Here is a 72,089-nt window from a genome sequence, read left to right as displayed (position 1 = left end):
ACTTTCTCTCTCATCTCTCTCCCATCTCTATCTCTCTTTCTTTCTCTCTCTCTCATCTCTATCTCTGTCTTTCTCTCTCATCTCTATATCTTTCTGTCTCTCTCATCTCTATCTCTTTCTCTCTCATCTCTCTCCCATCTCTATCTCTCTTTCTTTCTCTCTCATCTCTATCTCTGTCTTTCTCTCTCATCTCTATCTCTTTCTCTCTCATCTCTCTCCCATCTCTATCTCTGTCTCTCTCTCTTTCTCTCTCATCTCTATCTCTTTCTGTCTCTCTCATCTCTATCTCTTTCTCATCTCTCTCCCATCTCTATCTCTGTCTCTGTCTCTTTCTCTCTCTCTCTCATCTCTGTCTCTTGCTTTCTTTCTCTCTCTTATCTCTGTCTCTTTCTCTCACACTCACCCCACTTTGTCCTGATCTGTTTTTCTTTTTTGGAATATCATTATGAATTTATGGGTTTTTACACATCCCATGTGTTGTAGTCATTATTTTTTATGCTTAAATTGTCCCGTTTGAATAATGGGTGTCTTGTCACATCAGTTCCTGGGCTCTTTTGATAAAATCCCAATGGCCTTTGGTAGGTTCCTAGCTTTGGGGGAACAAGATGTTTTAGGCAAGCACACCTTGTGTATTTCCTACTCAGGCCTGGAATCAGACTTGTTTTATCCCCAGAGTCTCCTGGTTCCTTTTCATGATGAATGAAATTTGGAGACACCAATCTGGGTGCTAGGAACACTTTTTGCTTCTGGGCATTTTTAGTGGGCACCACCAGCACGTGCATTTATTCAAAACACAAAGATATCATGAGATCATACTGATATTCCCAGTTCAAACTTGCCTTTATATGGATTTTGTTTTATTTATTTGGTTTTATAATGGTATCTCTCTTTTTACACGAAAAATCTGACACCTTAGCGATATACACATAATTAATGAACTTGCTTAATCTTTTATATAATACTTTTAAATGTAATAAGGCTTTCAAACAAAATTTAAGATGGCTTTGCAGCACTACTTGTGCTTTGAATGTGTTGATGAAGGATATATAGTCAATGAAATAATTCTATTCACTATGTAATAACCTCACTTTGTTTTCAATTATCATTTATCTTGGGATTTTTAAATTTTACTTTTTTATTTCTAAACTTAACTTTATAATTTATGTGATGCCAAAGTAAAAGGTGTAGAACAAAATAAATTCAGAAAAGAGTTGCTTTCATCCTGTTTCTTACTCTGTCTTCCTTCTAGTCCTTTAGGGTTTTTTATTCTCATCAAAAAGTAACAAACTAAATACACAAACACGAAATAACAGACTAAGTCCACTCCTTCATTGGGTTCATTTAACAACATATTCTGGATACCACTGGGTTTTGTGTGTGTTTGTTTGTTTGTTGTTTCTGTTTGTTTCTTTTTGAGACAAAGTCTTGCTCTGTCGCCCAGGCTGGAGTGCAATGGGGCAATATTGGCTCACTGCAACCTCCACCTCCTGGGTTCAAGCGATTCTCCTACCTCAGCCTCACAAGTAGCTGAGATTACAGGCATCTGCAACCACGCCTGGCTAATTTTTTGTATTTTTAGTAGAGACAGGGTTTCCCATGTTGGCCAAGCTGATCTTGAACTCCTGACCTCAAGCGATTCACCGCCTCGGCCTCCCAAAGTGCTGGGATTACAGGCGTGAGGCACTGCGCCCAGCCCCACTTTCTATTTGTGAACGGATATCCCTCTCATGCTTTTTAATTGAGGAAAACTTTGAATTCAGTAAATTGCACAGATCTTAAGTGTAAAATTCAATAACTTCTGACAAATATACTTACAGAGTTGACCCTTGAACTATGTGGGGGTTAAAGGCACACAGCCCCTGCACAGTCAAAAATCTGCACGCAAATTTTGACTCCCCAGAAACTTAATACCCTATTGTCAACCAAAAGCACAGTGGTTTGACACACATGTAGTATGTTCTATGTATTATATACTGTATTCTTACAATAAAGTAAGCTAGAGAAAAGAAAATGTTATCAAGAAACTCATGGGAAAGAGAACATATATTGACCGCTCATTAAGTGGAAGTGGATCATCATAAAGGTGTTCCTCATCATCATCTTCACGTTGATTATGCTGAGGAGGAGGAAGAGGAGGGGTTGATCCTGCTGTCTCAGGGGTAGCAGAGGTGACGGAAAATCTGTGTGTCTGTGTATAAGTGGACTCATGTAGTTCAAACCCCTCAAACCCATGTTGTTTGAGGGTCAACCGTGTATATATATTTTATTGGGATATATATATATATATATATGTATTGTGGTATATATGTGTGTGTGTGTGTATATATATATCCCAATGAAACTAATACTTCAATCAAGACATACATTTATTACAAGATACCAATCAAGATGAACATTTAGATTATCTCAGGGTATTCTCTTGTGCCTCTAAGTCAATCTCTACAGGCAACCACAGGTATGAATTCTATCACTACAGTTTATTTTTGCCAACTGTGGGACTTCATATAAAATTAAAAATCTGGGTGAACTCTTGATCAGCATATGTTTTTGAGGTCCAAAACATGTTGTTGCATGTATCACTAATTTATTCTTTTTTATTGCTGAAAGGTTTTCCAATATATAGATATACCACAATTTATTCATTTATCTGTTAATGAATACTTGACCTACTTCCAATTTGGGACTGTTATTAATGGAACTGATATTGACGTTCTTGGACATATCTTTTGTGGACATATGTTTTCATTTCTCTTTGGTAAATGCCAAGGAGTCGAATTGCTGGGTCATATAGTAAGTTTATATTTAACTTTATGATAAGCTACCAAAATATTTTCCAAAGTGTCTGTAACATTTTGCATTCCTACCAGTAATGGATGAGAATTCCAGTGGCTCTACATTCCTGCTAACCCTTGCTATTGTCAATATATTTTTCTTTTTACTCATTCTAAAAGATATATAGTGGTATCTCACTATAGCTTTAAATTGCAGCTCCATAGTTATTAGTGATGTTGTGTCTTTTCACGTGCTTATTTTCTCTGCACATATATTTTTAAATAAAACGTCTGCACAAATGTATTGCCTATGTTTAACTGAGTTGTTTGCTTTTTACTGAGTTTGAGAACTCTTTTGTTATTGTGAATGCAAGCCATTTGTCAGATGTGTGATTCACAAGTGTTATCTCCCAGTCTGTGGCCTGTCTTTGCATTCTTGTGAAAGAGCCTTTCCCAGAGCAGAAATTTTTAATTTTGATAAAGCCCAAATTATCATATCTTTTCTCATACAGATCATGCTTTTAGTGTCACATTTAAGTAATATTTTCTTAACCAAGGTTACAACATTTTTTCCTGTATTTTCTTCTCAAACTGTTGTCTAAGATGCTAGTCACTACTTGTGACTACTTAAATTTAGATTAATGAAACTTAAATGAAATATAAAATTCATTTCTTCAGTCACACTAGCCACATTTCAAGTGCTCAGCAGCCAGATGTGCCCAGTGTCTCCCATACTTACTAGAAAGCACAGATCGAACATGCCTATCATTACAGATGGATATGTTCTGTGGAAGAGCATTTTTGTAGAAGTTTTACAATTTTAGGCTTTACATTTAGAAATCATAAGAAGCAAGTATGGGTTGAGGTTATGTATTTATTTATTTATTGGTTTGTTTGCTTAAGTATATCAATGTTCAATTGTTCCAGCATCATTTTAAACAAGAAGCTGCTTTTTCCGTTTAGTTGCTTTTGTACCTTTGTTAAGACCAACTGACCATATATTTCTTGGGCTTATTTCTAGACACTGTATTCTGCTCTATGCTTTTACCAACGCCATGCTATACTAACTGTGGTAGATTTATAGCAAATCTTGAAATCAGGTCATGTGAATCTAAGTAGGGAAATGTTTTCCCTGCTTTTATTTTCTGGAAAAGTTTGTACAGAGCTACTGTTACTTGCTTGTTAAAATATATTGTAGAATTTACCAGTCAAGCCCACCATGGCTGGAGTTTTATAGAAAGGATTTTAACTACAAGTTTAACGTCTTTAAAAGGCGTAAGAGGCCGGGCGCGGTGGCTCAAGCCTGTAATCCCAGCACTTTGGGAGGCCGAGACGGGCGGATCATGAGGTCAGGAGATCGAGACCATCCTGGCTAACACAGTGAAACCCCGTCTCTACTAAAAAATACAAAAAAAACTAGCCGGGCGAGGTAGCGGGCGCCTGTAGTCCCAGCTACTAGGGAGGCTGAGGCAGGAGAATGGCGTAAACCGGGGAGGCGGAGCTTGCAGTGAGCCGAGATCGCGCCACTGCACTCCAGCCTGGGCCACAGAGCGAGACTCTGTCTCAAAATAATAATAATAATAATAATAATAATAATAATAATAATAATAAAAGGCATAAGACTATTCAGGCTATCTACTTCCTCCTGAGTGAACTCGGGCAGTTTGTGTCTCTCAAGGAATTGATGCGTTTTCTCCTAAATTGTCAAATGTATGAACATAAAGTGGTTTGTAATATGCCCTTATTATCTTTTGATGACTGTAGTATCTGCATCAATGTCCTCTTTTACGTTCAAGATATTAGCTGTTTGGGTCTTTTTTGTTCTTGCTCCGTCTGTCTTGAATTTTATCAATTTTATTGATCTTTTTAATAAAAAGCAGCTTTTGGTTTTACTGCTTCTCAACATTATTTTTCTATTTTCAATTTCATTGTTTTGAGCTCTTTATTCTTTCCTTCCACTTGCTTGTTGTCCTTTTAATTTGCTCTCTTTTTTCTATTTTCTCATGGAAAATAGAAAATAAGGATATAACATATTAGAATCTGTGTGATGCAGCTAAAATAGAGCTCAGAGGGAAATTTCAAGCATTAAGTGTTTACATTAGAAAAAAAGAAAGGCTGCACATCCTCGTTTTTTCTAATATAAACATTAAAATGCTTGAAACTTCCCTCTAAGCTCTACTTGGCCACATCACACAAATTTTGATATGTTGTTTTCTTATTTTCACTCAATTCAAAATATCTTTAAAGTTTCCTTTTGGCTTCCTCTTTGCCCCAAGAGTTATTTAGAAGTGCAATGTTTAATTTTCAAGATTTTCTAGCTATCTCTCTGTTATCAATTTCTAGTTTAAATCTTATATAATCAGAGAACATACTTTTCATGATTTCAATTCTTTAAAATTTTTGAAATCTGTTAATGTTGTCCATGTGCCCCAGAATTTGGATTATCTTAATGAATCTTCCATCTGAATATTCCTTGTGAATTCTGGTTTTTAGTAGAATATTCTATATATGTCAATTAGGTCATATTCATTTAAAGTGTTGCTCAGGTATTCTGTATTCTTCCTGATTTTCTATTTGTTCTGTTGATCACTGACAGAAGAGTGTTGAAGTCTCCAAGTAGAATTGTGAATTTGTCTGTTTCTCCTTCAATTCTGGTTTTTGTTTCACATATTCTGAGGCTCTATTGTCATGTGAATAGTGACATGGGATTGTTAGGTCTTCTTGGTTAAGTGACCACTTAAAATTACTCACTGTCCCTCTTTTTTTTTCTGGAAGTGTTACTTGCTTTGAAGTTTATTTTGTCAGATATTAGTATAGCCACTTCAGCTTTCTTTTTCTTGGTTTTTGCGTGAAATATGTTTTTCTATCCTTTACTTTTTACACACACACACACACACACACACACACACACACACACATATGTTTAAGCAGATTTTTCATGCATACACATATTTTCATCCAATCTGAAATCTATGCTTTTTATTTGGTATATTTAGACTATTTATTAACACAATCACATTTAAAGTGATTACCAATATGGTTGAATATAGGTGAAATACATTTTCCTTAATTTCATTATTTTCTATTTGTCCCCTTTGTTTCTTGTTCATTTCTTTCCCATTCTTGCCTTCGTTGGTCCTATTTAAATGTTTTTAGAACTCCATTTTAATTTTTCTTTTGGATTTTTGGCTGTATCTCTTTGTATTATTCTTTAGAACTTGCTCAAAGGACTACAGTATTCATACCTAACCTATCATCACATACCTAGAGTTAGTATATGCGTGTAAGAGCTGCTCCTTCTCCTCACCAACCTTTGATATGATCAGTCCTTGTAATTTTAACTCATCTGGTAGAGGTATAGTGGTATTTCATAGCAATTTTAGTTTCCTTTTTGTGTCTAATGATGTTGAATATCTTCTCATGCATTTATTTGTTATTGGAATAACATCTTTGAGAAAGTGCTGTTCAAATCTTTTGCCCATTTTTATTGAGTTGTTCATTACTACTGAGTTTTAAGAATTCAGCCTAGTGCAGGGGCTCATGCCTGTAATTCCAGCACTTTAGGAGGCTGAAGCAGGCAGATCACCTGAGGTCAGCAATTTGAGACCAACATGGCCAACATGGTGAAACCCTGTCTCTACAAAAAATACAAAAATTAGCCAGGCATGGTGGTACTTGCCTGCAATCCCAGCTACTCAGGAGGCTGAAGCAGGAGAATTGCTTGAACTCAGGAGGTGGAGGTTGCAATGAGCCAAGATTGCATCACTGCACTCCAACCTGAGCAACAGAGCAAGATTCCATCTCAAAAAAAAAAAAAAATTCATTATATATTCTGGGCATACAATCTTTAGCAGACATACTCTCATAATATCTTATTACCTGTCTAATGTTTGTAATATTTGTAGAGTTATTCCTATTCCCTTTTTCATTTCTGTTATTGGTAATGAGTTCTCTTTCTTTTGTTCTTGATGAGTTTTCTTAGGAATCTGTCAATTGTATTGATCTTCTCAAATAATCTACTTTTGGTGTTCTTGTTTGCCTCTATTGTATGCTTGCTTTCTATGACATTTATTTTTGCATTGGTCATCATTTCTTTCCTTTTATATTTTTGAAGTTGGCTTGGTATTCTTTTTCTTGCTTCTTGAAATGAAAGCTTGAGATATTTATTTTTAGCCTTTCTTCTTTTTTATATATAAGGCTATAAATTTCTCTCTAAGCACTACTTTAGCATACAAGTATGATATGGTGTACCTTCATTATCGTTTAAAATATTTTCTAATTTCCAAGTTTCCTGTGTGATTTCCTTTTTGAACCACAGGTTACTTAGAAGTGTGTGGTGTGTGGCTTAATTAATAATCAGTTGGAGATTTTCAATTATCTTTTCGTTATTGATTTCTGGCTTAATTGCACTGTGGTCAGAGAACATACTCTGAATTATTTCAATCCTTTGAAAATTGTTAAGGCTGCTTTACAGGGTACTATATGGTCAATTTTGGCAAATGTCCCATGTTCATTTATTCAGGTAGAAAAAAGGTACATTCTATCAGTGTTTTATATGTCCATTAGGTCAATTTGATCTATTGTATTGTTCAGATCTTCTATATCCTGTATGATTATCTTGTCTGTTTGTTCTATAAACTATTGAGAAATATGTCTTGACATCTCCTAACAAGATGGTTATGTCTTTGCAACTTTCCCATTTTTACGTTTTCTGAATTTTTGTTCTGTATTTGAAGTATAAACTTAAAGTGGGAGTCTACTTTTTGATCTGCTTTAGACATTGGAGTAGTTGATGAAATACTGATTTTGTGGGGGAAATACCGCTTCTGATAAGGAAAAATGTGTGAAAATTGGCAGAGAGGAATTCAAGAGAGGAAACACTATGGGTACTCCCTGATGGACACTCTGCAGCCTAATAATTAGGAAAAATAGTGTAAAGCCCTCCGTGCCTTTAACTAGCTCTCCCCCCTAACATGCCAGCCCTTGAGAAACATTCCATTGACACACCCAAGACTTTGAGCTAGAAGCCTTTCCCAAACTGCTGAACTGGGAATTAAGACACAAATGAGTCACACACTAAACTGACTTTCTGTTAATTGAAATCAAGATAGAAACCTAAGCAGTCCGGAAAGACACAGAGGGTTCCAAGGACCAAAGCAGGGAAGAAAAAGCTGCCAAAGGCAAAGAAACATGACAGAGTTACATTTCCCATGAGCTTTGGAAGAACGGGGACATGCAGGGTGGAGAATCAGTGGTTCTCCTGTACTTGCAGTAATCTCCCCAGGGCTCACCCAGACTGCTGTATGTGGTCTTCAGGTCTCCATGCAGATAGGCACTCCCTCTTAAAGAGATGGACTTCTCTATGTAAAAGTGGCCCTGACTCACAGTCACTACGGGTGAGTAACAACATGGCTCAGTGACTCACATGAAGAAGCAAGTTACATGCTTTTGTATATAGCTGTCCCCAAGGGGCAGGGTGATGGCCAAGGATGTCTCCTCTTCAGTGGGACTGAGAGTCAGATTATCAAAGGGGTCCTGGGCACAAACCACATGGACATGCACCACAGGAGCTGCAGGCAAAGTGCTCCATGGCCCCTGCCCTGGAGGAACTTGCAAGTCAAGTGAAAATGCAACTGATAAAACCACCTGAGAACACAGCAAGGTGACCCTTGGAGACTCAAGAACCAAACTCTTGGAGACCCATGGAGACTCAAGAACAAAACTCTTGGTTGCTATAGAAGCTCAGGGAAGTAAGGGCTCAGGGAGGACTAAAATCGTCAAGAAAGACTTTAAGAAAGCAGTGGGGCTTGACTAGACCCTAGGACAATGGTCAGGACACAGGAAGTATAAGAAGAGACCATTCAGCGGTGGGAACAGTGTGATTAGGGGACCAAGGGAGCTGAAAGAGGCTGTGAGTCCTGGTCAAAGCAGCAGCCAGGACAGGCTTGAGCCAGCCCTGGGGCTGCCAGGCAGAAAACCACAAAGAAAACATTCCTATGCTTGGATGTTCAAGTATCATTCTTAAACAGCTTCATTGAGATATAATTTATATACCATGTAATTCACCCATTTAAATTGTACAATTCAATGTTTTTAATGAATACACTAATATGTATTGGTGTATATGACCAGTACCACCATTAATTTTACACTTTCATTCCCCCAGAAAGGAACTTCATATCCATTAGCAATCCCTCTCCTTTTCCCACAAATCTCCCGAGCTCTAGGCAACCACTAATCTACTTTGTCTCTATAGATTTGCATATCCTGGACATTTCATATAAACGACATCTGTTATGGGTGGAATGCATTCTCACCCTCACCAAATACATATGTGAAGGTTCTAATCCCCAGTATCTTAGAATGTGGCACTGTTTGGAACTAGGATCACTGCAGATGTAATTAGTTAAAATGAGATCAGTCTGGAATAAGATGGTCCCCTAATCCTATATGACTGGTGTCTTTATAAAAAGAGAACGTTTGGACATAGAGACAGATGCATGCAGAGGGAAGATGATGTGAAGGCACGGGGAGAAGGTAGACACCTACAAGCCAAGGAATACCAAGGGTTGCTAGTAAACCACCCTAGCCCAGGGAAGAAGCAGGGAGCAGATTCTTTCTCACAGCCCTCAGAAGGAAGCAATCCTGACAACACCTTGATTTTGGACTTCTGGCCTCCTGGACTGTGAGAGGACAAAGTTCTGACGTTTAAGCCACCTGGCTTGTGGCACTTAGTTACAGAAGTCCTAGCAAATTAACACAGAATCATACACTTGGTGATCTTTTGCGACTCCCCCTTCACAGAGGGTCATGCTTGTTGCAGTGTATGTCAGTACTGCTTTCTCTTTGATGGCTGAATAATATTCCATTGCAGGGACAGCACACATTTTGCTCATTCATTCACCAGCTGTTGGGCATTTGGGCTGTTTCCACTTTGAGGTTATTATGAATAATGCTGATATGAACATTTGTGCACAAGTTTATGTACGGACATGTGTTTTTATTTCTCGCAGGTACACACCCAGAGGTGGAATCTCTGGGTCACAGATGATGCTATGTTTAACATGTTGAGGAACTGCCAGGCTGTTTTCTCCAGTGTCTGCACCATCTTCCAGTCCCACCAGCAGCCTATGAGGATTGCAGTTGCTCCATATCCTCGTCAACACTTGTTATTGTCTTTTTTTAATTGTAGCCATCTTTGTGGGTAGGAAATAGTATTCAAGAATCTGTTTTTCATGTTTCTGTAGCCAGGCAGCATATAAACAGCCATGATTTTAAAGATAAACCATGCTATTTGCAAGCATAAAAGGAATGTCCCTTCTTATCAATGCTACTTTATTCAAACTCTAAGATCCTCTCCATCCTACCTGAAGACCAACCAAGCTGACACAGCATCTTTGTCACCTTGCCTGGGAGTTCCCAGGCCTGCCCCCCAGCAATTAATCAGGGGTGTGGTGGGACAGCCCAGACCTCACCAGCTAAGCTTCACATCCTTTCTTCTGTAAAGTTACTATGGAGACTGTCATGACCACAGGCTCCCTTTTGCCTTCTCAATGTTAATAAACAGCCTCATTATTTTGCAGAAATCACTTCAGAAAATCAGCAGCTCCACAGCTTCATCCTGGTCCAAATTAATGAGGAAAGAGTATGGGGATTTTTTTATTGCCTATGAAAGGAAGAAGAGTTATGGCTCATTTGTGCACTTTTGCTGTATTTATGTTTTATGCATTAGAAAGCGATTTCCACCTCCATTACACATCACTAATGTCCTCGTTACATTAAAGCTACAGACCAGGAATCCTTTTTTTTTACAGACCAGGATACATTGCAGCAAAAGATGTGAGGATGGAGAATGCCTAAAAATCAGGTGGGCTGGGCTGGGCTGCAAAGCGGGAGACAGACTTGTTTCTCCATCAAATGTCACTGAGGGCCGGGCATGGTGGCTCACACCTGTAATCCCAGCACTTTGGGAGGCCGAGGTGGGCGGATCACCTGAGGTCAGGAGTTCAAGACCAACCTGGCCAACATGGTGAAACCCCATCTCCACTAAAAATACAAAAATTAGCCAGGTGTGGTGGCTTACACCTGTAGTCCCAGCTACTCAGGAGGCTGAGGCAGGAGAATCGCTTAAACCCAGGAGGCGGAGGTTGCAGTGAGCTGAGATCACACCACTGCACTCCAGCTTGGGTGATAAAGAGAGACTCTGTCTCAAAAAAACAAAAAAAAAAAACAAAAAAAAAAAAACAGTCATTGAAAAGAGAAAGGTCTAGCAGCTTCTTTGTAAACAGGGAATCATCCAGGGGCATGGTAGCCTCACAGACTGAACTTTAAATCTGAGCAAGGTCACAAAATAGCTGTGAAACACTGGCCCCAAGGTAAGTTGAGACCAATACTAGAAGCTAAAAGATAGCATGCACTAAATATTAGTGAGTCTCTCTCTCTGCCAGGGAACAGTAGGATGAAGATGAGAGAAAAGATCCCTGTTTTAGGGAGCTTACAATCAGCTGCCACGTCATAGGGTCACTGTGGGGACTGAGTGAGGGGACAGGCTTCAAGCTCCTGCCACACAGGAGGTGCTGAGCAAATGGTCAGTAGTTCCCTTCGGCAACCAAAACACCACAGCCCCAGAGGGTAGAGACAGGCAGCTGGTGGCAGGACCTGACTAGCTATTACCTCTCTCTGCAAAAGGTGGGGAAGGAAGAAAGGACCAGAAGAACAGGAGAGGGTGGTGCAGTGACAGACCACACGTGAAAGATACAATGGCTCCAGGCTAAGGGACCCAGACCACCCGGGTCCAAGTCACAGCTCCATCACTCACGTAGGTTCCTAACCTCGCTTCTTCTCACTTTCAACATCGACTCAATGAGAAAATCAATGCACAGAGCTTGCACATGATGACTGCATGGACATCTGAAAAGGGCTAAGGAGCAGTGTTAGCAGGGGTCCACAGGTGGCTTTCAAGACAAAAGAAACGAAAGCTGAGTACCAATCATATCTGCAGCAGTTGAGAGATTGCCATGAAAAACTGATGCTTCCACTGGAGGCTGGGACACCGGGCGCCACCGTAGCTCCGGCAGCTCTGGGAGTTGAAGATGCTATGCGTGAGAGAGGGCCTCCTATGCTCTGTCCTCAGCTCTCATGTTCCTAATCCTGGGATCCTGAGATTCGCAGGACACAATGCCTTCCAGACCTGCTAGCCTGGAAAGATTGTGTGCAAGGGAGCTGAAAGAGGCTGTAGGCCCTGGCCAAAGGGGCAGCCAGGACAGGCTTGAGCCAGCCCTGGGGCTGCCAGGCAGAAATCCACAAAAAAAAACATTTCTATGCTTGGATGTTCAAGAATCATTCTTGAACAGCTTTATTGAGATATAATTTATCTCAATGTAGGATACAGTGAAAGAAAAATGAGCAATCAGTATGTGTATACAGTGAGAGAAAATGAAGGAACTAAGTTTCCAAAGTGGAGCAGGGAGATTGCGGGAGGATTGCTCCCACACCTGCTAAAGGTCGAGCTGCAGAATGTTCCCATAGACTTGAATAACAGCTGAAGTCAGTGTCCACCAGCCTTCAGCATCTCCCAGCTGGGAGTACCCTCATTAACTGACCAATCAGTACAGGTTTGCCATTTAGGATTTATGCCCCACCAATGACAGCCTCCGAAAACAACTTTTTGCAGAAATTTCCTATGAGAAAAACTCTCCTGCACTGTCTGTTAGGACTCTCTTCGGGGCAGCCCTGATCCAGTGTACCCAAATTGCAATTCTTTGTTTCTAGATAAAAGCCATTTCCTTTAACCTCCATGCGAACCTCGTCTTAGGTAACAATACCCAGCCTAAAAATGCTCCTATGTTTTCATCCAACTTCAACAAACTGCTCCCTGGATATTCCTCCCCGGCATCACACGACAGCCGCCGGAGGGTGGAGCTGCACAGGTGGGTGGGAGTCTGGGGGGGACGCACTCAGAGGCTCCTTACCAAGGACTGCTGGGGTCAGCGGCCACCCTGAAGAGTCGAAGACAAGGAAGGTGGTGCTGGAAAAGGGGAAAACCAATTCAAAGGTGAAGGCCAGCCAGAAGAACCAAGATACTGGAAACCATTAGATGTAGCAGTAAGCAAAAAGGAAGATTCCAGAAAGATTCTAACTTCCAGCCTGGGTACTGCAGGGGTCCATTCACCAAGATGAGAGGGAAATAGCGGAAGGGAGGCTGAGTCAAGCCTGAGCATCCTGAGATTGAGGGGTTTGTGGGGAGCCCCAGGGAACAGGCAGACTTGGAAGTGGATTCTGTGGCCTCGGCTCTCAGGGCTGGGCCCCGGGATGGTTTCAGAGGAGGAACATGGAGGAAGGCTGATGCATGGTAAGGTGAGAACGTCTGAGCGGGGTGGCCCTTGTAGGGACTGGGAATGAGAGGCCATCGAGAAAGGAATCGAGTCACAACCAACAGAGTGAGCTGTGTCACATGATCCCAGAACATCAACCACAAACTTGGAGACGTAGAATTTTTCCATTGATTTTGGCAACAACACGAGAGTTATTTGTATCTCCAGTTAAAGAGTCTCTGGGATGCGAGAGGAGCCCACAGGGAATTGTGGGCAGCCTGGGCAGAAGGCAGGGGCAGGAGACCAAGAGGAGACACAGCTGTGTCTGTGCTGAAGAGGAAGAACCAAGATTGCAGGAGACTGAAGAGGCCCTGAAGGAGAGGTGAACGGTGCAGGGAGGGTCAGGCCCCCCAGTCACGACCTCGGGGAAGCGCCCCTAGAAGGGGTGTGATTGGAGTCCCAGAGAGAGTAGAAATGGGTTACAGTCCACGTCCTCAAGGGGCCTTGGGAGGCTGTCCACGTGTGGCCTGACCCACTGAGAGACAAGGACAAGATACCAGGACCGGAGCTGAGGCCATCTGCGTGGTTTGCAGCCACTCAGCACAGCTGCAGGAAAACTGACGCCCAAGACATCCTCCCTGGGAAACCACAGGGGTCAGACACAGCACAGTTACAAATCAACTAATGCAAGAGAGGGTCCCCGACGTGGTAGAAAACAGCCAGACGCTGGGACACAGTCTCTATCCCACACCCCTGCCCACCAGCAGCGTCTTCCCCAGAGCCTCTGGCAAGCGCTCACTTGGACTTCTCCATCCATCCCGCCCCCCACCCCCTGCCCCCCAGTGGCAACACTAATGAGCAGTGAAATGGTCCATAAAGACCCCGGCATGGGGGAAGCGTGAAGCCCGGGCAGTCCACAAACCAGCCAACCATCCTGACTGTCGTGGGAAATTGCTGCGACACTTGTCTTTCTACTCCACCGCCTTTAAGACACACGCAAGAGAAGGATCTGACAGCTGTTTCTACGCAGAAGCTTTTTTCCCCTTTTTGCTTTTCCTCGGTGGCTTCCTTAACCCCGCCAGGCGCCAGCCCGAATTGGTGCTGGCCTCAATGTGACGCTGCGTGCTGGGAGACGTTCCGCATAGGAGCGAACACCCTGTAAAGCCGTTCATTTCCGAAAACAGCGACAAATACGGTCATAAACTTCTGCGGTGGCAGCTGCCCTGGTGCCATCTAGGTAGGAACAGAGAGGCTGACAGAAGGCAGAATTAGCAGACTCGGCGAGGTATTAAAGTGGGTAAATCCTGAGCCACCGGGCACAGAACTAACACCAGGCCCCAGGAAACCCTCAGCTGTACATGTTCTCTCTGACTGGAGACTTCTAGTCTTTTAATCTATTTTTATACGCATATAGGCATAATACGTGTATAATGCATTAATAATCTCACTATGTACACAAACTCCTTCTGTATATACAGATATTAAAAATGCATGCAATTGACATGCATAAATACTGCTCTTAAAATGTTTGTATGGTTACTGTGTGAGCCTCAAAGCCTAGAGGCTGCCTTCCTTGAGGCAGGAGCTGCACCCTGATTCCCCATGGGGTTCATCTACCTCTCGGGACCTGGCGTGGGCTCGGGAGCGTGTGGGGGTGGGCCTTTCCAGAGCAGGAGAAAGCCATCCTTTCCTCCGTTCAGTGAACCTCTCCTGTGCTCCACGTACACCAGGGGAGCAGTGCAGACGGCCTGCCCAAGCAGACACAGCCAACAACAGAAGAGATCTCGTGTCAGACGCTTTGGGAAATAAATTAATTACAGTAAGGAGGCCGAGAGAGGGGAAATGTGAATGGGGCAGTCAGGGTAGAGTGCCTGAGAAGGCACCTTCTGTGCAGAAACTGAAGCAGGATGAAGAAGTGAGCATCTCAGACATCCAGGTCATGAGGTGCAGGCAGAGGAGTTGTCCCTCCAAAGGCCCTGATGGGGAGGGGGTCCAAAGGGCTTGAGAGGCAAGGGAGGGGTTGGTAGCGCAGAAGTTGGGCTGAGCGGGGAGGGGAATGAGAGGTGACTCCAAGAGCTGCAGGAGGAGCGGGGTGCTGTGTGGGGTCTTGAGGCCTTTGGACAATTTGGGCTTTTCTCTAAGTCAATTGGAGATTTATGAGTTTCCTGGGAATACTGCAACAAATTGCCACAAACCAGATGGCTTAAAATAACAGCAATGTACTCTCATTGTTCTGGAGGCCAGAGGTCCAAACCAAAGTGCCGGAAGGCCACGCCCCCCGGGAGGACCTGAGGAAGAATCTTTCTCTGCCTCTGCCAGCTCTGGTTGGCTCCAGCAACCCTTGGCCTTCCTGGGCTTGTAGACACCTCACTCCAGCCTCAACCTTCCTCTTCACGTGGCCTTCTCTCTGAGTCTGTGTCTTCTAAAGACACCAGTTATTAGATTTGGGGCCCACCCTAATCCAATGTGTTTGCATGTCAATCATTAACGAATTGCATCTGCAAGGCCCTTAGGTCCAAATAAAGTCATATGCTGAGGTTCTAGGTAGTGTTAAAAAATTCTTCCATGATGCTTGTTAAAGTACAGTAAGGAAGAGTTCACTGAGGACCACTGAGATAGGCACAGGGATCACAGCAATGGGATTTTGCAGTGGGAGAAAGAGATTGGGCTCCACTCTGAACACAGCCCAGGCAGGGCAGGATTTATAACCAAAGAGCGGGGTGGGGTCCGTGGATGGAAAACTGCCAAGAGGAAACATTAGAGGTAAGGGGGATTCTGCCTAAACCCACCTAATGGGATTCTTGCTGAAGGCAGGCCAGGGTGACCAGATACTGCTGGGGCATGATGGAGAATGAGGAACTCCATCAGACATGGCTGAGGTGGTCAGATATCAAGGTGTAGTGGGCTTTTGTTAAACTGACACATCTTGGTTCTTTGCTAAAACTGGATTTTACAAGAAAGTGCACAGAGGGGCCTAGGAGACGGTTCGGGGACCTGGCTAAAGCTTGGTCAAGCAAAGAATCTATGTCAGTGGACATGAGTTTGGGAGGGACATTATATTAATCCACTACAGGGAGCCATGGGAGGGCTCTGGGGACAGGCAGGACATGAGCTGCCTTGGGTTTTAGAAGGATCCCTCTGGCTGCTGCAGAACAAGCATGGAAGCAGAGAGGCAGAAGTTCAGACACTGCTGCAGTGACCCAGACAAGGGAGGGTGCAGTCTGGGCGGGGTGCTTGCCATGGAGGTGGGAGAAGCAGTTGGATTCTAGCTCAATCTTGAAGGCAGAACCTAGAAGGCTTGCTAACGTGTGGGGCTCCTTCATCTGCTAGCCAGTCTCCCCCAGACCCATTCCTGTGCTTTAGTTTCAAATTATCCCCCGCTGCAGCCTGGCCCTCCTGCACGCATATTGCAATGCCCTTAGCCCGGACCCATCTTCAGGCTGCTGTGGTCTGAGAGAGCTATTTCCAGCCAAACAGCCTGCGGCTCACACGGCCCCATCCCCTCACCCTCTTTGGGGTGTGTGTGGTGGTGGCGGGGGCCGGGCGGACAACTTCTATTGGTCAGGCCAAGGCAAAAAAAAAAAAAATGTAGATGTGAATCTTGAGACTAGACTGAAGTGCTGGTTGCTGAGCCCAGGCCACTGTTGCCTTTTTTGCGATGGTGCAGAGAACAGTCAGCCATAGGCACACATGGTAGCCCCCCGGTGGGGACAGTGGTCCCTCTGCATCTTCTAAGCCCCCATGATAGCTTTATTCCTGATACCTCATGTCCCCTAAAGAGTCACGGGGCATAGGGCAGAAAACATTGCACAAAAATGCCTTCCTCTGGGCCTCTTCAAGTGTCTCAAACTGCGGAAGGCGCGTTCGTTAGAGGCCACTAAGGAGCCCCGGGTAAGCAGAGTTCCTGCCCCACCGCACAGGGTTTTGATCAGTAGCTGCACCTGGTAAGGAACAGAACGTCCTCTTGAGAAACACGCTGAATTTATTTTAAGGAAAAGCAACTTCAAAGCAATCACTGACACCATGGAGGCCATCTGTGTTCCAGAGGTAGGCACAGAGTGATTAAGGGAAGACATAACAGGCAGGACCCCCTGAGTAAGGCAGCCTCCTAAATATGCAGTCCTGGGGTTCAGGTGAGGTCTAGGGAGAGCCTGTTTCATTCCTTCAATTTCACATGTCTCTCCGGGGTAGACTGAGCCAGATCCTCAATGCTGGGAGCTGACCAGCACGCAGTCAGTGCTGAGGCTGAATTCATTTGATCTGAGCCCAGTGGCAAAGCAAGCGGAGAGAGGGCAGCCTTTGGGAGCTGCACTCCCTCTGCTGGGCCACCTAGGGAAATTCAGGAAGGGCCCTCCCACCTCCAATCCCAAATGAAAACTCTCTTGTGATTTTCAAGACTTAGAACTGAATTTCCTACTTCTAGCCCAGATGCGAGGGCTGAGTGAGGGTGTCTGGAAAACAGGCATCTGAACCTCATCACTCACAGGCTGAGCAGGGAGCAGCTCCAGTGACCCAAGAAGTAGCCCCAAGCGGGGCGAGGTGGCTCACACCTGTATTCCCAGCATTTTGGGAGGCCGAGGTGGGTGGATCATCTGAGGTCTGGAGTTCAAGACCAGCCTGGCCAACATGGTGAAACCTCATCTTTACTAACAATACAAAAATTAGCTGGGCGTGGTGGCACATGCCTGTAATCCTGGCTACTCAGGAAGCTGAGGCAGGAAAATCGCTTGAACCCAGAAGGCAGAGGTTGCAGTGAGCCAAGATCATATCACTGCACTCCAGCTTGGGCAACAGAGCAATACATTGTCACACACACACACAACAACAACAATTTTTTAAAAATTTTTAAAAAGAAGAAGTAGCCCTGGGAGAGGGTCCTGCAACAGGTCTCCTGCTATCTTCCACTCTAACGGGAGTGGAGTCACGCTTGCTGCCAGGCGGCCTGGCCAAGAATTAGATGCCCTGACCGAACCCACTGGGTGTGGGGCATTTTGAGCCTCTTCTCTCTGGTACAGCATCCATGGGCATCGCTGGGCAGGGGCCAGGTTGCTCTGCAGGTTCTTGGTGATGTATGTGTGGGCACAAGCCCTGTTCAGCAGGAGAACCCAGAGTAGAGATGTTTGTGGTTTCTCATCTCGGCAGATAATGAATTTCAAACCCTATCTTCACGTCCAGGTCTCTAGGGGAGGCAAAGGACGCCCAGAATCCTCTCATTGCTGTGGATAGTCAGGACCTCACCTAAAAGAATGATACTGCCTTTTCCCACGTGCTACTTGGGAAGGAAGGGAACAATCATGGTTTTTTGTTTAATATTTTTTCAGATGTCTGTGACTATATACACATTTGTACCATTGTCTTAAATTCTTTTTGGAACAAAATTGGGTTTAAATAAATAGCAAAATAATAATATATTCATATAGTTAGAATACAGCTACTTATATTTTAATCGACCTTCCACTTAACATTGTGGCATAAGTGTTTCCCTATATTATTGTAGATTTCCGAGTCTCATTTTTAATAACCATTATGTTTTTTCAAGGACGGTAATTTAGCACAGCTTTTTTCTGTAGTTGGTCACTTATTTCCAGTGTTCCTGGGTTGTAAACGTTTCAGGGAACATATGGACCAAATTATTAATTGTCAGCATTCACATTTCCTGTTTGCACAGCCTTGTGCAACGGGGGTTGCAGAATGAGGAGCTGGCATCAACGCTGTCCTTGAGGAATTTGCTATTTATGGGATGGAAAGAGGGTGATACATATTAAACAATGATGGGGCAATGCAACAGCACATATAAATACGGGGAAAGGCGGTGGTGCTAGAAAAGACTTTAAATATATAAATAAAAATATTTTAAATGGTAGTGCCAACCGTAAGTCAAAGCGTGTGTGTGTGTGTGTGTATGTGTGTGTGTGTATGTGTGTGTGTGTATGTGTGTGTGTGTATGTGTGTGTGTGTGTATGTGTGTGTGTGTGTATGTGTGTGTGTGTGTATGTGTGTGTGTGTGTGTGTATGTGTGTGTGTGTGTTCCAGAGAAAAATCAAGAGACATTGACTTGTTGTAAACATTAGGAACAATAGAACCAATGAAAAGACCTTCCTGACCGCACTTGTGTGGTGTTGTGGAGGAACTGCATCCAACATGCACTGTTTGTGTTAAGCTTCTGGCAGCCAGGAAGGCCTGGAAGAGACAGAGGAAGATTGGGTGTGGTCCCACGGAGACAGAACAGCCAGAGCAACCAAGGCTGTCTCTGCAACTATGTCTGATCCCCTAAGAAGCTGTCTGGCCTGGTGAAGATGGTAGAGGTGTTTATCAGCAGATACAGACCCGCTTCCCTCACAGGGTCCCCACGATGCAGGAGCTGGTCCACACCTGCAAGCGGTGCTCCTGCTCCCAGGTGCCGAGCGGGTTAATGCACATGGGGCAGGGCAGGTTGCCCTCCTGGCTGTTAAGATCCACAGCTGTAGATGGAGCACAACAGACTGTGAAATGCCAATAAATCTGGCGTTGCCTCTCAATTTCACCAATAATAATTAGCAAATTAAAATGGAAATGTCACCACAAAGCCATAAAAATTCTTAAGTGCAGCCTGGAAAACTGTCTCAGGAGCAGAAACGGTTTTCGCCCAGGCAAGACCCAGGGCAGACGTGCTGTCAGATGTTCCTCAGGACAGCCGTCGCTCCCAGAGAGCCCCGCTCAGGGCTGATTAATCACAGGGCCGCCGTCTTTACATGTCAGCAAGCTAACACAACTGTGTAATCAAGCCTGCTTTATGGGGCCTGAAATACGTGGGCAGGGGACAGAAGCCATCACTCTAACAAGGCAGAGGGGAGAGGAAAGCATGCCAGCCACACCCCGACTCTGTGGCCAGCACCCTGGCTGCTGTGCAACCATTTGGCCAAACGAGGGGAGGATTGGGAGGTCGTGAGCAAATTGTGTAGCATCTGGCTTGCATTTCAGAGAGCTGGAACCAGGGAAGGTTCGTCTGGCACAGCAGACCCTATTCGTGGAAATCCACTCAACAACCAACCAGTGCTCTACTCCTGAAGGCCAGTGATTTTCCCTTATGGTGGCCATGAGTTCCCCAACAAGAAAACCCAACCTGTGAACACCCAAACTTCCTGAATCAATGAACGATGGAGAAATGATCTGTGTTGCACAAAATGATTCTTTGTATCCATACAGATTGATACATTCGGCACTCCCTCTTCTGAGCCAGATAGAAAGACAGGGACCAGATTTATCCTCCAGCCTGAAGCAAACAAATATCTCTAGTCTTTAGAGTTTTCCAGAGACACAGAACCAATATGATGCATATATAAATCTATACTTATGTATAGATTTGTACATGATATATACAAGAATATGTAATATATGTTAATATTATATATTATATAATAATATAATAATATATAAGAAAGAGATTTATTATAAGGAATTGGTTCAAGGGATTATGGAGGCCAAGTCCTAAGATCAGTAGAATGAGTCAACAAGGACCCAGGGGAGCCAATGTGTTGGTTCAAATTTTTTAAAAGGACCAAATAAAAATGGTCAAGACATGTCTGGACATCAGGCAATGAAGATCCATGACCCCCTGAGAGATGGGAAATAAAAGAAGCAAGCCCCAAGATCGTCCCAGCTGACCACCTCCCATTGCCTGCTGTGGCACAGACAGAGCACAGAGGCCTCAGCTGAGGAGGCTTAGCTGAGTCTTGGGAGACCAAGGCAGCAAGAGTTTGCAGGACAGGGGACCACAGAAGAGAGTTGTATAGAGACAGAGAGGGCTCTGGAGATTTGCAGGTGACCCCCTTGAATATTCAGCTGGGCAGTGACTGGTACATGCTTGGGAGAAAATGACTCAAGTCTATAGAAAGACTCACCCAAGGATTAGAGAGAACGGAGCCCACTGGTGGGGATGCTGCCTGTTAACACCAACTAGACTGGAAAACGTCATCATTTGTGGGACTTTGAGTCGACTACCCAGAAGAGTCTTGCTTCAGTCATGGGGAATAATTAGTCCTGGACTGAGTGGCGTCAACAACTTCAGCTTCCACCTTAAGAAACTGGAAAAGGCCAGGTGCGGTGGCTCACGCCTATAATCCCAGCACTTTGGGAGGCCGAGGCCAGTGGATCACGAGGTCAGGAGATCGAGACCATCCTGGCTAACACAGTGAAACCCCATTTCTACTAAAAGTATAAAAAATTAGCCGGGCGTGGTGGTGGGTGCCTGTAGTCCCAGCTACTCGGGAGGCTGAGGCAGGAGAATTGCTTGAACCCGGGAGGTGAAGGTTGCGGTGAGCTCAGATCACGCTGCTGCACTCCAGCCTGGGCAACAGAGCGAGACTCCGTCTCAAAAAAAAAAAAAAAAGAAACTAGAAAAAGGAGAGAAATCTAAACCCAAAGTAAATAGAAGAGAGGAAATCATAAGGATCAGAGCAGAAATCAATAATACAGGGGAAAAGTGGGGAAAAAATCAGTGAAATCCGAAATTGGTCTTTGAGAAAACCAGTTAAATTGATCAATCCGATCTGAATAGCCTGACTCATCAGAATAGAAAACAGAAAATACACAAGTTACCAAAATCAGGAATGAGACAGATTCTACAGATGAGTGAGTTTAGCAAGGCTGCATAACACAAGATCAATAGACAAAATTTAATTATACAAACAAAAAAAAATGAATAATACACAATTGTGTGTCCCAACACAATTGGAACAACAAACAATTGAAAACTGAAATTTAAAAGATAAAACCATATATAATAGCATCAAAAATAAAATATTTAAAGATAAATATTATAGAAATGAATATTTAGGGATAAATCTAATAAAAGAGGTGAAATATCTGTACACTGAAAACTACAAAACATTGGGAAGAGAAATTAAAGAAGACTTCAATAAATGGAAATATATACTGTGTCCATGGATGACAAGATGCATTATAGTTAAGATGACAGATCAGGCACAGCGGCTCACACCGTAATCCCAGCACTTTGGAAGGCCAAGGGGGGTGGATCACTTTAGGCCGGGAGTTCAAGACCAGCCTGGCCAACATGGTGAAACCCCATCTCTACTAAAAAAATGCAAAAATTAGTCAGGCATGGTGGCACATGCCTGTAATCCCAGCTACTTGGGAGGCCAAGGCACAAGAATTGCTTGAATCCAGGAGGTGGAGGTTCCAGTGAGCCAAGACTATACCACTGCACTCCAGCCTGGGCAACAGAGTAAGACTCTCAAAAAAAATAAAAAAGGTGACAGCTTTCCCCAGGGGTTCCATAGATTCAAGGCAATCCCATTCAAAATGACAGCAAGCTTTTTATGTAGAGAGTGACAAACTGATTCTAAAATTCATAAGAAAATGCATGCTAAGGACCAAAATAGCCAAAACCATGTTGAAAAAGAACTAGCTGATGTTAACACTTATTGTAAAGCTATGGCAATCTTGACAGTATAGCATTGATATCAGCATCAATAAATGATCAATGGAATAAAAGAGAGTTCAGAAACAGACCCACACATATATGGATAACTGTTGTGGTTTTTCTTTTACAAAGGTGCAAAGACAATTGAATAGATAAAGGATAGTCTTTTCAACAAATGATACTGAAACGATTGCTTGCCCACATGCAAGACAAAATAAACTTCAATTCATACCTTGTACTGCCTATAAAAATTAACTCAAAATAGGTCTTAGTTATAAATACAAAACCTAAAAGTATAAAGCTGTAAAATTCCTAGCAAGAAGGCTTTGTGACCTTGAGGTGGGCAAATATTTTTTTATTTGACACCAAAATCACAATTCATAAAGAAACAAATTGATAAATTGGATTTCACCAAAATTTAAAACTCATGTTATTTGAAAGATACTGTTAATAAAATGAAAAGACATGCCACAGTTGCAATGTGTCAAAGACCTTGTTAGATAGGTCAGATATTACACAAAGGGCTTGTCTCCAGAATATATAAGAAGAATATATTTTTAAAAAATAAATGACCCAATTTTTTAAAACTGGAACAATCTTTGAAGTGATACTTCACCAGAAAAGATGTCCCAATGGCAAATAAGCACATGAAAAGATGCTGAGCATCATTAGTCACTAGAGAAATGCAAATTAAAACCACAAGGAGATCCTACTACACATTGAGTAGAATGTCTAAAATTGAAAAAATTGATCATAGCAAGCATTTGTGCATATGTAGAGGCACTAGAACTCTCATACACTGTTGGTAGAAATATAAAATGACACCACTACTTGGGGAAAAGGTTTAGAGTTTCTTAAAGAGTTAACTATACACCTACCATACAATTTAGCCATTCCACACCCACATACTTACATTTATCCAAGAGGAAATAAGTCTTAGGTGCACACAAAGACTTGTGTACAAATATTCCTAACAGTTTTATTTATAATTGTCACAAATTGGACACAATCAGAATGCCCATCATCAGGTGAAGTGACAAATAAATCCTGGTATATCTGAAATACGACTTAGCAATAAACAAAAATTGAACTACTGATACATGCTGCAAAATGAATGAATGTCAGAATAATTAAGCTTAATGAAAGAAGCAAGACCTACCCCCCTCCAATAAAAGAGTGCATCCTGTATGATTCCAGTTCTATGAAATTCTACAAAATACTAACTAATCCACAGTGACTGAAAGCAGATCAGTGGTGGTGCCTAGAAACAGGGAGGGAAGGGAACATGGGAGGGGCTACAAATGACCAGGAGGAAGTTTGCAGAGATAACAAACATGTTCATTATTGTTATCATTGCAGTAGTGTGTTCGTTCACAAGGGCTGCTGTAACAAAGTTCACGAGGACTACCGTAACAAAGTACCTCAGACTGAATGGCTTCAACAACACAGATTTATGTTCTCAGTCTCAGAGGCTAGAAGCTCAGAGTCAAAGTGTCAGCAGGGTTGGTTCCTTCTGAGGCCTCTCTTTCTGCTGTATAGGTGGTTGTCTTCTCCCATGTCTTCTCATCTTCCCTCTGTGTATGTCTGTGCCCTAATCTCCTCTTCTATGAGGACACCAGTCATATGGCATAAGAGGTCTACCCAATAAGCTCATTTTAACTTACTTGCCTCTTTAAAGACCCTGTCTCCAAACACAGTCACATTCTCAGGTACTGAGACAAATGTCTCAACAAATGTCCAGGTGGGAGGACACAGTCCAGCCATTGTACACCTTAAATACGTGTAGTTTATTCTGTGCTAATTACACCTCAATAAAGCTTTTTTTCATTAAAAAAATATTACTTTCCAATTGTTTTATTGCGTTTGTTTAATAAGAAACTCTTTCATTGCATGGGGTTTGGTTCATCAATGTATGGTTTGAACATAGTTGTTAAGGAATGAAACTGCTTCATATAAAAGCCTGTCTGCATCTTTTCCCCATTTCTTTGTAACTTTTCATGCTTTGCTGTACTATCTTAACCCTTGGAGAGTGAACTGCGTTCTGTTGCATATGGAAGACGAGGAGGATGGTCAGAACTCTCCATGGTTCTGAAAAAGAAGAGATGGAGGAGGAAGACAGCTGTTTTGGCACTCAACTGGGGTTGGCAGGGTAGTCTCTTGCTAAGCCCTCAGCTTTGCTTCTCAGATGCCCTGGTAGCTAAACAATCTCCCTGAGAGTCTTCACTGGCCCAAATCAAGGATGTATAACTCCCCTGCTAGTGATTTATGATTCCTAGAAAGGACAGCTAAGCTCATCATCATCCCTAATTGTCATCCAAACATGCCCACCTTCAATCTGTCTACAAATGTCCAGATGTGCCTTACATCACAATCATTTTCAAGAAGACTGGAAAAGGCGTTTTGCGAAGTTTGCCTCTTCCATCAGTCCTTTCCTGAACAAGTCTCTGCTTTCTGGTTTGCCTCAGGAAACACGGGGCATTTAAGAACCTCCTTTCAGGTGGTGCTAGGTCTCAGAAAAATGAGTGGGCCTGGGGGAAAAGGGCACCATGAAACTCAGATGGGTAAGTCAAGAAGGACAGCCCTTTCTCCAGCCAGCAGCCCCTACCCTGTGGCTCCATCTCATTATCCTGTTCATTTCCTGCGTGACATGTAGCAAAATGTGCCAGTGTCACTTGCTGGAATCTAAGCCCTATAAAAACAGGGACCTTGTTTTTCTCATCTGTTGGTGTATCCCAAATACCCAACAAAACCTGACATATGGTGGACACTCCATAAATGTTTGTTAAATGAGTAAATTGGGCTGTAAACTCTTATGGGAAGCCCTGAACCACCGAAATGCTGCAGCCTGGATGGAGTCCATTTGTTGTTTCCCCTTTACTTACAGCAGGAGGCTTAAAATTTGCTTTTAAAAATGCCTGGGATGTCCAGGGATGGATACATGGACCCTTGACCCTACCTCAATCAGTATAACTCATTTTTCCCTATTTCATAGATTGCAGTTCCATGAAAATTTTTGTCTCAAAGAAGATATATCACTAGTTTTGAAATGTCTACAATCCACCAATCTGAACTTGAGAAAGAAATCATACCCTTTTAGATTGCATTTACTTGTACAGCTAAAGTGACAGTAACCTTCAAGATGGTATCCTCTTCAAGATACTCACAAATGCAGTCTGCAAACATTCTCAATATTACTCCACGTTAAGGAAGTTTTACAAACCAATGGATTTGTTGACTCTACAGTCTGCAGTAGGAGGTTGGACAAGATATTCTCCAAGTTCCTAAATTTGTTTGTTTGTTTCTTATTTCATTGGAACCTTGCTCACTCCTCTGCTTTCATCAAAGGCTGTGTGAGACAGTTATAATGCTGCCCAGATATAAAGCAAATGAGAACAAAAGAGGTGGCAGAGGCAGCTGAAAGGAAACGTGGCTGTCTGCAGAAAATGAGCTGGGTGGAAGTTGGCAGCGATGACAAGGTAGGTGCGTGGTGCTAGAGAGCCAGGAATCCACAAATACAGAGAACAGGGAAAGAGAACTGGCTTTGTGTTCCAAATGCAAGTGGCTCCTTGTTTTCCCATCCTTCTCCTCTTTAATGAGCAATTTGAAATTTTCCTGAGTGTCCATTTCATCACATAACAGCTCGGATCAGGTCTCCTTTCTGGTCAATAAAATCCAAGGTTACTGCACGATGAGGCATCTTTCATGGGACACATTACTGATCCAACATCTCTGTGATGATGGAGTGGAGCTGGGCTACACCTCTCTGTCTCCCACTCAGTCCTGCTGCAGGGTGGTACATGTCTGTGGGACAAAGTGCCCCCAACACAATACACAGTACAAGATTCTAGCATTGGCTCCTGAACCCTCTAAACATTTGAAACGTAGAAAATTCAGTGCTGAAAATTGGGCATGAGCAGCCCTCTGAGATGGGCCAATTCCCCACCATAAAGGCAAGGGCTGTCGTGTCCAGATGGGAGTTTTATCTCTGCCAAGATAAGATCTAGTCTTCCAGTAGAGAGTGACTAGCTGACTGCTGAGTTTTATCGCCCCACAAACATTATTCTTTGTAGTCCCAGTAAAATGAGAGAGGCCAATAATGACCAGCAGGCAGAGAGGCATATGCAAGATTCCTGTGGGGAAAATGCTGAAAGGCTGCCCTTGAAAACCCTCCCTAAAGAGCTATTCTGGTGCCAACCCTCCTAAGACCTCAGATCTTTCAACACAACTTGAGTACCTTTGATCTCATCCCCTCCACCCCATCCCAGACCCACCTGCATGAGTCCTCCCTAGGCTGACCCAATCTCTACTGGGACAGGCTTGGTTGGATGGCCTATTCCAACTTTGAACTGCTCAGACTTTGAGAAATCCCTTCCTTTTGACAGGTGGAGGTCTACTTCTCTGAAACCTCAAGTCTGCCTCCAAGGTCACACATAGAAATGGTTTATTTCCTGTCTATAGAAACATACACCCAACATTCAAACAACCATACTCTTCTGTTGCAAGATAAATATGTCTGGTTGCTTCATTCCTTTTTAGAACCTAATCAGCTTTATAAATGACATAGTTAAATGTGGTATTAAACACTCAACAGAGAGGTTCCAAGATGGCCAAATAGGAAGAGCTCCAGTCTACAGCTCCCAGTGTGAGCAATGCAGAAGACGGGTGATTTCTGCATTTCCAACTGAGGTACCAGATTCATCTCACTGAGGCTTGCTGGACAGTGGGTGCAGTGCACCGAGTGTCAGCTGAAGCAGGGTGAGGCATCACCTCACCCAGGAAGCACAAGGGGTCAGGGAATTCCCTTTCCTAGCCAAGTGAAGCTGTAATAGAGGGCACCTGGAAAATCAGGTCACTCCCACCCTAATACTGTGCTTTTCCAATGGTCTTAGCAAACGGTACACTAGGAGACTATATCCCGCACCTGGCTCAGAGGGTTCCACACACAGGGGGCCTCCCTCATTGCTAGCACAGCAGTCTGAGATCGAACTGCAAGGAGGCAGGAGGCTGGGGGAGGGGTGCCCTCCATTGCTGAGGCTTGAGTAGTAAACAAAGCAGCCGGGAAGCTCAAACTGGGTGGAGCCCACTGCAGCTCAAGGAGGCCTGCCTGCCTCTGTAGACTCCACCTCTGGGGGCAGGGCATAGCCCAACAAAAGGCAACAGAAACCTCTGCAGACTTAAATGTCCCTGTCCAACAGCTTTGAAGAGAGTAGTGGTTCTCCCAGCACGGAGTTTGAGATCTGAGAACGGACAGACTGCCTCCTCAAGTGGGTCCCTGACCCCTGAGTAGCCTAACTGGGAGGCACCCCCAAGTAGGGGCAGACTGACACCTCACATGGCCGGGTACCCCTCTGAGATGAAACGTCCAGAGGAACAATCAGGCAGCAACATTTGTTGTTCAGCAATATTCGCTGTTCTGCAGCCTCCACTGCTGACACCCAGGCAAACAGGGTCTGGTGTAGACCTCCAGCAAACTCCAACAGACCTGCAGCTGAGGGTCCTGACTATTAGAAGGAAAACTAACAAACAGAAAGGACATCCACACCAAAACCCCATTTGTATGTCACCATCACCAAAGACCAAAGGTAGATAAAACCACAAAGATGGGGAAAAAATCAAAGCAGAAAAACTGAAAATTCTAAAAATCAGAGTGCCTCTCCCCCTCCAAAGGCATGCAGCTCCTCACCAGCAATGGAACAAAGCTGGATGGAGAATGACTTTGACGAGTTGAGAGAAGAATGCTTCAGACGATCAAACTTCTCTGAGCTAAAGGAGGAAGTTCAAACCCATTGCAAAGAAGCTAAAAACCTTGAAAAAAGATTAGATGAATGGCTAACTAGAATAACCAGTGTAGAGAAGTCCTTAAATGACCTGATGGAGCTGAAAACCATGGCACGAGAACTATGTGACGAATGCACAAGCTTCAGTAGCTGATTCAATCAACTGGAAGAAAGAGTATCATGATTGATGATCAAATGAATGAAATGAAGCAAGAAGAGAAGTTTAGAGAAAAAAGAGTAAAAAGAAATGAACAAAGCCTCCAAGAAATATTGGTCTATGTGAAAAGACCAAATCTACGACTGATTGATGTACCTGAACGTGACGGGGAAAATGGAACCAAGTTGGAAAACACTCTGCAGGATATTATCCAGGAGAACTTTCCCAACCTAGCAAGGCAGGCCAACATTCAAATTCAGGAAATACAGAGAACGCCACAAAGATATTCCTCGAGAAGAGCAACTCCAAGACACATAATTGTCAGATTCACCAAAGTTGAAATGAAGGAAAAAATGTTAACGGCAGCCAGGGAGAAAGGTCGGGTTACTCACAAAGGGAAACCCATCAGACTAATAGTGGATCTCTCAGCAGAAACTCTACAAGCCAGAAGAGAGCGGGGGCCAATATTCAACATTCTTAAAGAAAAGAATTTTCAGCCCAGAATTTCATATCCAGCCAAACTAAGCTTCATAAGTGAAGGAGAAATAAAATCCTTTATAGACAAGCAAATGCTGAGAGATTTTGTCACCACCAAGCTTGCCCTACAAGAGCTCCTGAAGGAAGCACTAAACATGGAAAGGAACAACCGATACCAGCCACAGCAAAAACATGCCAAAGTGTAAAGACCATTGATGCTAGGATGAAACTGCATCAACTAATGAGCAAAATAACCAGCTAACATCATAATGACAGTATGAAATTCACACATAACAATATTAACCTTAAATGTAAATGGGATAAATTATCCAATTAAAAGACACACACTGGCAAATAGGATAAAGAGTCAAGACTCATCAATGTGCTGTATTCAGGAGACCATCTCACATGCAGAGACACACATAGGCTCAAAATAAAGGGATGGAGGAAGATTTACCAAACAAATGGAAAACAAAAAAGCCAGGGGTTGCAATCCTAGTCTCTGATAAAACAGACTTTAAACCAACAAAGATCAAAAGAGACAAAGAAGGCCATTACATAATGGTAAAGGGATCAATTCAACAAGAAGAGTTAACTATCCTAAATATATATGCACCCAATACAGGAGCACCCAGATTCATAAAGCAAGTCCTCAGAGACCTACAAAGAGACTTAGATTCCCACACAATAATAATGGGAGACTTTAACACCCTACTGTCAACATTAGACAGATCAACGGATAGAAAGTTAACAAAGATAACCAGAAATTGAACTCAACTCTGCACTAAGGAGACCTAATAGACATCTACAGAGCTCTCTACCCCAAATCAACAGAATATACATTCTTCTCAGCACCACATCGCACTTATTCCAAAATTGACCACATAGTTAGAAGTAAAGCACTTCTCAGCAAATGTAAAAGAACAGAAATTATATTAAACTGTCTCTCAGACCACAGTGCAATCAAACTAGAACTCAGGACTAAGAAACTCACTCAAAACCGCTCAACTACGTGGAAACTGAACAACCTGCTCCTGAATGACTACTGGGTACATAACGAAATGAAGGCAGAAATAAAGATGTTCTTTGAAACCAATGAGAAAAAGACACAACATACCAGAATCTCTAGGACACATTTAAAGCAGTGTGTACAGGGAAATTTATAGCACTAAATACCCACAAGAGAAAGCAGGAAAGATCTAAAATTGACACTCTAACATCACAATTAAAAGAACTAGAGAAGCAAGAGCAAACACATTCAAATGCTAGCAGAAGGCAAGAAATAACTAAGATCAGGGCGGAACTGAAGGAGACAGAGACACAAAAAAAAACTTCAAAAAATCAGTGAATCCAGGAGCTGGTTTTTTGAAAAGATCAACAAAATTGATAGACTGCTAGCAAGACTAATAAAGAAGAAAAGAAGAAAAGAGGGAAGAATCAAATGGATGCAATAAAAAATGATAAAGGAGATATCACCATCTATCCCACAGAAATACAAACTACCATCAGAGAATACTATAAACACCACTATGCAAATAAACTAGAAAATCTAGGAGAAATGGACAAATTCCTGGACACATACACCCTCCCAAGACTAAACCAGGAAGAAGTTGAATCTCTGAATAGACCAATAACAGGCTCTGAAATTGAGGCAATAATTAATATCTTACCAACCAAAAAAAGTCCAGGACCAGACGGATTCACAGCTGAATTCTAACAGAGGTACAAGGAGGAGCTGGTACCATTCCTTCTAAAACTATTCCAATCAGTAGAAAATTGATTCATTTTATGAGACCAGTATCATCCTGACACCAAAGCCTGGCAGAGACACACCAAAAAAAAGAGAATTTTAGACCAATATCTCTGATGAACATCGATTCAAAAATCCCCAATAAAACACTGGCAAACCGAATCCAGCAGCACATCAAAAAGCTTATCCACCATGATCAAGTGGGCTTCATCCCTGGGATGCAAGGCTGGTTCAACATATGCAAATCAATAAACATAATCCAGCATATAAACAGAACCAAAGACAAATACCACATGATTATCTCAATAGATGCAGCCCTTTGACAAAATTCAACAGCCCTTCACACTAAAAACTCTCAATAAATTCGGTATTGATGGGACGTATCTCAAAATAATAAGAGCTCTTTATGACAGACCCACAGTCAATATCATACTGAATGGAAAAAAACTGGAAGCATTCCCTTTGAAAACTGGCACAAGACAGGGATGCCCTCTCTCACCACTCCTATTCAACATAGTGTTGGAAGTTCTGGCCAGGACAATCAGGCAGGAGAAAGAAATAAAGGGTATTCAATTAGGAAAAGAAGAAGTCAAATTGTCCCTGTTTGCAGATGACATGATTGTATATTTAGAAAACCCCATCGTCTCAGCCCCAAATCTCCTTAGGCTGATAAGCAACTTCAGCAAAGTCTCAGGATACAAAATTAATGTGCAAAAATCACAAGCATTCTTATACACCAATAACAGACAAACACAGAGCCAAATCATGAGTGAACTCCCATTCACAATTGCTTCAAAGAGAATAAAATACCTAGGAATCCAACTTACAAGGGATGTGAAGGACGTCTTCAAGGAAAACTACAAACTACTGCTCAACGAAATAAAAGAGGACACAAACAAATGGAAGAGCATTCCATGTTCATGGATAGGAAGAATCAATATCGTGAAAATGGCCATAATGCCCAAGGCAATTTATAGATTCAATGCCATCCCCATCAAGCTACCAATGACTTTCTTCACATAATTGGAATAAACTACTTTAAAGTTCATATGGAACCAAAAAAGAGCCCGCATTGCCAAGACAATCCTAAGCCAAAAGAATAAAGCTGGAGGCATCACACTACCTGACTTCAAATTACACTACTAAGTTACAGTAACCAAAACAGCACTGTACTGGTACCAAAACAGAGATATAGACCAATGGAATAGAACAGAGCCCTCAGAAATAATACCACACATCTATAACCATCTGACCTTTGACAAACCTGACAAAAACAAGAAATGGGGAAATAATTCCCTATTTAATAAATGGTGCTGGGAAAACTGGCTAGCCATATGTAGAAAGCTGAAACTGGATCCCTTCCTTACACCTTATACAAAAATTAATTCAAGATGGATTAAAGACTTAAATGTTAGACCTAAAACCATAAAAACCCTAGAAGAAAACCTAGGCAATACCATTCAGGACATAGGCATGGGCAAGGACTTCATGTCTAAAACACCAAAAGCAATGGCAACAAAAGCCAAAATTGACAAACGGGATCTAATTAAACTAAAGAACTTCTGCACAGAAAAAGAAACTACCATCAGAGTGAACAGGCAACCTACAGAATGGGAGAAAATTTTTGCAATCTACTCTTCTGACAAAGGGCTAATATCTAGAATCTACAAAGAACTCAAACAAATTTACAAGAAAAAAACGAACAACTCTATCAAAAAGTGGGCAAAGGATATGAACAGACACTTCTGAAAAGAGGACATTTATGCAGCCAACAGACACATGAAAAAATGCTCATCATCACTGGCCATCAGAGAAATGCAAATCAAAACCACAATGAGATACCATCTCACACCAGTTAGAATGGAGATCATTAAAAAGTCAGGAAACGACAGGTGCTGGAGAGGATGTGGAGAAATAGGAACACTTTCACACTATTGGTGGGACTGTAAACTAGTTCAACCATTGTGGAAGACAGTGTGGTGATTCCTCAACGATCTAGAACTAGAAATACCATTTGACCCAGCCATCCCATTACTGGGTATATACCCAAAGGATTATAAATCATGCTGCTATAAAGACACACGCACAGGTATGTTTATTGCAGCACTATTCACAATAGCAAAGACTTGGAACCAACCCAAATTTCCATCAATGATAGACTGGATTAAGAAAATGTGGCACATATATACCATGGAATACTATGCAGCCACAAAAAAGAATGAGTTCATGTCCTTTGTAGGGACATGGATGAAGCTGGAAACCATCATTCTCAGCAAACTATCACAAGGACAAAAAACCAAACACCGCATGTTCTCACCCAAAGGTGGGAATTGAACAATGAGAACACTTGGACCCAGGAAGGGGAACATCACACACCGGGGCCTGTTGTGGGGTGGGGGGAGGGGGGAGGGATAGTATTAGAAGATATACCTAATGTAAATGATGAGTTAATGGGTGCAGCACACTAACATGGCACATGTATACATATGTAATAAACCTGCACGTTGTGCACATGTACCCTAAAACTTAAAGTATATATATAAAAAAAAAAGTCAACAGGTCACAAGTATGTCTGATCCATATGAAATACAGTGAGACCACGCACTCCCAGGTTCTGGATGCTCCAATTCAAATGCTTTCTGGCCTGTCATTTCCAGAATCTGCTTTTTTCTCTGATTTGAAATTGAAATATTCTGTCTCTGTCTCTTTCTTTTTTTTAAGTTCCGGGGTACGTGTGCAGGTTTGTTACATAGGTAAACGTATGCCATGGTGGTTTGCTGCACCTATCAACCCATCACCTAGGTATAAAGCTCAGCATGCATTTTTCCTAATTCTCTCCCTCCTCCAGCCCCTCAACAGGGTCTAGTGTGTGTTGTTCCCCTCCCTGTGTCCATGTGTTCTCATTGTTCAGCTCTCACTTATAAGTGAGAACAGGCAGTGTTTTGTTTTCTGTTCCTGCATTAGTTTGCTGAGGATAATGGCTTCCAGCTTCATTCATATCCCTACAAAGGACATGATCTTATTCCTTTTTATGGCTGCATAGTATTCCACGGTGTATATGTACCACATTTTCTTTACCCGGTCTGTCATTGATGGGCATTTAGGTTGATTCTATGTCTTTGCTATTGTGAATAGTGCTGCAGTGAGCACATGAGTGAATGTATTTTTATAATAGAATGATTTATATTCCTTTGGGTATATACCCAGTAATAGGACAGCTAGGTCAAATGGTATTTCTGGTTCTAGATCTTTGAGGAATTGCCACACTGTATTCCACGATGTTTGAACCCAAAACTATAAAAACCCTAGAAGAAAATCTAGGCAATACCATTCAGGACATAGGCACAGGTAACAATTTCATGATGAAATTGCCAAAAGCAATTGCAACAAAAGCAAATATTGACAAACAGGATCTAGTTAAACTAAAGAACTTCTGCACAGCAAAAGAAACAATCGTCAGAGTGAATAGGCAACCTACAGAGTGGGAGAAAATTTTTGCAATCTATCCATCTGTAAAAGGTCTAATATCCGGCGTCTACAAAGAACTTAAACAAATTTACAAGAAAAAAAAAATGCCATTAAAAAGTGGGCAAAGGACATAAACAGATGCTTCTCAAAAGAAGACATTCATGCAGCCAACAAACATATAAAAAAAGCTCAACATCACTGATCATTAGAGAAATGCAAATGCAAATCAAAACCACAATGAGATACCATCTCATGCCAGTCAGAATGGCGATTATTAAAAAGCCAAGAAACAACAGATGCTGGCAAGGTTGTGGAGAAACAGGAATGCTTCTACACTGTTGGTGGGAATGTAAATTAGTTCAACCACTGCAAAACATTTTCTTATCTCTATTTTTCTGGAACCTCTCCCGTTCTCCGTGATTCCTCACATCTCGAGTGCTGTCTATAATTAAAGTGCGGCCTCTGTGCTCTAATGTGACTGGCTGAGACCTCAAAGGCATAAACTGGCCCAAGCAAAGAACTCAGGTGTTCCTTCTCCTGCTTAAGTCAAGCATCATGCACAGGTTCCTTTTTCTTTCAAATGAAATTTATCAGGACAAACTTTCTACTCACCCATTTCACTGATGATAAAAGCAGGTCACAGCATCACGGCAATTCCCAAAGGCCCAAGGCCAGTCAGTAGTGGACTCTGTCATAACTCAAACCTTCAAGCTCCCAGCACTGAGCCTCATCACTAGGAAGAATGATCCTTCACCATTCTGGAACACCCTGCCCAGAATGGGGGCAGCTGCAGGCACAGAAGGCGGCTGTCAATCATGATCACTATCCTTGGCAGGGAGGGTGAATGATGTGACCCCAGTAAGGGAACATTTGGAGACTGCAGGTGAAGACTAAGCCTAGGGGTGAAAAGGGGGCTTCTGCTGTCAACTCTGCCAGGCCTCCTGGCTCTGCCCCAGAGGTCAGGAACTGTCACTCCTCGAGACACAGGGAGAATATTGGCTCTGGATAATACAATTCTGAAAGACAGTCCCTAGTTGGTCCCTCCTTGTGCCAGTACTGGGGCAGAAGCCTCTGAAAACAAATGAGTCATGCCGTGCAGGCTGCAATGGGGCCCAGAGGTGACAGGAACCAGGACTTTCCAGTGACTTTTATGTCGCCTTTCAGAATGGCTGTAAAGAAAACAAGACATAAAATGCCTCCCCTGTATAATTTGCTGGTTTATAGGTGGTTTCATCACTTTTTAAACGGCTACCCAAAGTGCTCTTTACAGTCCCCTTATGACTGGTAATGAAAGCTCCAGGAAGAGCCCAGGGAGCCCAGGAAATAAGGAGGTTCCCACTCCCTCCTGCCCTGTGGCCAGGCAGCAGCTGGGGGCTGCAGGGTGGGCCCCGCCCTCAGGGCATGCAGTTCTGCTCACCCTGCATGCTGCCTGCAGCTTCTAATGTACTGTCCTGGGGTTCAATCCGTTCCCATTCTACAAACCCCCAAAGGAAAGACAAATGAAGCTCCCTCAAAGGTGAATTTAGACCTGAAAGGCTGTACATGTGTGAAGATGCACATCTATAAATGCCGCAAGGTGGATAAAGAGACGGTGGTGGAGGCGGCACACGCTCCATCCTGTGTCACCTTGGCTTCCTCCTCCTTCCTGATGCTCCGTGATGTGCCGCTTAGCACCTACACAAAGGCACCAGCCTTTTGCTGATTTTGTGCTTGCTTAGTTATTTTTTATGTTTATAAATAGGGATGGAAATCACTGAAAAACTTTGCCAGTAAGTAATTTCAATATTTAGACCACTGGCAAGGATTTGTCATTATTTTTATGTTTATATTAATTTATTATTATATTAAATTTAATTTATTTTAATAGCAATTAAATTCGATTAATACTAATGTCTTGTGTCCCCAGATATATTAAATGGTAAGCTATTAAATTATTTTTACATTTGAAAAAATGGTCGGCTTCATGGGAAGTTGCCAAAATAGCAGAGAGGTTCCAAGTCCCCTTCCCCCAGCTTTTCCAGTGGTTTCACCTTTGATCATTACAGTCCAAAGCCCAGCACAGAAAACTAACACAGGTGCCATCTGCAGACCCTTATGAAGATCTCACCATTTTCTCCATACACTCGTGTGTGTGCATGTGTGTCTATGTGTACATGTGCATACATGTGTATATCTGTGTGTGCATGTGTGTCTATGTGCACATGTGCATACATGCGTACATCTGTGTGTATGTGTGTCTGTGTGTGCATGTGTGTGTCTGTATGTGCTTGTGTGCACATGTCTATGTATATATCTATATTCATGTGTGTACATGTGTGTCTATCTGTGTCTCTGTGTTTGCATATGTATGCCTGTGTGTGCTTGTGTGCAGATGTCTATGTGTATATCTATATTCATGTGTGTACATTTGTATCTGTATGTGTCTCTGTATGCCTGCGTGTGCGTGTGCCTGTATGTGCTTTTGTGCACATGTCCATGTGCATATCCATGTGCACGGACATGTGTGTCTCTGTGTGTGTGCATCTCTGTATCTGTGTCTCTGTGTGTACACACGTGTATATCTGTGTGAGCATGTCTGTGTATGTGTATGTGCTTGTGTGTCTGTGTGTCTTTGTGTGTATGCACACACATGTATATCTCTGTACATGTGTGTCTCTACGTGTATCTCTGTGTGTATGTGTATATTTGTGTGTGAATGTTTTTAATCTGTGTGTGTATGTCTGAATGTGCATGTGTCTGTCTTTACATATGTGTCTCTGTGTGTCTACATGTATGTCTCTGTGTGCACATGCATGTACATGCATGTGTCTCCGTGCACGTTCACATGTGTCTGTGTGGTCATGTATGTATTTCTATGCAATTTCATCAGATGTGTAGACTGCTAGGACTGCCCCAGTGCAGCTACAGATGGTTTCATCACTCTGAGACCCCTCCTGAGACACCTGGTTGTACTTTGTGAGTTTGTTCACTCAGAAGCCCTTGAGGACCCACTCACCTGCCTACTCATACCACATGGTCAGCACTCATGTGGCGCCTCTGCAGGGCAGGGCTCACCATGTTTATTGAATGAATGATCCTCTACTTAGACATGGACAATCTGAAGATAATACTGGGAATGACAAGCCAAGTTCCTCCCAAGGCTGGTGCTTAGTGTGAGGCAAGATGAGGCTGGATACTGGACTCCCTGACCTCAGAGCAGCCCCCCAAGGCCCACCCACTGCACCTCATCCCACCCCCATGCAGGATACGACAAGAGGGGCATTTCATGATTGGGGGACACTTTCCCAGGGCCGACTCTCAGGTACAGAACATTACGATGACTTCCAAGTAACCCATCCCTCTGGGGGCCTGTAGGCTTCCGAAGAGTGATGAGGAGGAAGGAGTGCAGAGCTCTACAGACAGCCTGTGCTCTGCTCTCAATAACCGCCCATCTCCACACTCTCCAATCAAGCAGCCCCTGGGGAGTGTCTTCCTTCAGAGCTGCTCTAGGTGGGGGTCCCATCAAAGCAGCACCACTCGGGCCATAGTGTTGGAACCCCCAGACAAACTTCCCCGCCCTGGGCCTTTACCCAGGTCATCTGTAAGGGGACATAGCTCTCTTATCAGGGGCCTGGACCAGAATCCCTAGACATGGCCTGACCCTCTCAGTTCTGATCCCCTCCTTTTCCTCCTTCTCCAGCCTGCCTACCACCCTGACTTATGTCCCACCATGGCCCAGGCTTTCTCTAGCACCCAGAGACTGTGGCTCTCAGACCAGTTGATGGTTTTCAGATCTCCATGGCCATCATGTCCATGGCAACAGCAGCTTCCAGCTCTCCCACCTCAGTGGTTCTTTCCAATAATGGTTTCCAAAAAGTACAAAGACCACTGGCCTTTTCGGGGCCTCAAATGCCCCCTGAGATCACAGTTGGGTCAGGCAAGCAGAGGCTACCCTTAGATACACCATCAAGCCTGGAACCCTAAAATGCACACACCAAAGCTTGCCAGAAAAAAATGCCAGTCTCCAGGGTGAGGCAGTGCAGTGGGGGCTCCATCTGTGGGCAGGGGCTGGCTATTGGGACTTCCTCACCCCAGGTGGGACTGAACAATCTGGTCCTGATGGTCATTTCTAGGGTGGCCTCTTTGACTCTAGCTGCAGATGCCAGATCTGAGAAAGAGCTAGACCCAAAGTGCCAAAAACATCAGTGAGGGTTCCTGTAAGTTCCAGCCCCAGATGAGGTCAGGGGCGATCTCTGATCTTCAGCTCACAGCTCTCTGCCCCACCCCAACCATGGCACCTGATACCTGAAGGTTCTTGAGTGCTGAGACCATGCCTGTTTGTGTTTGCACCCTTACCACCCAGCCCCTCGTCTGATATTCACAACATGCAGAAAAAGTAGTTGTTGAATGGATGAAAGCATTAATGAGTCAACCAATTAGTGAATGAATTCACTGAAGGTTGGGACTAAAATGACCCCAGTGGATATCAAGTGGACATTGAGGCTGTCTCTTTACCCTCCACATCTCCCCTCCCCTGGACCCTTCACAAGAATTTCCAAGAACTTGATCTTTGCTATGTGGGAATCTCCAATCTCTGCAGGAGGGATTTGCTGCCTCCCTGTGACACTCACTCCATCCTGGGGACACTAAGCATTATAAAGCTATTCTTCATGCTAAGCCTAATCTAACACGTTCAGACTCAAAGCCACTAAAGTTCAGGGAAGACATAATTGTGTCGTTTGATTTGCTCACCAAAGAGCAGGTCAGATGGAAAGGTTACAGTCCTCTTAAAAATATTCTGACAACAAATTTTTAAAAATTTTAATGTTATCATTTTGCCTTTTCGGAGAAAGGGTTTCTATTTATCAGCGATGATTAAATGCTTCTGAAATCTGGGATTACTGACTTTGACCTTTTCTTTATCGGCAGGTAATAAAACGAATGGGCAGAAGACAGAAATGTAATTTGAGGATTACAAAATTTACGAGGAGGCAGCACATTGGGGAGGAAAGTGACGATGATTTGAGTGAGAGCGAGGGATGTGGAGAAAGGGAAGATTTAACCAAAATAGTTTCCTTGGACTCTTGGCTTTAGAAATGAAGATGTCAGTGTTTGTGTTCCATCCACTGCTCCATGCAGGAAAGAAGAGCTTGCTCGATGTTTGCGAATAAGGAAGGGGAGAGGGGAATGACCTTGTTGTAGGGCAGCAATGGAGAATAAATGAGATGATCCCCCTAAAACACTGAATTCAGACCTGACATGGATCCAGCATTCAACAAATATCGGTTATTGTTATTTTTATCGCACCATCTCGTGAGTCTCATTATCTCATGAAACAGTGCATGAGAACAGGAATACTGTATGTAAACTACACGTGCAGTGCTGCTTCACATTCATCTTTTTGGTTCAAAACTGCAGATCCCTGACTGCAAAGCTGGGGACTCTCTCCTATTCCTAATGTTGCATCCATCAGTGTTGTGGGTTACATTGGGTCCCCTAAATGATGTGTTCAAGTCCTGACTCCTGTTAGCTGCAAATCTGATCTTATTCAGAAATAGGGCCCTGACAAATGTAATCAAGTAAAGATGAAGTCACATTACAGTGGGGTAGACCCTAATCCAATGACTGTGGTCCTTATAAGAAAAGAAAAATTGGGACATGGGCGTAGAGACATGGAGGGGAGAAGACCATGCAGAGAAAGCGGCAGAGATTGGAGGGATGCAACCACAAGCCAAGTCATGCCAGGGGCTGCCGGCAGACGGCAGAAGTGGGAGATGTAAGAAAGGGTCTTCTCCTGCAGTGGCGGTCCTCGATTTTTGGCACCAGGGACTGGTTTTGTGAAAGACAGTTTTTCCACAGAGAGGTGAGGAGGGGTTGGCTTCGGGATGATTCAAGCACATTACATTTATTGTGCACTTTATTTCTATTATTCTTACTTTCTAATATGTAATGAAGTAATTCTACAACTCACCATAGTGTGCAATCAGTGGGAGCCTTGAGTTTGCTTTCTTGCAACTAGAACGTCCCACCTGGAGCTGATGGGAGACGGTGACAGATCATCAGGCACTACATTCTCATAAGGAGAGGTGCAGCCTAGATCCCTCATATGCACACTTCACAGCAGGCTTCTTGCTCCTATGAGAATCTAATGATGCTGCTGATCTGATAGGAGGTAGAGCTCAGGTGGGTAATGTGAGCCACGGGGAGCAGCTGTAAATAAGATGAAGCTTCGTTTGCTCCACACTGCTCCCCTCCTGCTGCACAGCCCGCTTCCCAACAGCCCATGGACTGATGGTACCTGTCCGTGGCCCGGGGGCTGGGGACCCCTGCCCTAGAGCCTGCAGAAGCAGCACAGCTGTGCAGACACTCTGATTTTGGACTTCTGGCCTCCAGAACCGTGAGACAATAATTTCGGCTGTTTTAAGGCCCCCAGTTTATGGTTATTTGTTAGGACAGCCCTAAGAAATGAATACAACAGGTGCATTTGGCCCACAGGTATTGGCGTTTTCTCTGCGCAGGAGCTCCGGTAAGCAGGACGTACGCAGTCCCTGCCCTTGTGCTCATGTGTTGCCATGTGCCAGGCACACAGGGTCTCCCGACGGACACAAGAGACAAGGCCTCAGACATCACAGACCCCACAGCAGGGGGCAGGAAACCGCACAAATATCCACGTGATATGGGAAAAGTCCTGCCAGTGAGAAGCACAGCTGAGCTGTGACTGTGTCAGGGGCCCTGACTCAGAGGGGGGCTTCTGTTAAGGAAACAGACCGGCTTCCGTTAAGGAAACAGACCTGACTCTCAGCTGGTGGAAGATGAGTGGGGCATGTGGAGTTTATACAGCTTGGTCAATAGGAAGATTTTGTGTTATGGGAAAGCCCATTTTTTTATTCCTTATAGTAAAGTAGGGAAAGTAAGGGTCAAAAAAGTCCCCTTAGCTTGTACAGAAACAAAAGATAGTGGGATTCCCCCCAGGGGCTTGGCCCCCGGAGAGGGTCTCCCAGGAGGATGCTCCAAGCAGGTAATGGGATAGACCATGAGGCGTTTATGTTTTCCAAAGCTGTAAACAACCTTGAGAAACACTGTTCACTTAGGGCTGCAGCTGGGGCTGCATAGAAGCAGGCTGGCGACAGGGTGAGTGCTGTCCTTGTCCATCCTTAGAGAAACCAGGAGCCCTGAGAACCTGTGCCCAGCACAAAATGACTGACAGCTGGTCTCTCCAATCAGAAGACAGCTTCTTCACCCCCAACACCTCCTGGGTCTCAGGGCGATTTCAAAGATGAACTTTTCTACCTTCTACCAGGTGGGTGGGTCAATGTGAAAGGGGCAATAGTTTTTCATTTGTAGGGTGAAGGTCACTATTAAAAACCTGTTTTGCTGGCCATGCAAGGCTCTCCAAATATTATCTGACTTTGGGACATGATCAGAGAAATTCCAGGAAGTCGCCACTACTCCTATAGAAAGCAGAATAAGGAGGCTACCAGAGCAGGGACTATAGGAGCACTGACCTTGCTCTCCCGCAGCAACTCTTCTGGGACACGAGGCTGGGAGCCTCGGCTGCACTGTCCTTGGTGAGCCGGGAAGGCCTGCTCTGCGGGCCCCGTCTGCTGTCTGGATGAGCTCCTCATCACTGTTGTCACAGGATTCATAAAGCACACAGCTCAAAGGTTTCCAATATGTAACACAATTTCTCCAGGCTCATTTAAATATTTCAAACCAGAAGAAGGAGTCGGCTGTTACATTTCACCTCCCAAAACTTAGTGAAACACGTGGCCAGGCTCGTGACCATGCTGTCTTCGGCTACAGTGGCTCTCTTTCCAAGGAGATTTCTCTTATTCTTAACCAAGAACCAGTGTCTCCTGGGTTCAGAGTAGTAAACTCTGCTCCCAAGACCCAGCCCAGGCAGGGGTCTCAGGTCATGGGAAAGTTGTGTGACCTTCAATCAGGACGGGGAGGGGAGGTAGGGACAAGACGGCATTGTTCAGGGGAGTACATGATTGACTCTACCGACTGTTTGAGCACCTACTATGTGCTGGGCATGCCTTTGGGGGCTGTAGATGGAACAGTGAACAAAGCAAAGCCAGCCAGGCATAGTGGCTCACACCTGTAATCCCAACACTTCGGGAGGCCAAGGCAGGCAGATCACTTGAGACCAGGAGTTCGAGACCAGCCTGGTCAACATGGGGAAACCCTGTCTCTACTGAAAATACAAAAATTGGCTGGGAGTGGTGGCATACGCTTGTTGTCCCAGCTACTCAGGAGGCTGAGGCAGGCGAATCACTGGAACCCGGGTGGCAGAGGTTGCAGTGAGCCAAGATCATACCACTGCACTCCAGCTTTGGGGACAGAGCAAGACTCCATCTCAAAATAAATAAATAGATAATAAAAGTAATGCCTCATGAGACTTGGTCATTTAGAAAGAAAAGAGGTTTAATTGGCTCACAGTTCCACAGGCTGTTCAAGGCGAGGCCTCAAGAAACTGTCAATCATGGCAGAAGGCAAAGGGGAAGCAGACAGGTCTCACATGGCTGAAGGAGGAGGAAGATGGGGCAGAGAGGTGCTACACATTTGTAAACAATCATCTCTCATGAGAACTCTATCACAAGACATCACTAGGGGGAGGTTAAATCACCAGAAACTGCCCCCATGATCTGATCACCTCCCACTATGCCCCTTATCCAGCACTGGGGATTACAATTCCACATGAGATTGGGTGGGGACTCAGATGCAAACCATATCACTGCCATTGGTGGACATTTGGATCTTTCTATGTTCTGCTACCCTGAGTGATGCTCCCACAGGTGCTCCAGCAGGTGTACCCATCTCTGTGCACATGCACAAGTCATCTGTATGATCAGCTCCTAGATGCAGACTTGCTTAAACAAAGGGTGTGTGCATTGTTACATTTGGATAGATCTCAGCAAATTGTCCTCCCCCCAAAAAAGTTATTCCAATTTACATTCCCACCATAAGAAGAACTATTTTCTTACTGTCTTTGTCAATCTGATGGATCGAAAAAGTTTTCATTACAGAGGCCTCAGAAATAATGCCACACATCTGCAACCATCTGATCTTTGACAAACCTGACAAAAACAAGCAATGGGGAAAGGATTCCCTATTTAATAAATGGTGTTGGGAAAACTGGCTAGCCATATGCAGAAAGCTGAGACTGGATCCCTTCCTTACACCTTATACAAAAATTAACTCAAGATGGATTAAAGACTTAAACATAAGACCTAAAACCATAAAAACCCTAGAAGAAAACCTAGGCAATACCATTCAGGCCATTGGCACGAGCAAAGACTTCATGACTAAAACACCGAAAGCAATGGCAACAAAAGCCAAAATAGACAATTGGGATCTGACTAAACTAAAGAGCTTCCGCACAGCAAAAGAAACTATCATTAGAGTGAACAGGCAACATACAGAATGGGAGAAAAATTTTGCGGCCTATCCATTTGACAAACGGCTGATATCCAGAATCTACAAAGAAATAGATTTGCAAGAAGAAAACAAACAACCCCATCAAAAACTGGTTAAAGGATATAAACAGACACTTCTCAAAAGAAGACATTTATGCAGCCAACAAACATATGAAAAAAAGCTCATCATCCCTGGTCATCAGAGAAATGCAAATCAAAACCACAATGAGATACTATCTCACGCCAGTTAGAATGGCGATCATTAAAAAGTCAGGAAACAACAGATGCTGGAGAGGATGTGGAGAAATAGGAACGCCTTTACACTGTTGGTGGGAGTGTAAACTAATTCAACCATTGTGGAAGACAGTGTGGTGATTCCTCAAGGATCTAGAACTAGAAATACCATTTGACCCAGCCATCCCATGACTGGGTATATACCCAAAGGATTATAAATCATGCTACTATAAAGACACATGCACAGCTATGTTTATTGCAGCACTGTTCACAATAGCAAAGACTTGGAACCAGCCCAAATGCCCATAAATGATAGACTAGGATAAAGAAAATGTGGCACATATACACCATGGAATTCTATGCAGCCATGAAAAAAGGATGAGTTCATGTCCTTTGCAGGGACATGGAGGACGCTAGAAACCATCATTCTCAGCAAACTAACGCAAGAACAGAAAACCAAACACTGCATGTTCTCACTCATTAGTGGGAGCTGAACAATGAGAACACATGGACGCAGGGAGGGGAACATCACACACAGGGGCCTGTCAGGGGTTGGGGGAAAGAGGAGGGATAGTATTAGGAGAAACACCTAATGTTGATGAGGGGCTGATGGGCGCAGCAAACCACCATGGCACGTGTATACCTATGTAACAAACCTGCATGTTCTGCACATGTATCCCATAACTTAAAGTATTAAAAAGAAAACAAGGGGGGAAAAAAGCATATTCTATATGCCAAGATAACCCTTTGAAAAACACTGGGCTACAACAATGAATTAGATTCTGCCCTTAAAGCACTTTTATGGGCTAAACATAAACCACAAACATTTCCTGGACGCATACTATGTGCAGAGGAAGTTAATCCAAAAGAGGGAATAATCATTTGAATTTAAATATGCAAAAAAAGAAAAACATTGGGTTGCAAAGACATAGTATGATAAAAATAATGTAAAAATCTCATTACATGCTGAAGCGATTAAGTTTGGGATATGTCAAGTTAAATAACATCATAAAAATTAATTTCATCTGTTCCTTTATCCTTTAAAAAATATCCTAAAATAATAACATCATTAAAATAAAAAGAAAAAAGAAAGAAAAAGTGCTTATCATTAGGACAAATAGCTAATGTCTGTGGGGTTTAAAACCTAGATGCAAGTTGACAGGTGCAGCAAACCAGCATAGTACACGTGTACCTATGCAACAAATCTACACGTTCTGCACGTGTATCCCAGAACTTAAAGTAAAATAGAAATAAAATTTTTAAAAAAGAAAAAGTGCTCATTTCAGGTAGGATTTCATATGAAGGATGAGACCTCCCTTGCATAGGTTTAAGGGACCTGCTATTTCCTTTTCCTTGACTTGTGGGTTTGTGACCTTGGACAAGATGTAAGGAAGCTGAGAAACCCAGTCTGACCTCCCTCCTCTGGCCGCCACCACAGTTTTCAATACAGGTTTGTGGGCCAGCCCGGTCGCCACCACCTGCCCTCCTGTATCCAGAAAGCGAGGGGCGCATTTTAAAAGTAAATTGGAAGAGATACTGCTGTGATGATTTTGTACCCTTGTCAAGACAGCTGATACCCCATTGGCATCTTTCAAGACCAGGGTTTGAACCAAAAGGTCTGGAAACCTCACAGAGCTGGAAGAGGAAGGTCGGAGGCACAGGGCACTGACTGGGGAGCAGCCCCTGCCAGCCACGCTCTGATGGCTGCTCCCCCAGCTTGCCCCGTGAGCTCACGGTTGGCTCATGAGCTGCGTGTCCCTGGGCCCACAGCTGTGCATCACTAGCAGAGCACTGAGCCATCTGCCCTGCAGGTAGGAGCCATGAGCTGAGGAGCCAGAATGCGAACTTCTGTGGGCTGCTGGGCCTGCCACAGAGAGCCCAGACTCAGGCTGAATGGAAGCCCCAAAGGTGGCGAGGCTTCTGCACCCTGGCCCAGTCACAGACAGCACCCCACCCTACTGGGTGGATGCAGAAAAGTGTTTCCGAATGCCCCACCAGGAAGGCATTGGGAGCAGACAACGGCTTCTCTCCCCTCTGCACACAGCCCTGAGTTTGTTTTTCAGCACCAGTCCTGTCCTGCTCCTGGGGTGAAGATGAAAAGACCCTGGAAACTACAACACAAAGCAGGAACCCTAGCGTACACCCTCCTTTTAGACTTTTGTTAGTTACAATGTATCAAAATTGGTTCCTCAGCTGTGATAAATGCATGCCCTAATACAGGATGGTGACAGCAGAGGAAGCCGGCAAAGGGCAACTTCTCTGTAAACCTAAAACTGTGCTTAAAAAATCAAGTCTACGGGAGGCTGAGGCAGGAGAATGGCGTGAACCCGGGAGGCGGAGCTTGCAGTGAGCCGAGATTGCGCCACTGCACTCCAGCCTGGGTGACAGAGCGAGACTCCGTCTCAAAAAAAAAAAAAAAATCAAGTATAAAAGGTGCTGACCCAAGACCTAAGACAGGTTTTCAGCTCCTATTTGGCATTTGTGACTTCGTGGAGGCTGTGCTGGCGCACTTAGACCCTCCTTTGGGACATTGGAGAAATTTATTTGGAGATGGAGCAGAAGCTGGGATTCTAAAAATGAGAACTCTCAGGACCATGTGCCAAGCAGGAGCAGACTGAACAGAATTAGCTCAGATCAGGGGAGAAGCAAGGAGACATAGGGGTCCCGATGGAGCTCCGGAGCTCAGACCTAAGCCAGACCCTGGCGGAGAAGCAGCACTAAGAAGAAAGCCCAGGAGGGCTATGGAATTGTGACACCTGGTGCCCAGAACCCCCCTTCCCATGTCTGCTCAGTCACCCGAGAGGGGACAAAAGCCAGCTCCTCTGCTAGCCTCCATCTCCATCTCTCCCATCCCATCACCCACCCGGCAAGCCTGGCTCCAGGACCTCACAGGCATTCAGAAGGAAGGGGCTTTGGAGCAGGGCTCAGCTGCTTCTCTGGAGCTCTGGTTACCCCTTTCCCTCATCCATCCTGCAATGGCTGTCAAGTGCCCAGGATGCACCAGGGGGTCCAGTGCTGTGTCCCTGCTCGGTGGCATTCAGAGTCTGTGGCTTTGAGCAAGGGACCTGTCAAAATGACCCCATCTGATGGCGAAGGTGGGTAAGAAAAGGCCTCAACCAAAGGTGTCAGCAGCCTTCTGAGGATTCCCACTGGGATTCCCGCTGGGTGGGCAACAGCAGACACTGTGCTGGGTCCTGCCCCGGTGAGGTCTGAGGACCCTGCCTTCCGGGAGCCTGAGAAGTAGGCCAGAAACAGAGGAGACATTGGAACTTGAGCCGGAGGACAGGCAAGAGGCCTCAAGACCTTGTTTTGAGGATGTCAACCCAGGGATGGAGGGGAGGGCCCAAAGTGGAGACACCTTTGCATCCAGGTGGCACTCACTCGCATCCTGTGGGATCAGGGAGTCTTCACCCCAAAGGGCAGGGAGTGGGGAGGGCACTTCACCATTCAAGGTCATCCCAATTCAGCTTTCCATTTTGAAATGGTGTGGCTTTGTCCCCACCCAAATCTCATCTCGAATTGTAGTTCCCATAATCTCCATGTGTCATGCAAGGGACTCGGTGGGAGGTAATTGAATTATGGGGGTGGTTACCCTCGTGCAGTTCTTGTGATAGTGAGTTCTCACAAGATCTGATGGTTTTATAAGGGGCTTCCCTCTACCCTACTTTGCTGTTATTCTTCTCCTTCCTGCCGCCATGTGAAGAAGGACATGTTTACTTACCCTTCCTTCTTGATTGTAAGTTTTCTGAGGCCTCCCCAACGCTGCAGAACTGTAAGCCAATTATAGCTCTTTTCCTTATAAATTATCCAGTCTCAAGTATGTCTTTATTGGCAGGTAAGAACAGACTAACACACAGTTGCCACAGAAAATGTCCCCTTCCCACCCCCACACACCAAAAACTCTACCTGTCCCCAAGTTTTATTTGGGAACAGACAGCAAAATCTGTAGCCAAGAATGACAGCTGCCCAGAAGACACTCATGGGCAGCCACAACCTCCAGGAGCACCCACTGGGAGCCAGAGCCTGGGGAGGAGGAACGGAGTAAAGGCTTTGATGGGGAAGGGGAGACAAGACTGCAAATGGAATGTCCTGGGTGGCTAGAGCCAGCACTTGCCACAGTCATGGGAACCCATGCAGTCCCCTGGCTGTTGGCCACACTGAAACTGCCTTCTGCTGCCTCCTGGAACTCGTTCACGCAGGCTCAGCCACATGCGCACACTCCAGGGCTCCCACCCCTGCCAGGGACCAGAGGCTTCTCTTAGGTAGGGAGAGAGTCACATCCACTTCCAGAGGGGACTTTCAGGGGCTTCCAGCAGAAACAGCACAGCTGGACACCTGCTAAGACATCCAGCTTCTACCCCCAGCTCACCTGGGCACCTCTGGCCATGCCTTGCCTTTGGTTCCCATAGCATGTGGCCTAATCTCTACAGAGCCGTTCACCTTACTCCACCTTACTGGGACCCCTTGGGACCAGGATCCGGTTCTAGCCACCTGCACCCCAGTGCTCAAATCCTGATGTACAATGAACTGCATCTGAAGGATTCCTCAAGTCCAAAACCCTCCCATGGTCAAACTAAAGCCCCTGTTTTCCACGGCTTAGGTCACCACTTCCCCACCGAGGTAATGTCTCATGTTTACGCTCTTGATGACTCATCCAGCCTTGCTGGCCCCTACTCTGTGCTGGGAGCTCCTCCGGGCCCCTGAGAAACTGCAGTGAGCAAGAGAGTGATTGTCCTGCCCTCCCGGAACTTCCAGTCTCGCTCAGGGCTGCCCGCCTTCCCTGGAGGACTCAATGCAGGTGTTCTTGGCCTGCGGTGCAGCTGAGATGACTTGCAAAGTCTAAATGGGCCACAGACCTGGCAGGAGAGAATGTGTGGGAAAGGAAGAGCAGCTCAGCCAAGACAGAGAGCCTGGCAGGAAGGCTGGCCAGGCAGCTGGGAAAGCGGTCAGGGAATGGTGAATGTGGTCAGGGAGGCTGGATTAGGGCCCTCGGCCCAGGGAGGGGCTGGTACAGTATTTCAGGCAATGAGATGGGATGGTCCAGTGGAACACCAGGGTTTATAAGATGGACGTGGGGAACAGGAGGAGGATTACGCATTTGCAGGTTGAAGCAGCTCTCAGGCAGGAGGAGGTGACAGCACTGGTTAACCAAAGCTGGGAGAACCCCCAGGGAAGGGCCTTGGCATCTCAGAGAGGGGAGGGTGACTTCCAAGTTTTCCCCACTGGTGGGGGTGGAGCAGGGATTTGACCAGGAAGCTCAGCCCTGACCCCGCATTTCACCACTGCACCCTCCTGCCTCTCGTGAGCAAGAGGGTCCCTCTGAAGACCCCCTTCCCTGATGCTGAGGTCACCGCATTTCTGGTGGGCTGTAGTGCTGGGATGAGGAGCTGGTCCTGGGACCCAAACTCTGTGGCCACCTCCTCACTTTGCTCCAGGCTAAAGCAGCATCTCCAGTCTGAATGAATCAGATAATCAATAAACTCTCTAGAGCATCCAGGCAGTAAAAAACCAAAAAAGTCTTTATGTCTGGAGAACTCAGTAATTAACCCAAGCATGAAGGCTGGGGTTTGTTTGTCTGGGCGTAATTGGCTTTTGGAAGGAGAGGCGGAAGGACTGATGGATGTCCCCAGCTCTGCCAGCCCGGCTGGAGAGAGAGGTCTGTGTGAGGCCCCAACAATCAGAGCCCCCTATCTTCTGCAGGTCTGAGGGGCTTGGAGCCTGGAAGACGGACTTTGTCCCTGATGCGGCAGGCACCGGCTGTGCTGGATGAGTGATCCACCTAGCGCTCTGCACACACACCATTAATCTAGCAGCCAGCGGGGCCTAGGGGAAGATGAGGAGGCTGGGGAAAGCTCAGGTCACCTTTCCCATCACAGAGTGCTCAGCCAGCCTGGGTGGCTGCCACACACACCGGGCCACCTCCGGCTGAAGGTCAAAGAGAACACATGTATGAGAGCAGGGTGGGCGCTAGGGGTGCAAAACGGGATCCCCACTGGGTCTAAGAAGGAGTCTAAGCAGGGGTCTTTTCAGCTGGAGACCTGGCCTTCCTCACCCCAAGCCCACTCCAGTCCTGAGGACAGAATGGGAGAGTGGTGAACACCAAGGGTAGGGACTTCCTCTCGGCCCCCACCAGGCAGAAGGGAGGCACCACACAGTGAGTGAGATCAGGCTGCAGGGTGGGCCAGGAAAGCCCCCAGGTATCCTTATGAGTGGCCATGACCTTGGAGTCAAACAGACCTGAGTTCCAATCCAGACCCTGAGCTCGTTAGCTAGACAGAACACTGGACTCCCATCTCCAGGTTCCTCTTTGATAAAGTCAGACAAGGAGAGAGTAACAGTGATCCTGTCACAGGGCAGAGTTACGGGAACGGAGTAGCACGGTGCAATGGTCTGGTGCTTCAGCGGCCCCTACCCTTCCCCCGATGCAGCCCCTCTGCACGTTGCCCTGTTCTGGGCACACAGGGAAGGGGGAAGGAGAAGTGGGAGGGTAGTTGCCCACATGACTCAGCAAGAGAGCTTTCTAGACAGAGTGGGGCATAGGCTGGGTCTTATAGGAAAATGTGGAATTCGAGTTGACAGAGGGGCTTAGAGAGGGCATTCTCAGCTAGACACCTGTGCCTGCAAGGGTGCAGAGGTGTGCACAGGCTGACATACACCTACTTGGCGGAGAAACCAGCCAGGATAGCCCCAGGGTTCCACTTGATGGGCTGGACCATTGAGGAACCAGAGCTGGAGGAAGGAGCTGCCAGTCACAAAGAGCCATAAAAGCCGGAATGACTCCAGAGTCAGAAAGGTCCTTACGGGTATAAGAATCAGTTTCCCCAACAATCTCCAGAGAAAAGTACTCAGGCATCAGGTTCATGCAAGGAGGCTGGCTCTAGGTGCTGGGGAAATGTCTGTGGGAATCAGGACTGGGATTCAGATGTCAAAGTTCGGTGTGACCCCAGAACACCCACAGAGGTGGTGTGAGTGATTTCTGCAGAAGGGGGCCTTCCACGTGGGCACAGTGACGGGGCACCTTCATGAAGGCAGCCGCCTTTTCTTGGGTGTTGACTGTGTGTCAGGCCCCAGGATGAGTGTTTTCTGGCCGTGACAGCAACCTTGCAGGCAGGCACAATTATCCTTGTTTTGCATGTAATGAAACAAGTTCAGAGAAGTTTAGTCACTTGTTCCAGGTCACTCAACTGCTAAGTGGCTGGGTAGAGTTTGAACCCATGCCATCTGACCCCAAATCTCACAGCGGGTTTGCAGTCAGGCAGGTCCTTCTCTTCCCAGGGCATCCTGGCCCTCTGCTCTTCTCTAGGGTACTGACAACCACTAGGCAGAGGTCTCACCCCATTCCTGGGACCCATGAGAGCAGTCACTTCTGGCTCCTGTGAAAACGGCTGACTGAGAGCCAAAGATCAGTGTTGTCACCTCCCAGTATTGTATAATTTCCATTTCATAACAGCCCTAAGACTCTAAGCATCCACAGTTTGCAGATGAGGAAACTGAGTCTACGTGTGAGGGCACCCAGCTAGTGCCTGCCCATGTCCCCAGGGGGTGAGTCCACAGGAAGGCAGGAAAACTGAGCTCCCTCCGCCTGGAGCGCCCGAGCCTCCGGGTCCTGCACTCACAGAGGCAGGAACCGGCAGGAGCTGACACATGGGTGGGAAAATGATTAATGCGTCCAAGGCCAGGGAGATAAGGTGAATAATGCACTGTCTGAACACCCTGTACCCTGCTGGCTGCAGGGGCAAATCCAGGCCACAGGACACCAGGGATGCGCCCCACTCCTAGGGTCCCCCCAGCTCTTCACAGCCTGTCTGGGGTCTGGACAGTGCCGGCCCCGCTTCTGCCAAGATAATCACCATAGCAGGGACTTGCTCCGGAGAGGTGGGAGTGCCTGCGGAGGGAGGCTGCTGGAAAGCGTTGCTAGGAGACAGGAGGGGGTGAGGGCATTGGGACCACAGGACCTCCAGTGCATCAGCAGGCAGCGAGGCGGCGTCCAAGGGGCCAGAGGATAAAGAAGACGGATGCCAGTCTCTGGATGTGCTGGATCCTACCTAACGTTGACAGAGGGCTCAAGGGGTAATTTGAAATCTAATTGCTGAGTGTTTTCATTTGGCATTAGGGACATTCTGCTTGGTAAATATCAAGGAGCTGGAAGCCTTCCCTGATCCTCTGGGCAAAGTTTATTGGTGCTGTCCTGACCATGAATGAAGAACTTGCAAAAGCCAAAGGAGAAAGAGAGAGTGAGACAGAGAGCGCGAGAGAGAGTTTGCACTCCCTGGAAGCCGGGAGGGGCAGGTGCAAGAGGGGAAGGAAGTCACTGGGCCAAGCCCCTCCGGGATGCCTTGTCTGCAGTAGCTGCCTTCTATGTCCGATATGGGAAAGGAAAATTCCAAGAGCCTGGCTTTCCTGGTGATCTCCACATCAGCCCCGCTCTCTGCTGACCCCAACCCTGCATCCCAGAGCCCACCCGCCCAGACAGAAGGACAGGGGAGACCCTGCTGAGGGTGAATGTGTCACTTCGTGAGCAGCCGAGAGTGTGAGGGTGGAGACAGAGGGAACGCAGCAGTAGTGGGGTCAGCTTTATGCCCTAGTGAGTGGGGGACTAGGTCGGGGGAGAGGCAATGTGTCAAGATGTGTAGTAGGAAGTAGCTCTAAATATAAATGCTCCTGAAATAAAGAAGGATGGAGCCTTACCTCCACCTTCTACCAAAAGAAATACCCGATGGGTCAAAGATTTAAATGGAATGAAAGAAAGAGAAAAAGGGAGAAAGAAAGAAAAATCAAGGGAGAGAGGAAGGCAAAGAAAGCAAAACCATTAAAATATTTGATGAAATCCTGACTTTAAAAAAAGAAAAAGAAAAGAAAAGAGGGAATCATCTCAGGGTGAGGAAAGGCCCTTCTAACAAAGATACAAAATCTAGGAGCCACAAAAAGATAAATGTTAAACCACATTTATGTTTAACATTTAAAATGTTAAAGACAAATATTAAGAAGATGCAATGTTCTTCTGAGTAAAAGCAACCATAAACAGAACTTTCTGTTTTGTTTTGTTTTGTTTTATTTTGTTTTGTTTTGTTTCCCTAAGGATAAACCACAAAAACATCTGCAATTTCTAACGTATGCATGGACTTAATTTCTCTGTTAAATAAAGAGCTGCTACAAAAATCAATAAGAAAAAAGTACAATAGCCTTAAAGAACAAGATAGTTCACAGAAAAGGAACTGAATGGCTCAATGGATGAAAACATGACCAACCTCATCATAAGAAGAGAAGAAATAAAAATAAACAAAATAAAACTACAACAACATAACATTTCTACCCAGCAGATGTTCAAAGACCGAGTTTGGTAGAGCACTGCCAAAGTTGTGGTAGAGCACTGCCAGTGAAGTTGTGGAGTTTCAAGCGGTCCTCACATCTTGTTACTGGGATTATAAATTAGTACAAACTTCATCAATTGCGATTGAACAATATATACCAAAATTATAAATGGAAGTACTGTCTGATTCAGCAATTTCATTTCCAGAAATTTACCCTACAGACATACTCATGATGCCTGGAATTATGGAGGAACGGGAGAAAGTGTTATAGCCCTTTTTTAATTAACAAAAGTCTGGAAATCACCTTCATGTTTATCAATCACATTAATGATTATCACCTTACTGTTTATTGAAATTATGCTTATTCATATAATAGAATAGTATGCAGCTATTTTTTTAAAAAAACGAATTTTAAAAGGATGCTCAAAAATGATGTCCAAGATATGTCATAAAGTAAAAATCCTGTGTGCAGAGCCACGTGTCAGATATGCCTCCATTCCTATAAAATCAGGGTGTGTATAAATGCATAGAGTATCTCTATTAACTGGTAACTGTTACAAAATTCAAAGTTAATGCAGTCAAAACTTCTCTTTTTTAATGCTAAAGCTCCAAGGAACTGCACAACATTTGAGGCTTTCCAACACATGCCAATCTACCTTTGAACCTATAGGTTTCAGGAAATGAGGCTCATGAAAAATCAAGCATTAATACTCCCAGCTACGGTTGAGACATAATTAGAATGATCCATTCTTTGGAAGTTTGTAAAATTTGCTCATACAACCATCTGGGCCTAGTCGTTCCTTTGTGAAAGATTTTATTTTACTAGAGATTTTATTTTCTTCATGTTATAGTACTTCTTAGGTTTTCTATTTCTTCTTAAGTCAATTTTGGTACCACTTAGTTCCCCACAGGGTGTTTGGGCTCAGAACACATCAGTCAAAGAAAGAGAGAAGAAAGGAAAGCAGGAAGGCAGGGAGGAAGAAGGGAGGGAAGGAAAGAAGGAAGGAAGGAAGGAAGGAAGGAAGGAAGGAAGGAAGGAAGGAAGGAAGGAAGGAAGGAAGGAAGGAAGGAGGGAAGGAGGTGAGTGAGTTGGGGGAGGGAGGGAGGAAGGAAGGATAAAATGAAGGAAAGAGAGAGAAGGAAGGAAAGAATGAGAGAAGGAAGGACGGAGGGAGAGAAAGAGAAAAGGAAATAAGGAGAGACAGAGAAAGAAGGAGAGAAGGAAGGAAGAAGGGAGAGAAAGGGAAAGACAAAGAAGGAAAGAGAGAAAGAAGGAAGGAAGGAGGGAGAGAAAGAGGAAGAGAGTGAAAGGAAGGAAGGAAGGAAAGTGGGAAGGAAGGGAGAGAGAGAGGGAGAGAGAGGGACGGAAGGAAGGGAGAGAGAGAGGGAAGGAGGGAAGGAAAGAAAAAGAGAAAGAGAGAAAGGTGAAACGTGGGGACAGGAAGGGAAGAGGAGCCAGCCACAGGTTACAGGCTATTTGTTTACTCTTTTACTTGACCCAGGCAGTTCTGCCTTTTAAATATTCCACCTTCTGCCATGAGTTACACTGTTCAATATTCATTTCTCAGAGCATTCAAAGGTCTATGTGTGCCCTGCCATGATGGACCATGGCTTCAGCTCTCAAACACAACTCTCAGCCAAAATATTAATGACTGGTCCCTCCCATATACTCATCAATCCCCCATGCTATGGTCTGCATGTGTCCCCCAGAGCTCATGTGTTGGAAACTTAATCCTCTATGTGACAGTGTTGAGAGGCGGGGCCTAATAAGAGTGATTAGGTTATATGATTCTGCCCCCATGCACGGATTAATATCATTATCTCAGGAGTGGGTTAGTTATCTTGGGGCTGGATTAGTTATCTTGGGAGTGGGCTTGTATTAAAAGCAAGTTTAGCCCCTTTTGCTCTCTTTCTTTCTCAAACTCTTGCTCTTCTGCCTTCAGCCGTGACATGACACAGCAAGAAGTTCCCCACCAGATGCAGACCCCTCATCCTTGGACTTCCTAGCCTCCAGAACTCCAAGAAATAAATTTATTTTCTTTGTAGATTCCCCAGTCTGTGGTATTCTGTTATAGCAGCACAAAATGGGTTAAGACGCCCCATTACATGGAGAGTGCTGATCCACAGGGTTGAGATCATTGACTTAGGGCTTGGAGTCTTATACAACATCCGTGTGGGAGTTGACCTCCACATTCCCTATCTTCCAGGAATCTCAAATGGTGATATCAGACCAAAATATAGCCCAGATATTTTGCATTTGGCAATATTGCCCACTTTTCCACAACTTTATCATGGCAGCTCACTTCTATGATCTCTGCAAGGATATGAGTTCAAGATCCTACAAGGTTACAATCCAAGGATAGAAGATTGACTTGGAATAGGAAATTGGATGAATCTTTGGTAATCTTTCATTTCAGGATTTATCTTCAATCTTGGGCTATGAAGGAGGCACCTCTGGTCTTCAATTTTGTTCAGCCTGTAAGAGAAGTGCCAAGGCTGATTTGCACACACAAATGTATTTTTAGTTTACAAAAACTGTCCTCCTTTTCAATGCCTCCCAAAGAGTGTTAAGGGAGATGAGGACCAGGCAGTGGGTTCAGCAGAAGTCACAACAGAACAGTTCCTAAGGGGACTTGTGGAGAACCTATGTGTGGGACAGAGCCACATGGAGACCCAGGAAAGAGAAGGCAGAGACAGACAGTACAAAGAGTGGCCATGAAGGTGAATCAAAGGCCACGTGGCAGAGCTACTTTTTCATCCCCAGTAAAGGTAGTGCTGACTTTTTTGAAGTCTCAAAATGTAATGGTTGAGTAAATGACTGTAGGACCAAGTAGTCTGGGTTCAATGCTGTCTTGGACCCTGCCTAGCCAGAGAACCTTGAGCAAATCACAGAACTTCTCCATGTCTCACTCTGCTCATCTGGAAATGGGACAATAGCACACCAAGCCAGCGCTCCACAGGCATAAACTTGTGGAATCCTCACAGCACCCCTGTGAGATGGGAGCCATCATTGGCACCAGCTTCCACATGAGGAAACTGAAGAAAGAGAGGAAGTGAGTTTTACAAGGTCACAGAGCCCAGAAGAGGCAGCATGGTGGCTCACGCAATCTGGTGCCAGGGTCTCTGTTCTTCCACCAAGCTGCTTCCCCTTGGCACAAGGATTAAACAAAATAAGCATTTAGGACCAGGCCTGGCACACACAGAGACCCCCAAAATGGGTGGCAATTATTACCTTTTTTAATGCAACAGAGTCTTCCCTCTGCCCTTCTGGGGAAATTCTTTTTCTTCTATCTCCAGCCCCTTCCTGATCAGGATCCTCAAGGGTATATGGGAGTCTTCAATAGGCCGGTGCACAGAGCAACTGCCAACTCAGGAGACCCAGAGGCTCCTAAAGAGGCCTACTTGGTAAGAGGTGCATGCAATTACCCAAGGAGATAGCATTGATTAACACATTAATAAATAACATGGCTATTAAAGTCAGTCGCAGAGGCTGGGGATAATTGCCTTGGATAGGAATGGCCTCAGCCTCTTCTATGAGCTGCCTTCCCCACCTCCTTCTCCCAGTAAATCTTCACTGAAGGTGCTCTTTGGCAAAGTGCTGGGCCTGAGCCTGGGAGGCAGGAGCCCTGAGCTGGGCCTGTAATGAGAACCAGAAGACCAAGGGGCAGCTGACTCCCAGGGGATAACCCGGCATCCTGACGCCAAACCCTGCAAGAGGAGCCTCAGGCATTTCATTGGTCAGCTCTGGCTGGGTCACGTTGCAATGACAACCACCAAACCTGGTGGCTGGTGACATCAAGATGACGTCTTGCTCTTGCTGCATCCTTGCCAAAGTGCAGCCGGGGCCCTGGCCCACTGTGCTTTTCTCTGCCATCCAGGTTGCAGGTGTGCCCCCACCTGGAACACTCCCCCAACCTAGGATGCACCGCCTGGAACATGCCCCCCCCTTGGACACGCCCTCACCTGGGACACGCCCCTCCTGGGACACACCCTCTGGGACATGCCCCCACCTGGGACAGCATCTAGGACACGCCCTGTCCTGCAATATGTCCCTCCTGGGACTCACCCTCTGAAATATACGCCTACCTGGGATAGCCCCCAGGACACCCCCTCTCCTGGGACATGGCTCCTCCTGGATCACGCCCCCTGCTTGGATATGCTCCCACCTGGAACACGCTGCCTCACAGGAGAAGGAGAACAGAACAGCACGGAGCTCTGACACAGTCAGAGCACCCGCTCAGACGTGGAGCGTATATCCTGGCTCCCCTACAACCCTTCACGTGGGCCCATCTCCAGGTAAACCTTCTCACAGCTGCTCTAGGTCAGTGTATTTGTGTCCTGGGGCTGCAGTAACAGAGCCTCCACAAACTAAGTGACTTCAAGCAGCCATACTTCATTCTCTCACTGCTCCAGAGGCCAGACATCCAAGATCAAGGTGGGAGCAGGGCTGGTTCCTTCGGAGGCTGTGAGAGAGAATCTCTTCCATGTCTCTCCCAGCCTCCAGGGTTTTGTTGGCAACCCTTGCCCTCCGCCGGCTTGAAGAAGCATCAGCCCCTCTCTGCCTTCACCTTCCCGTGGTGTCCTCCCTGTGTGTGGGTCTGGGCCCTCCTTCCCCTTTTTGTAAGTATACCGGTCAAATTGCGCTAGGGGACCCTCCTACACCAATACTACTCCATCTTAATTAATTACACCTGCAAGCACCTTATTCCAAATAAGGCCACATTCTGAGGTCCTGCAGGTTAAGACGTCTACCTATGAATTTCAGGGAGACGCGGTTTACCCCATAAAAGTCCATAACTTGGGATTTGGCTTCAGACTCACCTGAGGGGCCACCCTGGTGGCCCAGGGCTTGCTCTTCCTATGGCTGTGACCCCTCGGCCCTGCTCCACCCACCCTGCCTCCCTTCCCTGCAGGAGTCTCCCAGCAGCTGGCCTTCAGCTCAGAATCCCAGTCCCTGCCATCTGCTATCGGATTCTCCAGTCACCAGCTGCCCCCTAGTACCTGCTATAGCCAGATCTGTCCCTGCAGGAAGTGAGTGACATAGTGTGAGAAGTTTACAGACATGGGTTCAAATCTCAGCTCCTCCACTTAGAAACTGTGACACTGGGCAAGAATTCTACTTCCCTGAAGGAAGTCCTGCCGGCACAGGGCAGCTGAGGCTTCAGCAGGGTGCTAAGAAGCCTCAAGGTCTAACACTCACCTCCTCTTCCTGACGGTTTGCTAACCTCCCAGGACTGACAGCCTTGGTCCATCTAGGCTTAAGAGTCTCTGACCCTTCCCTAAACACATGGGAATATTCCAGGGCTCCTGCTGTGTGCATGGCAAAGCCCACAGCAGGCTCTCTCTCCCACTTCTGACCACATCTGGACCAGCCTTCAGGGCCCCTCTGGTGTTGGAAAGAAAGGAGGAGACTTTGCCTGAGAATCTCACATGAATTGTAGTATTGAGCGGCAGTGCATACACGTGCACATACACACACGTGCACACATGCTCCGTCATAGCCCGTTTCCAATCAGTCAACACTTCCTCCTCTCCAAGCCACAGCCTTCCTAGGGCAGCCCTGTCCCTGCCAGAAACCAGCCCCTACCCAGGATGACTGAGCACTATTTAATCACCCTCAATCAAGAGTGTGACTCCCACAAAATGACGGGTCGTATATACACACACATTAAAAGCAAATGAACTTCCATGATTATTGTTATTACCATCATTATTAGGGAAATTAGTGATCATGAGCTGCCCGGAGCCCCATGCTGGAACCCATGTGCAGCCTGGCCTCAGCTCTGCCAGGCCCTTCTCCCCACAGGAGGCAAGAGCCAGGCCCTCGGCTCCAGCCCCCTTCACCCCTCACCCCTCCTCTAGCACCCAGACATTTGGGGCATTGGGCATTTTGCCCTGACTTGGAACAAAACTCATCCTGGCTTCCATGTGATGAGTACTTAACACCAGCCTGGGAGGGAGGAAGGACCATCATCACTCCCATCTTACAGAAGAGGCCACTGGCCCTGGGAGGTCAAATAGCTGCTGGGGGCAGGACCCAAACTTCTGTATTCACCGAAGACATAACACTCTCATCTTACCCCAGGGCCAGGGGCAGAGGAGGCAGAGGTCAGACCCTGGTGCCAAGGAAAGGATCATCAGAGACTATCATCCAGGGATGTGCTTCAAACCCACTGGTGTGGCCCCAGTCTGGTCCCAGGCCCCTTCACCTGAGCCCATGAATACAGTGACACAACCTAGCCCTGCCTCTAACAACATATTAGAAGCTAATGGACCACACGTTGGTTTCCGTTTTTGTTTTTTTTGTTTTTTGTTTTTTGCTTTGTGTTTGCTGAAGGCCTTCAGCTTTGTTTATTGCATCCCCACCTGTAGCCTGAAACCATTCCTGAGGGACATACTTGAGCAGGTTCCTGGGCTCTGAGGCCAGCTGCTTAGTGGAGACACTTCCATCCACCAGCACCTGCCTCATGCCAGGCACTGTCAGGACAGTCCCGTGAGGCAGGCATTCACCCCCCACCTTCCAAAGCAAGAGTGAGGCCGGGCAGGTGACTGACCACCCAGAGCAGATCACTGGGGGATCCAAGACTGGGATGGGGGCTGCCTCTCTCCACCATCTGGGCCTTTCCACCCTTGTGCTCCTGAGACCCAGGCTCCTGAGACCATAAGATGCCACCACCCTGGCCGATGACCACCACGCCTGGCCAGCCCTTCGCGGAGTCCTCCCTGACCCTGGGCCAACGCTGCTTTGCCAATCCCTTTGACTCTGTGCTCACCGACCTCAGCCTCCAGAGGCCCTCAATCATTCACTTATGAACATCTTCTGGATGCTCATAACCACATATTGGGGCTCTTTTATCCCTGTCCAGCCCTGGAACCCTGAGGGGACTTCAAAGCTCCTTCCCAGTGACCTTTGACAAGGCACAATTCTTGCCACCCAAGTGCTCGTCTCAGCTGGAGCACAGCCATTCATGCTCTGGGATGGAGAAGCCCGGGTGTGGGATTTTAACCACTCACTCGCAGTTCTCCATATGCCTGGGTGGCCAGTGACAGAGTGTCCCGCCAGAGCTGGTGGCTGCCCCTCTCAGGCTCTACCCGGGCCAACCTAACAGTGGGGTCTTGACCTTGGTGGGAGAAGAGCCCATGGTTGCACAGGGCTTTGGCCGACCAGGAGTGGGGCTGGTGGGAGGTGGAGGCTGAGGGCCCCGGGCAGACAGACCTCCACCCTCCCCTCACCCCACCAGGAGCTCAGTGGGCATGGGACCCTTCCTGGGCCCAGCAGGGCATCTTGGTTGGTTTCTTTAACTTGTTTATTTTCAGAATATTAGGTTCCCAGCTCCCATTCGAGCAAGCAGTGCCGAAGGAATGTAACCTTCTCCTTAGCACCTGCCACTCTGACAATTTGCAGAGCTGTGGCCCTCGTCCCTTGAAGCCCTGTGATCAGATGAGCTGAAGACTGCACAGGGAGTGGGCAAGGCTGGCTGCATGGGGGTCACAATGCTCCCTCTCCCACCCCAACACACTCCCCGCCACCCTTTCCAGGAGAAAGGAACGCAGCTTAGCCAGGACCACCAGGCAAACGCCCTGTCAAGACCCCAAGCTCTTCAGTCACTGCTGGAGAATAAACAGGGAGGCAGCTCTGGACCAAAGGACCCTCTAAGGTGTTTGTCCAGCATGGGACTGAATTTCAGACAGATGAAGACCCCACCCTGGGTCTCCAGCAGCAGCAGAGGGTGGGGCTTCCATCCTCTCACCCCACCCAGACTCGGCACCACTGCACAGGGCAGCCTTCCCAGCGGGGGCAGGAGGCCGGGGAGGGGACCCACAAGGTGGGGCAGAGGCTCACACTGACTGCAAAGCCAGCCTCTGCTGCGATCGGCCTCTCCACTCCTTCAACAGCAAATTCCGAGTCAGGGGGCTCCAGCCTGTGCTCTCCTGAGGGAGGCCCCAGAATCCACATATGTGGCGCCCACCCACATCCAGGCATGTCCCACCCACCATGTCACCCCCAAGAGTGTCCTCTCTCCACCCACACCCAGGCCAGTCCCATTTACCACGTCACTCTCATGAGTGTCCTCCGTCCACCCACACCCAGGCCAGTCCCACCCACCATGTCACCCCCATGAGTGTCCTCTGTCCACCCACACCCAGGCCAGTCCCACCCACCATGTCACCCCCAAGAGTGTCCTCCCTCCACTCACACCCAGGCCAGTCCCACCCACCATGTCACCCCCATGAGTGTCCTCTGTCCACCCACACCCAGGTCAGTCCCACCCACCATGTCACCCTCATGAGTATCCTCTGTCCACCCACACCCAGGCCAGTCCCACCCACCATGTCACCCCCATGAGTGTCCTCTGTCCACCCACACCCAGGTCAGTCCCACCCACCATGTCACCCTCATGAGTATCCTCTGTCCACCCACACCCAGGCCAGTCCCACCCACCATGTCACCCCCGTGAATGTCCTCTGTCCACCCACACCCAGGCCAGTCCCACCCACCATGTCACCCCCGTGAGTGTTCGCCCCTCTAGCTGCTCATCCTTCAGGCTTCTCCAGAGGGAGTGGTGCTTACAAACCAGAGGTAGCCTCAGGTATCATGATATTTGAGGAGCTCACACCCTGGCAAGGGGTCAAACATAACCAGCCTTCCAAGGCAGAGCTTGGTAGGAAGCCCTTTGTTTAAAGAGTTTCAGGATCCAGTACATTCCGGTTTCTGTCCCCACAGCAACTAGACCATGAGGTCTGCAGGCTCCACATGCAGGTCTCGCCGTGACAGCAGAGAGTACACACGTGGTGTGGTTTGCAGCCCTTTCTCAGGAGACCAACCCCATCAAGAAAACCCTCCCCCAAGGCAATCATTACACCCCAAAGATTGCCATTGGCAGCCCCTCCGCTGCCCTGCCCTGGCCAGGTAAGCAGATAGCTTCTGAGCAGTGCAGGGTGATGGGAGCATGTTACCACTAAGCAAACAAAGTCATGCTCAAAAGCTGGGCCTGTGCAAGGAGAAACAGGTATGTGCACCTCCAGAACCTCCTGTCCATCAGGAAGCAGTGACTAGAAAAGAAGCTGGGAGTCTACACTGAAGGCTGATGGGAAACCAATTCTAATAACATTAGATGGAGGGAGAAGGACTGGGCTCCCCTGGGAGATCTATGACCTGCAGCTGCCTCTGTGGAGTATGGAGGACTCCACGTGCACTGCCTGTTTCCAAAGTTGATGCTGAGAGTCCCCCGTGCTGTGGGGAAACCATGTTTGGGTGTCAACTGTTCTCTTGGGTGCCAACTGGCAGAAGACTCATGGACAGGATTGACCCCACCCAGGGAGCGGATTTGTACCACAATGAAACTTCAGACGTGGAGAAGGAGACTGAAGAGGGTTTAAAGAAATAAACACTGTCCATAAAACCTTGTGATATCACTCCATGAGGAAAAAAATCCTTGCAGGCTCCAAGGTGGCCTTGCACTGTGACTGCTTCTCGGGAAACCAGAACCTCTGCCAATGTCAAGGGGTTTGAGCCGCAAACACCTTTGGAAGCCAATGCAATGGGTGGTGGGGGAGGGAGATCCTTGGGGACAGGCACCCCTGAGGCCTGCCTGGGAAAGTCCTGCCTGGGAGGGTTGAGCAGAACCCTTCACCCAGGGCCCAGCATGTCAGGGCTGCTCCCACACAGCAACTGAATGCCCCATTGGCCCTTTCTGTGAGCCAGGCACTGATCCAAACACTCCGTGTATCCGGTCATGCAATCCTGCCTTCCTGTATCCAGGACAATGCTGTTGTCCCAATTGTACAGATGAGCAAACTGCCCAAGAAGGTTAAGTATCACACCCAGGGTCTCCCAGCCAGGGCACAACGGAACACAGCAGCAGATCCCAGCGTCAGTGCCTTGTCAAGAGACCCAGTGTCCAGTCCAGGGTGCTGGAGGCATCCTCAGGGGCTGGTTATGTGGTTTCCAAAAGGCTTTCTCTCCCCTCCCGGAAAACAATCCAGAGCTCACTCCTGCTGCTTCCTGTACATTCTCCTTCTCAGGACCCTGCTGTCCTGAGCAGACTCAGTGTGCCTGGGACAAAGCTGAGGGGCCTCGCTCCTGGGCAGGGTCCTGTCACTCACAGAAAAGGAGTGTCATGGTACCCTTCCGTGGCAAGCAGCTGGTGGCTTAGCAGAACACTGTCCACCCCTCAGGGTCTCAGCTTGAATGCAGGACTCAGCTCAAATGCAGAAACATCGTAAAGGGGTCAGCCAGATGCAGCAGTGCTCGCCTCAGGCCTCAGAGCCTGTATGTGACAGCTAACTTAAAACAGCTCAGGAGAAGGAACACCTGCCTGTGAAACAGAAACAAAAGGTTCAATAAAGCCTGGGACCATGCATAGTGCTCTTGTCCACCTGGTGGTGGTGTGGACAGAGACAGGAAGTGGCCCAGAGGAAAAATGACTCTCAAGAGCCAGCCCTCCCTCCACCAGCCATTAGCAGGGCTGTGCATCGGTGCATGCATGCGCGCCATGGAAGCACATGCTCACGTGTGCAGGTGTGTTCGTGGGCATGTGTTCACACTGTATGGAGCCAGAGGACAGGCCAATCACCCAATCACTGAGGACAATCTCGGGTTAACCTGTGTGGCCCTTTTTCCTTTTCAAGTACCTGCTCTTGCAACTTCACCCTGGGAACTCCTGGCTATTTTAACCAAAGGAATGACTTCACATGTGGAGTCACCCTCCCTTTCCTACCCCTGAGCCAGAAACACTTCCACAGCCATTCGATGAGCCACACATCAGTTCCCGACAGGCAAACAACGATGACAACTTATTTTCATCCCCACTTCAGTCTTTGAGGTTAGACAGACCTGGATTCAAATCCAAGCTCCACCCCTCGCTGTGTGAGCTTGCTCATGCTGCTAACCTCTCTGAGACTTGACTCTTCATTTGTGAAATGAGGATAAAGCCCCTTCTCTCAGGGGCTGTGCCAAGGATGAAATGAGTTATGCATTGGTTAGGACAGGTGATGCTGTATAACAAACAAGCCCCCAAACCTCAGTGGCTTCAACAGCAAAGTTTACTTCTTTTCCTTGTTTCTTTTTATTTGGGGGGTGGGGTCGGGGGCATGGAGTCTCACTCTGTCGCCCAGGCTGGAGTACAGTGGCGCTATCTCAGCTCACTGCAACCTCCACCTCCTGGGTTCAAGAGATTCTCCTGCCTCAGCCTCCTGAGTAGCTGGGACTACAGGTGCGTGCCACCACACTCAGCTATTTTTTGTATTTCTAGTAGAGATGGGTTTTCATCATGTTAGTCAGGATGGTCTCCATCTCCTGACCTCATGATCTGCCCACCTCAGCCTCCCAAAGTGCTGGGATTACAGGCGTGAGCCACCACATTCGGACTTGACTTCTCAATTGATTTCATGTCCCCATCACGGGTCAACGGGGGGCTCTGGCGGTCATAGTCATTCAGAGGCTCAAATAGATGGACCCTTATCCCAAAAGATGCTCCCACAGTTCCAGAAACGGAGCAAAGAAAACAAAATAAGCCATGAGCCACTTCTTAAATCCCCTGCCCAGAAGGGATACAAATCTCTTGTCACAGCTGTTGCCCAAAATGTCTCAGGCGGCCGGGTACAGTGGCTCACATCTGTAATCCCAGCACTTTGGGAGGCAGAGGCGGGCAGATTACCTAAGGTCAGGAGTTCAAGGCCAGTCTGACCAACATGGTGAAACCCCATCTCTACTAATAATTTGAAAATTAACCAGGTGTGATGGTGCATGTCTGTAGCCCCAGCTACTCAGGAGGCTGAGGCAGGAGAATCACTTGAACTCGGGAGGCGGAGATTGCAATGAGCCGAGACCACGCCACTGCACTCCAGCCTGGGTGACAGAGTGATACTTCATTTCAAAAAAAAGAAAAGAAAAGAAAAGAAAAAGTCTCAGGCTATGTCTGAAGTAGGAGGGTAGAAAGAATAGTCATTTTGGTGGTCACAAACCACCGAAACAAAGATGCAGATCATTGATATAAAATTACAGTTAGCTCCTTTCTACTCCTTTTCAGATTCTCTTCGTTGCTAAGAGCCAGTGTCTCCTGTGTCAGTTTTCAGTCTATTGCCTCCCAGCTCCTAGTGCACCTTTCAATATGTGCACTGTGATAAACTGGGAAACACTTTTCAATAGACCTCCTGGAAGTGAACATTCTGCAGGCATCTAGGTAGAGGATGGAGAGACATTGCAGGGGGCAGGAGCTCTCTGGCTGGGCCTTGATCATGTTCAAGCCCCCACCACAGACCTAGGTGTGGTCCCTCAGCCACCGTGCAGCCTTGGCCTACAGCATCTCAGCATGGAAACCAGAATGCAGCAGGGCCCACGCGATCTGAAGTTTCCTGAAAAGTTGCCCAGACCCCTTCTTGTACCACTTGTGCAACCTGCACACAGTGACCTGTATTCCAGAGGGTCCACACAGAACTGCCATTCCTCCTGCCAGACCTTGTGGGACTCACGCATTCTGGAGGCTTCCTGCCCTACAAAGGCAGCTAGACTCCCACCATGCATCCCTGCACCAGCGGCTCATGGCAGGCTCCCTCACCTGCACTCCAGTGGGTGGCCTAGTGCAAAAGCTGCTGACTAGCTCCAGCCTGGCCAAATCCACAAACGTCTCTCATGTGGTGGCTGAACCAATTTTATGACATCTGAACCCCTTTCAAATCTGTGCTTCCCTGGGTACCTCCCTCTGCACTAGGGCACCAGGCAGAGTTGCTTTATGTCTCACAGTGACTCCTTTATCATAGTTGCAATCCTTTATACTACACTTCCCCATTAGACTCACTGTGTGGTTTCTATCTCTTGATGGGACTCAGGCTGCTGCTACACACCCTAACCCATGCACATTGCACTTCATTAGTTCCTCACCATTGGCCCAAGATCATGCTCCACCATCCCTTTCTGCCCCCTGACTTTCTTTCCTTAAGTGAGACCCCTAAACGCCCTCTTTGTGCCCAAAGCTTACCTGCTCCTCCTTCCCTATATTCTTGGCCAGACACAAAAATCTGATGCTCTGGCAAATGCAGAAATGGGGAGAAGGCAGGGGAATCATTTCTCCTCCCTTAGGTAAGCACTGAGGTTAATGTCATTCCGTTGTGTGAGGAATTTAAAAATGAGGCATAGAGAGGTGCCGTGATTTGCCTGGACACAAGAAACTATCATGGCAGAAGTGGAACAAAGGTTCAGGTCTCCCGAATGTCAGTCCAGCTCCTATGCCTTCAAAATGTGCCCTGGAGGAAGACACCAGGGGACCCCACTCATGCTGAGCACTCAGGGATACCCAGGTGCTGAAAGTGGGGACGTGACAGGCTGAGTTGACCCAGTCCAGTCCTCCTACACCAAATAAGGACGGAAACCCTCACAAAATAGAAGTGAAGAGAGGGAACAAAGCCAGGAACCATTAACAGGCTGATGCCTGGAAGGCCTGAGCAGAATGACAGGGAGATTGGAGCAGAACAGAGGCCCTAGATGGGGACAAGGAGAAGGAAGGGGCCTCAGTAGCCAGATGGCACCCATCCACTGCACAGAGGCTAGAGCCTTGAGTTCCATCTAGTCCTTGTCAACTATAATCATTGTGCCCTGTGGCTCAAGGAGTCCTGGAGAACATGTATTTTCTGCAGTCTGGGGAGGTGAGAATAAAACAATTCAGCCTCAAGAAGTTGAAAGCCCAGGAAATCATAGCACGTGGAGAAGGGATTCATACTTAAACTTCCCGCCCTTGACTTCTGGTTTGGCCACGTGACTCAGTTTGGCCAGTGGATGTGGTAAAGTGGTAATCTGTCCACTCTGAGCCTGAGTGGTAAGATGAGACACCTTCACATTTCCCTTTGTTCTTTGCACTCCCACCATTGCCGTGAGAAGAAGGCACCCTGGCAGACCCCTGACCCCAGAAGGATCAGAGACACTTGGAGCAAATCCAGCTCAGCCACCACAGTCCGAGCCAAAACCCCCCAGGCAACCCAGGCTCCTGAGTGAGAAATGGGGGCCTATGGTCCTCAGCCTCTGAGATGTAGGGTTATTTGTCACAAAGCAAGAGTTACAGATTTTGACCTCACATCCCTGCGAAGGAAATAAAACATAAAATGTGAAAAGTAGATTTCCAATTTTTAGAAGAAAACAGAGGATATATTTTATGACACTAAGCAGAGAAAAACATTTTTTAATATGACACAAAAAACAGGCACCGTATAAGAAATTACTGATAAATTCAACCATATTAAATGTAGAAGCTTTGATCTGACAAAAGAGGCTATGAATAAAGTTAAAAGACAGAGACAGTGCATGATATGGTTTGGCTGTGTGTCCCCACCCAAATGTCATCTTGAATTGTCCTCCCATAATTCTCATGTGTTGTGGGAGGGACCTGGTGCAAGATAATTTGAGTCATGGGGGCAGTTTCCCCCATACTGTTGTCCTGGTAGTGAATAAGTCTCACGAGATCTGACAGTTTTATCAGGGGTTTTTGCTTTTGCATCTTCCTTATTTTTCTCTTGCCACTGCCATGTAAGAAGTACCTTTTGCCTCCCACCATGAGTCTGAGGCCTCTCCAGCCATGTGGAACTGTAAATCCAATTAAACCTCTTTTTCTTCCCAGTCTAGGGTATGGCTTTATCAGCAGCGTGAAAATGGACTAATACAGTGCACAAATAGGGAAAACATATTTGTAAGGTATTTGGCCAAAAAAGCATTGATATCCAGATCTTAAAAACAAAAACAAAAACAAAAAACAGGGCAGGCACAGTGGCTAATGCTTATAATCCCAGCACTTTGGGAGGCTGAGGTGGGTAGATCACCTGAGGTCGGGAGTTTGAGATCAGCGTGACCAACATGGAGAAACCCCATCTCTACTAAAAATACAACAATAGCTGGGTGTGGTGGCACGCACCTGTAATCCCAGCTACTCAGGAGGCTAAGGCAGGAGAATCACTTGAACCCGGGAGGCGGAAGTTGCGGTGAGCTGAGATCGCACCATTGCACTCCAGCCTGGGCAACCAGCACACAACTCCATCTACAAAAATAGCACTTACAAGTCAGCAAGGAGAAACCAAAGACCCAACAGACAAATGGGCCAGGAGCAAATCACAGAGGAGGAGACCCGATGGGCTGGGAAACACAAGGCACGCGTTCAGCTGCACTGCAAAATTCAGGAACAATATTAGAAAGTGGGGTCACAAATATTGACGAAGATAAGTGAAGACGGATGTGCACACTGCTGACGAGGGGCACTGTGAGAACTCCAGCCCCAAGATCATATGGTTGTGCTTCCTAGGAAGGGCTGACAATGAATCTGTCCCAAGACCCCAAGCCTCACCAGGCTACCAGCAGGCCTTGGACCAGAACATCAGCATCACCTTGGGGCAGGCATTTGGGTGGGGACTGGGGGGAGTGCATCTTCTGCTCACTGGAAATGCAGAATTCTAGATTCATCTGGGAGATACTGTTGAAGGGAAAAGCAACTTTCAGGAGAGTATTATGGACTCCTATTTGTATAAAATTGCAAAAACAGACCAAAAAACACTCCCCATTCTTCATAGGCATGCACACTAGGTATTAAACATGGATGGGAAGACACACATTGACTTCAGAATGGTGGGGAGGGAGGCGGTAACAGGACTAGAAAAGAGGCATATAACTCCAGCATCAGCTTGAACATTATGGCTGAATCTATAATGTTTTCTTCCCTTAAACTCTGGAGCAAATGCATCCAAAAGCTACCACGTGTGAATTTTAACTGGGTGGTACATGAAAGTTTGATATCATTATCCTCTTCACAGTCCTGTGTGTTTGTAATATTGAGCCATATTTTTTAAACACTTGATACGGCATGAAAGGAAGCCTGCCTACATGGTAACAATGGTTATCTTTAGGTAGCAGAATTCGAGACTGCTTCTTTTTTCTTTTTTTCCTACTTGTATATTATCTCTATTTCCCTGTGTGAGGATTTATGACTGTTGTGATGAAAAGGCTTGTATTCTAACTCCCTGCGTCATAAGCACGCCGTGCCCTGGCTGGCGGGACGGGGAGGAGGGAGCACGTCTGTTCACCTGGCCCGCCCTAGGCAGCTCTGCAGAGAAAGATACGGGCACTTCCCCTCTGCAGCCAAAGAGTTAAGAAGGCTCGGTGTGAAATGAATCATTCCAGGGGAGCTAAATCCCGGCCTTATCTAATTCTGTATCCTGAGGCTGATTAATTTAAACTCAAAAATAAAATAAACATCAGCTTTAAATAAGAATTAAATACTCAGCGGGGTCCTTAGTTGAACAAACTGACATTACACATTTTATGGTATGGATTCACGGGGTCCGGGGTGGGACGTGGGGGGTCTGTGGGGATGCTGTCTGAGCTAAGGAGAGAAAATTGCCAGTGCTCCTGGATTCCGGAGGGCATTCACCTTTAGCCTCTTGTCTGGATACCCGCCGAAAACCAAAGAGCCACGCTGTGGCAGGATCTCCACACAGAAGGGGCGCTTGTGCCCTGCGTCCCAACTGCCCTGTGTCCCTGAGGGAGAAGGGATTAGTGGAGGCAGTGGGTGAAGAGTTTGGAGGAAGCCCCTGATGTTCTTAGAAACCAGCAGGGAAGAGATTCCCCTGCCTGGGCGTTGTTCCCAAATAGGAGATAAGAGCATGAACTAAAAACAGAGACCCCCAGCTCCCTCCATGGCCCCTGAGTTCAGAAGGGAACCCAGCGAGGTGGGGCAGGTAAAAAATGGGGTGGGCTGTCTGACATGTGCCTGGAGGGACCCACAAACCTGAGCCAGGCACGAGAGTGGGAAGCTGGTGGATTCTTCCAGGCCTGCAGCACAAAGCCAGGCAGTGGTCCCAAGAACAAGCCATGTCTGCGGAAGCCTACTGCATCCCTGCCTCGTGGCCACAATGTCACAGAGCAGAATCACATCATGTAGGAGGCCATGTTCAGTGTGAGTGTCATACGGGAGCTGGATCCAGAAGGTCCCAGGCCCAGGTCCAGCTACGTCTCTGCTATCGTCAATGTTTGTGTGCCCCTAAAATCCATGTGTTGAAACCTAACCCCTGATAGGTTAGGCTTGAATTAGGAGGCAAAGACTTTAGGAAGTGATTTCGTCCTGAAAGCAGAGACCCCATGAATGGGATTAGTGGCCTTGTAAAAGGGAGCCAAGGGAGCTTGTTCTGTGAGGACACAGCTAGGAGGTGCCCTCTAGAAGGAACAGGCCCTCAACCGACACCCAATCTGCCACCACCTTAACTTTCCACTTGCCAGCATCCAGACCTATGAGACCTAAATTTCTGCTGCTTATAAGCCCCCTAGGCTAAGGTATTTTGTTATGGCAGCCCAGATGGACTAAGACAGCCTCTGACCATCTTGAGCAACTCACTTATCTGCTGAACTCTCCACAGATTCAACTGTGGTGAAATCCCTTCAACAGATGTATATTGAACACCTACTTTGTATAAGGACACACTGTGTTATTGGATAGGGTATAAAACAAGTCACGGTTCCCAAAGGTCGGCACTGCCATAGCTGAACAGCAACCCCAAGTGGCTGTGGCCAATGGGGGAAACGGTGGGTGTCAGATAAGAGAAGAAGATAACAAGACAGAGTCCATGTCTGCAGCCATATCGGAACGTCTAATGGATGGTTCCTAAAATGGTGACTTCTCATCTTCCTACAAATACTTATAGTTATCCCTATGTAAAGTCTTCCCAGAAGTGCAGGGTGGCTGAGAATATGCAGATCAAAAAAAAAGGAGAGGACAGAGAGAGCACATTCTTGGCATCAGCAGCCACGGACTTCTTGCAGGAAGGAAAGCAATTCTCCTGGATCTCTGGGTAGCAGACAAATGTACAGAAATACATTTGTTGGCTATTTGGTCCGTGGACTTTGAACATTTGCAGACCAAGAGGCTGAGAATCTTCTCCAACCAGATGGTATTGGGTGTGGTAACACAGAAAGGGATCAAAGGAGGAGGAAAACAGAGCAATGAGAAGGCAGCTCTCAGCATGACCAACACAGAGACCTGGGTCTCTGCTACCAACAATAAGAGCTAATATATAATGATTGCAGGTCTGCAAACAGCAGGCTTTCCATATCACATGTGGCAAGCTCTGATGACAACCCTGTGTGATAGGTATTGTTGTCTGAGGCAGAGAGTTGCTAAATAATCACACGCAACTGGTGGAATGCCAGAGAGTTCGGTTTTAATTGGTCATCTTGCTGCTTGCTTTCTATTTGTCCCACCTGTAGTTTGTTGTCCTTTTCCTCTTTCTTTGACTTCTTTTGAATTTGTTGAGTATTTTTGTTTCATTTAATCTTCTCTGTTGGCCTTTTATATATAACTATTTTTGCTTGGTTTGGTTTTGAGTTTTAGTCTTTGCTCTATGGTTTATGGTCTATCATATGGTTTGGATCTGTGTCCCCACCCAAATCTCATGTTGACATGTAATCCCCAATACCAAATGTGGGGCCTAGAGGGAGGTGATTGGATCATGGGGCCAGTTTCTCATGGTTTAATACCATCCCCACTTGGTACTATATAGCAAGTGAGTTCTCACAAAATCTGGTTGTTTAATAGTGTGTGGCACCTCCCCCTCTCTCTCTCCCTCCTGCTCCAGTCACATAAGATGTGCCTGCTTCCCCTTTGCCTTCCGTCATGATTGAAAGCCCCCTGAGGTCTCCCCAGAAGCTGAGCAGATGACAGAATCATGCTTCCTGTACAGCCTGCAGAAGTGTGAGCCAATTAAACCTCTTTTCTTCATAAATTACCCAGTCTCAGATTTTATTTTTTTAATTTATAATTATTATTTTTGAGATGGAGTCTCGCTCTGTCACTCAGGCTGGAGTGCAGTGGTGCGGTCTCAGCTCACTGCAACCTCCACCTCCCTGGTTCAAGAGATTCTGCTGTCTCATTGCACTCTCAGGCTGGAGTGCAATGGCGCCATCTTGGCTCACTGCAACCTCCGCCTCCCAGTTTCAAGCGATTCTCCCTGCCTCAGCCTCCCGAGTAGCTGGGGTTATACATGC

Source organism: Macaca fascicularis, chromosome 1, assembly GCF_037993035.2.
Source record: "Macaca fascicularis isolate 582-1 chromosome 1, T2T-MFA8v1.1".
Lineage (NCBI taxonomy): Eukaryota > Metazoa > Chordata > Mammalia > Primates > Cercopithecidae > Macaca > Macaca fascicularis.
This window is presented reverse-complemented; position numbering follows the sequence as displayed.